Below are 59,053 nucleotides of genomic sequence, written 5' to 3' on the forward strand. Positions count from 1 at the left end.
CTTCCTCAACATGTCCACTGGTTGAACTCAGTCTTTGAGCAGTTCCTTTTTGGCTTGGTTACACAATTCTTACTGATATTAAACTAGCTTAGTACATTTCCCTTATTTATTCTAGTCAAGGATACAGTGTCTCCTGACTCTTCTATCTAAGCACATATAGCAAGTTCTAAGACTATCTTATTCTTAACATATTCCAAGTATTTCAGAAGTTAGTTTTGTCGCTCCAGTTAGAGGGGACCATATGTTCTTTTGAAGTTGGCATCAGGCATCTATCCTTACTGGTTACCTTTACAGACTATGGGAAAAACAGCAAGTCCCAAGGATATCCTCTCCTATTCCTAAGAGAGGCATTTAAGACAATCAGGAAGAAGCAGCTTTTGGAGATGAACATGTCTCCACTTACTACCCAGAAAGAACCAAGAAGAAGAAACCAAGTAAATTAACCTTTGAAGAGCCTCAGTGAGAAAAAACATGAGAGCTTCACATTTGACTCCTGCCTGAACTGACTCCTGGTTTGGATGAATCAGAAGTTATACTCTCAGCAGCCTCTTTTAGCTTCATGGTAGGTGATTGCTTCCACTATATCTAATTGGTTCTGGCTGTGGTTTTGACTTGCAGGTGGGATCAGTTTATTTGCCTAAACAACATAATTTAGTGCCACCTGGGATACCCTAGGGTATCTCAGAGAACTGTTATGGGACTAGCAGGCATGATACAGGACCTGCAGAAGACCTGGGGTCTTCTGGACTATCAGTCAGAGGCCACGCTAGCTAAGGGTCTCAAGTGCCCTCAGACACCCATCTTTAGCCAGTTGAGCCCATATGCTTTCAAGCCAATATACTTGGAGCATGACCTTTGGCAAAGGGGGATGCAGAGCAAGTCTCTTCAACTTACAGGGAAGTAGATGTTGCCATTTGGGAAGACACCTCTTACCACAATGTCAGATCCAGGTAACTCTCCATGAGGGCCAAATCCAAATTCCTCCCAACTAGTTGTATGGACCTGCAGCTCAAATGTCATCAGCTCCTGTTCTTCATGGTTTCAGTGGAGGTAGACAATGTCTGAAGGATCCAGGAAGATGAGAAATGCAGCAGTGGATGTGCAGGCTGACCAGAACAAAAACATGGGAGGAACAAGAGGAAAAGCATACCCTTGATTCTTGAGAAATGTCATCATCAACAGGACCACTGTAGTTTCTGAGACTTCCTGATACCCTGGGCAGCTATTCTGCTATGAGGGACCCAGTTTATATAGAAGGACATGAGGCTGGGGATATTGCCAGAAAGGAGGAGTAGAAACCGACTGTTCTATATCCAATTTAACATGTAGGAAAGATCAAAACTTTACATAATATGTCTGGCACCCTGCCTCAGTGAAACCATGCTAGGCCACCTCATATACATCTTAAAACATTTTTAAGAGCTGTTTTTTTCCTACACAAGCAAAAAAAAAAAAGCAACAAAGTGTGTACCTCCTACCCAATACTCCTCAGGGTGGGTGAATACTGGCTCTCCTCACCAAGGAAAAGGGGCTCACCTGCCTAACTTGCCTCTCTGTTGCAAATGCTGAAATGAACCCTGACTATGCCACCCGACTGGCTGGTGCAATGATTATTGGCAAGTTTGCTGGTAATGGGCCGGAGAGTCTTAGTGCCATGGCTTATCAGAGGAAGCTACTGTGGCACATAAAAGGGGTTCCTGCCCTGTAGTGGAACAGTAGAATAAGAACAATGCCTTTGCTCCGTGATTTATACCTTGGTGGGACCGAGTGGAAGGAGAAAAAGGCATCATCTGTTGCCCTAAGACCTTTCAGTGTAATAATAGGAAAAGCAAAGAGCCTCAGGAGGTTTCCAACCGGTTCTGCGAGGAAGTGCATTGTGCATCTCACCTCCAATTTGCCCAGCTGCATAATGCACTACAAAACATAGCCCAGGTCTGTGGATTTTGAAGGATGTGGTAGCTCATTCCTATTTACTTGCTAGGAAAGCCTAGAAAAGCCTATTTGTATTAACCAAGTGCTCACAGAACAGATGAAGAACAGAGAACGAGAGATACCTAATCTGATCTTCAGGGACAGGGCATAAACAGATCAAATTGCATACAGATTTCTTGAATCCCAGGTTACTTTGTTGACAGTCCTGCTATACACAGCAAATATATTTGTGGTTTCTTTTGTGAATTATGTAATACAGTAGTGCCATCATTTTACATTTTCTCTGCTTCATAGAGGTCCAAGACACTGTTTCAGGGGCACTAGGCAGTGCTGAGGGATATGGTAATGCAAAGTGAGTATTTCAAGGCTAGGATAGCACAGGGATATCAAAACTGAGAGGCTTCAGCCCCTCTGTGGGGAGAACCAAAGACAGAGTTGTTGATGAAGGCAGGAGGGAAAAAGGGAAGGGAAGCTGCACAGCTGCATTAGGGTGCTTTGCAGAGCTGCTGGTATAAGAAATTTTCACCATTTCTAGTTCTCCACTCTTTTAGGCAGAAAATCCTTTCCTCACACAGAGAGGAGCATAAGATTAGGGAATGCAACTGAGGCACTGCTGGAAGACATGACTGCCCTTGAATTACAAGGAAGGATGGCTTAGCTGTGTGACAAAGATTAGAATTGCATGGTTTTTCTGATGGAGCAGGATGTGGTGTTTGCATGTCACTGCTGAGGGGTTTGGGAGAGATATCCAGGAACAGAAAGATACCACAGATTGGTAGTAAGCAACATGTCAAAGAAGACTATAAAATTTTAGATGAACTGAGTAGCGGAATGAAGATAAAACCCTTTCCTTTAGAAAACTGAGCGCTCATACAGGAGTCAAGTGTGAAAAGAAAGAGGAAGGTCAGAACTATGGGGTACAATGGCATTTTTGAGGATCTGCCTTGTGTGGCAGACAGAGACATCCAGAGCAGAGAAGAAAGCAGTGATGTTTCACTGTGTTTTCTCTTTGGGGACTACAATGATGCACAACAAACTCAGGAGATTAAGAATGAAAGTGTTATGCCCAGTACTCTTTTGAAATGACCCTGAAGGCTCCACTGCTTTTGCTGGCAGCACACGTGTCCCTGGTGCCCAGCCAGCTTCAACCCCTGTGCCTCCCCAGATCAACAATTCCCTGTTGCAGTGCAGGCTAGGGAGCATAGGATTCCTGTTACAACTAGCAGAAGCAATGTCAGTACTTAATTTCACAGTAATTGACCTTCTGTTGAGCTTGTTTAACACCTTTGTAGGCCAATTTTCAACAAAATAGTTCATTTTACAAACAACAACAAAAAAAGGTCACAGAGCCTTGTTTTGGAAATGTGGAACGAAATGCAACATTCACCTCAAAGACCGCAAGCTGTCAAAATTGGATATCCAGTCAAAGGGATTTATTTAAGTTGCCTTCATGATCAGTGGCAGACGGAGCCTACACTAACTTAGAGCAAACAACTATTTTTTAAATTACTTAAGTGACATGGAATGAATACAAAATGCAGCATTTCTATACCCTTTAAATTTCTTCTCATTTGTTTTAGTATAAAGCCAATCACTCATTTAAATACATTCCGTTCTAATCCCCCCAAACTTAAACTTAGTGTGAAAAACCTCAAAATCTTGGTAAAGATTAGCTATGAGACTTCTAGGGAAAGATTTAATTGGAGAGTAACATGCCTAGATTTATAGAGGTCTAAACAAATACAGGTGCATCCCTGTTCATAAGCTGTCAGTGGAGTCCTGAATTAGGAGACCTAACTCGGTTGCCCACACATAGGCGTCTAGTGCTGTTTGAGATGCCCACTTGGATTTCACCCAGCCTCACTTGGTGCTGAAGGAGGGCATGGGTTTCCTGCTGTACCTGTCTCATCTCTGTTAGCTCTGTGTGGGTATTTTCAGTCACTAGGCCATCTAAAATAGCTATTTATGCATATGTTAAGACAAGGGATTCATGCCTGCAGTGACTATGAAAAGCCTGGACAAATGATTTAGATCTCCTCAAAATGAAGGATTAATGACGGAGAAAAGCAGCATTTTAAAAACATCTACTTCTGCCAGTGTTCATATGTAAGGACAGTTAAAGGAGCCCACCTCTAATAAAGTTGACACTTCTGCTATGAAGGGTGATAGGGACAAAACTAAATATTGCTGTTTAAAATGGCTTAAATTACCTTTTTTTTTACATTATCCTTCATCATATCAAGGTGTTAAGCACCACTGCTCTGCAGCGGTGCTCAGACTAAGATTAAAATATATTTTTTTCTTTACTGTTTTTTGGGGGGTTTTTTTTGAGGAAAATAAGGAGATTATGGAATATGCTATATTTTGGGTTAGAGCAAAATGGTGGGAAGAATACTGCCTGTTAGACAGAAAGGAGACAATAGTAAAGGCAGTAGAGTCAGTCACTTATTCTTAAAATTAAACATTTTTCTCAAAAAATATGGACTTACTGAAACCACAGCTTTTCACGTAGACATACCACACTGCCAACAGTTTGTCAGAGAAGGCTTTCAGTTCCAAGTTGAATTAGGGACTGAAGAAGAGAGAAAAAGAAACAACTGCCCAAATGAGCTAATAAGAAAGGACATTTGGTAGGTTGATATCCAGCCTCTGCACCATGCATTGTGGTATTTGGAGCAAGACTTGAAGCTGAATCATGTCTCTCAAGTCAATACACAATCAACAGAATATCCGCTATTTTGACATTCCTTTAAAATGTCTAACTGCATTACCGAAAGGAGCATAAAAGGAGGCTGTTAGTGAAAGGCAAGTGAAAGGACGGTGGCAAAGGGAATACCCTGGGTGAAAATGAATGGGTTGTAAAGCATTGGGAAGAAGTGGGAAGTGACAGTGGGGTAATCAAGGTTTTCAAGACTAGAATAAGTGCAGGCAGCTCAACTCTGCCTCATGCACAAAACAATATTTTCTTGATAGAACTTGTTACAGGACTTGCAATAATTATAGCATTCCCTGTTTTCTGGACAAGGCACATTGGTATGGTGCAAGTGTGTAGATTAGGGATGTATTAGCTTATCTGCTGAAAAGGGCAGAAGCAAGGCTGCATTAGAGAATTTTCTAACTTTGTTTCCCGACACAGCAGTTCAGGCTTCAGGTATGACAAACACTTCTTATCCCGGCCCATCTCCATCCTTCTCAATGACTGTGTCCTCTAGAAGGCCTTAAGACAATGCGGGACTACTTTCATCTGGGAAATGCATTATGTTACAATACGTTGCCCTACGAGCTGCTGCAGTTCAGATTGCTATGCTGTGCAATGTGGTACACCATACTGTATCATACTGAGATGGGTCATACTCCCTTATAAAATATTGTATGATATGTTGGTATATTATGCTCACTATTTGAAGCAAAATTAACCAGCAGGTTTAAAAATAGCTGGCGACTGATACCCAGACAGGTACTCTAACAGAGTGACAACTTGAACCTTTGGTAGCCAGACTAAAAAGTTCCTTGCATTCAGCACCACACATTGCTGCACTTCTTTGACAGCCTTCCTTTTCCATGTTTGGATCCATCCCAGATCCTCTAGGTGTCAAAAAACTGTAGACTTTGAGAAAGATGGTGTGAAGTTGACTTACCTTTTGCCGCACATCTGCAGGACTGCTTCTACAAAATCACATGGGGAGGCCATAGCAAGAAGCAGAGGAGGTACAGACTCTGCATTGAGTAAAGCATGCAGTCCTGCAGAAAAGGTGCTGGCAGAGGTTTTCTCATGAGCTGCCTTGTGAAAGGACTTCACCTTTTCTTAACATCCTTTCTCAGCTCTTTCACCATTATTAGCTTGTTTTCTCATTGCAGTGTTGCACATATACTGCTGTTCCTGAAGTCATCCCACTGCAGCTGAGAAAAGCCCTCTCTCTTTTCATGGGCTGAAAATCTTGGATGCTCAGAACAAAACTCTGAGGATAGAGGGGATATTTATATTAAGCAATTTGCAAAATGAGCTAGGAGGGAAAGAGAATACAAAAGCATGCAGGGACATTTAGGGAAAGGGGACTTGTAGGACTGTAGTCCTTTTGCCCCCTTTCCTTTCCCAAGCTTCAAAGGGGTGACATACATACTGTTGAAGGCAGGAACATCACAGGTTATGGATAAAGGTCCTTTGGAACAGTACAGTGTTTTCATAGTCATTTTGCTGACAGATTCGTCATTGGAAAGCTAAGAGCAATGGGGAGGATAGAGGGTCAAAGACAACCAGTTCCCATGCTGACAAATTGGCTTTTGCTGTTCCACATAACAAATAGGAGGGCACATGCATACCTCTAGCTACAGAAATGTATGCCTGCTGATAAACCTTTGCACTGTAGACCAGGAGTAATCAGGAGGGTGTCTATTTGTGGAGGTCACAGAGCTGGGCAGGCAGCAAAACCAGAGATTCATTTCTAGCAGGAGGATCACGAGAGGAAGCAAAGAGGAAGCTGGTGAAGGGTCCGGAGAGCAAGTATTATGAGAAGAGGTTGAGGGAACTGGGGTTGTTTAGTCTGGAGAAGAGGAGGCTGAGGGGAGACCTTATGGCTCTCTACAACTACCTGAGAGGGTGTTGTAGCGAGGTGGGTGTTGGTCTCCCAAGGTAGTAGCAATAGAACGAGAGGAAATGGCATCAAGCTGTGTCAGGGGAGGTTTAGATTGGCTATTAGGAAAAATGTCTTTACTGAGAGAATGGTCAGACATTGGAACAGGCTGCCCAGAGAGGTGGTGGAGTCACCATCCCTGGAGGTGTTCAAAAGACGTGAGATTCAGCACGGCAGGGCACGGTTTAGGAGGCATGGTGGTGTTGGGTTGACAGTTGGACTTGATGATCCTAGAGTTCTTTTCCAACCTTAATGATTCTATGATTCTAGGTTATTTGAGCAGTGTGTTGTCTGGAAATGGGCATGGAATGGCGAGAGTGGAAAGTGTCCCCTTCCGCAGGAGTCCCACTATGCCCCAGGAAGCAGGAACCTGTCTACCTCCCACACAAACACACAGGTCCCACTAAAGAAACTTTATTATTATCTCTTGTTTCTTCTCTGCAGAAACAACAATTCAGTCAATGGTCAACCTTTTGGATGTGAAGAACTGGCAGTTTTAATGTGCTTAAATGATAAAGAGTGACTGTAAAAATTATTATTATTATTATACAATCTAGTTCCCTGTGTATAATCGGCATTTTGTCCAACCCACACAGTGCAGTGCCATGTGAATGCTGATACTAAGAAGCTCCAATCAAGTAAAAGACAAGGCTGGGTATTTAATTGAAAAAAATTCTCAGTGCTTTGTCTATTCATTACTCCTGTTAAACCAGTGTTTGCTTCTCACAGAATGCAGGTAATATGCTTGGAGCACAAGGTCACAGAGCTGACAGCTGGGATAGCTCTAATTCTAAGAGCTTCAATCTTACTAAATTTTCCCTATCACAAATTACCATAATTCTTCAATGCATTGTGCCTACTAATGATTTTACTATGACAATTCTGCTTTAAAAAAAGAATCTGGAAATAATGTGATCAATCTCTCTGTTTATCTGTTAAGTCTCTCTGAAAAATAAAAAATACAAATGGCTTTAATCTGTCCAGTCTGACAAATCATAGAATCACAGAATCACAGCTTGGAAGGGACCTCAGGGATCATCTAGTCCAACCTTTCTAGGAAGAGCACAGTCTAGACAAGATGGCCCAGCACCCTGTCCAGACGACTCTTGAAGGTGTCCAACGTGGCCAAGTCAACCACTTCCCTGGGGAGATTATTCCAATGGTCGACTGTTCTCACTGTGAAAAATTTTCCTTTGGTGCCCAATCGGAATCTCCCCAAGAGCAACTTGTGTCCATCCCCCCTTGTCCTCTCCATGTGATGCCTTGCAAAAAGAGAGTCTCCATCTTCTTTGTAGCTGCCCCTTAAGTACTGGTATGTGGTGATGAGATCCCCTCTAAGCCTCCTTTTCTCAAGGCTGAACAAACCCAGCTCTCCCAGCCTATCCTCGTATGGCAGCTTCCCAGTCCTTTGATCATCCCGGTGGCCCTTCTCTGGACCCCTTCCATCCTGTCCACATCCTTTTTGTATAGAGGGGACCAGAAAAATATTAACTTTTTTTCTCATAAATAGGTAGTAAAAGTTTGATGCATAGAAAAGCTAGCATTACAAATAATTCATACTCCTGGTTAGCACTTTGCCCCAGGGTAGATGATCCCTGCTTATTCACATAGATGTTAAGGAGTCATAAAGTGTTACGTGTGCATTGTGAAATCAAAACAACGCAAAACAAGGGCAGTGGGGAGAAAGCTGCAATGTCTCTGCTTTACGTTTCTTGGACATTGTTCTGAGGGTTTCCTAGGTGCATTGATTCAGTGAAGCAATTACTAAACTCAGTCTTTTTTTCAACATACAGACATACTGCTGTACTCTCATGGCTTAGCTCTGAGGTTACATAATGTAGGGTGCTTTTTTTTTTTTCTTGTTATTTGCATTTGTATCTTAACTCTGCTCCCTGGTTAAGATAACAATGTTCTAGATTTAAACAGAGACTTCACCACTGTCATACATGGTTCTATGACATGTATTTGGGTGGACTAATTACTCTTTTATAAGGGTGTGGGGGGTGTTAAAGAAGAGCCATTAGCAATGCATTCAAAGTTGAATACAGGCAACCTGCAGTGGCACTAGACGACATTGGAACACTGGCAAAGGATCCAAACCCAGTGTACAGGGAACACCTCATGACCAGCTGCACCTCCATATTACACAATTTGGGATTGTGATGTTTCAAGATGGTTGCAGGTGATATGTTTATTGATCCTGAATAGAAGAACTAACTTCAGGATCCAGCACAAGGAAGAGCATGGTATGACTGTTAGGATCCCCATGGTCTGGTCTGGGCTCTGGCAGTGACTGTGCTTTTTACTTATAACAATTATACTTAGGCAGACTTCTAGGAGGGGTGGTGAAGTGCAATTACTGCAAAATGCATTCACTTCCAGAAAGGCAGTAGGGTTAGGAGCATGCATTATCATTACTTTTGTACAGGCAACATTTTCTTAATGAGATTTCAAAGACAGAAGAGGTATAACAGCTTGTTCACTGAGCCTTTGTGTTGTCACAGCTTGATTTCTCAAAGGTTTGTGTCCTACATTCCGTAAATACCCACTGCTACAACAGTCCTGGTTTATGCAACTTCTCTTCAACACAATGACACAACTTCCCAGTACTTCCCCATATCATGAAGACCCTCCATAGACCCTCATGAAGACCTTACACCCCAGATTAGTTATCTCTGCTGAAAAATGCCCAGCTTTTTCTATGTCCCACATTGCCTAGTGGCTTTTGTTTGGCCCAGCTCCTGGTCAAGGGGCAGCATATCCTTACAGTGATGCAGAATCATGCATGTGCTCCCTGGGCAGCCAGCCCTCTCATGCTGCTCAGTGGACCAGCAGAACAGACCATAACCACATTCTCCTGCCTTTTCCTCACTGGTAACACTAATAGGGTCTTACTCCTCTGTCAGCTGTAGCATAGAGAAGCAAAATACTTTCGAGAACACTGTTCCTCTGCCCACCTCAACTAATACCTGTTAATAAATTGAAGAGTTCAGGGGAAGAGGACACTAACTGGAAGATAGGCAGATCAATGTGCAGAGACAGACAAGAAAGCAGCCACCTCATTTTTTGGCAAATGTAACTAAAAATGGCACAATATCATAAAGAAACAAAATGTGATGCATGGTTTGGGCTTTTCAATTAAGTAAATTGAACACTTAGTGTTTTCTTTATAAGTCTGCTCCAATACCAGTCTGCAGGTGGGTCAAGCAGAGTGAGAGTCAGAAGAATCTTCTCAACGTTTTGAAGGCTGTCCCTTTACAGCAGAGAGAGAGGATGCTACCTGTATCTGCTGGGTCTGCTTGTTTCTGCAGAGGAATATGAAATCACTGATGATATCTGAGGGCTAGATATTTCTGCCAAGTCATTTCTATTTATTTCTGTCATCTCTGAAAAAAATCCAAGAGTTATCTAAAGAGCCCTTATTATGAAAGATTTTGAAGATGGAAAGCACTGTGGAGGCTGAAGGAAATAAGAAAAGAACAGCAGGTCAGCAAGGAAGGGGAGACAGGAAATACACCACAGCAAGCTAGCTACAGTGAAACACCATCTGTCCTCCTGCAAATAGAATGATAATCAAACTGCATTGCAGTCTCAGGTGGCTTTGTAACTTCTCCGTCAGCTCCACAAGTGCATTGAGAAACCCATCAGCATAGGCCACGAGAAGTAATATGGTGATGCTTACTACAAAAGCCTATTGAAATGTATTAATTTTTAAGAAAATGCAGCTCCAGCACACGAGCCCATACATCAAAGGAGGTTTACAGCTTCATTAGGACTAAGCAATACTATCAAGAGTGGCTTGGTATACTTGATCCCAAACTTCGCCTCTGAGGTAAAGTGCACAATTACGACAAGATGGATATTTTAACTTGTAGTAGCCTAAGCAGTCAAGTGAACGTACCACAGCTGAGATGGAAAATGAACTGAATCAAAACAGTACAAATCATAGTTCCAAGGTTATAAGGATCTGACCTTTCACATTAAGTGTTATCAGGATAAGTACTCTTGGGGCTCTTGGTCCACACTGAATCCTTGCACTTAAACATAAACCCTTTGCTTCTTACCTTCTGTGTTACTTGCAAACAAACAGCCAAAATATTTTCCAAGTATCTGCAAAAACCCATCTGAATATTCCCTAAAACTGATGACGAGCCTAACTGCTTCATTCAACTCCCACCAGGGAGCTGAAATGTGGTAAGGGCCCTGCCTGCATTCTACAAGATGCTTACCCTCCCTGGGTATTCTGTGCAATCACCAAAACGTGGTGCATAACAGAACTCACTTTTCCCAGTACATCACTCTGGTAATGAATGGGAGCATTTTCTAGTCTCCAGGAGAGTTTAGCTGCAAAGGAGTATCTCTGAAGCCAGAGATACAGACACTTCTGGTACTGCCAGCTGGGCTGCTTGTCAGTAATGTCTGCATCTCAGCAGGATGATATTTGTCTGCCAAAAACTCCTTGTAATTCACTGCTCAATTACACTTAATAATGGGCTATTGCCCTGCATGAGGTACTAATTTTCCAGGTGTTTCTTCACGAGTCACAGGGTTTGCCTGAAGCCAATAGAATGGTCATGCTGCATTGTGCAGTCCATTTTCTCCTAGATGACCGCTACCTTTAACTTTCTACTCAGCAGGAAAGCACACCTGCTATAGGCCTTTTGTTGTGCAGTCACTCTGTGCCCTGTCAGATGCCTTGTTTACCCACTGTTATATTAGAACCATGTTAGGACCATTTTCATATCATTTGGGATTTCCTTTTGCACAAAGAGCCTGCAGGAGTTTGCTGTTATGGTGGCTCTTAACACCTACCAACACCTATTTGTCTTGAGACTACTCCAATACTACTGCTACAGTAGCAGCTGAATTTTGTAGGACAATTTTCCTCATTGTTTTCTTTTAAATTGCAGTACTACCTATAAGCCGCAGTAAAGTGTAAGAGTCATAATGAGGTGGGTGCTTTACCAATGCAATGAAAAGATAGTCTATTGCCCAAGAGCTAAATGTTTAAATTAATTAAACATAGAAATCATAGGGATAATAGAAATCTGTTTTTTTCAGAGTATTAAGTTAAAATTCCTGTGAGGACAATTTCCCTGAATCAAAACAGCTTGCTTTAATCCATCCTTCCTGTTAATATGAATACTAAGTGGAGTCTCTGCAGAAGCGGGCCCAGAATACCACTCTGTTGCTGCTAAAGAGCTAAAGAACATAATTTACATTTCTAAATGTGCTAAGAAGGTGTGACAATGACTTCCATCTAGTGCTTCACTATAAAAAAAGTGGGAGATAGAGAAGGAGGGAAGTGAAGGTGCTGGGTTTAATTTTTCTTTTTTTTTTTAAACACAGAAGTAAATCCAGTAATCCTATCCATTAATTATTCCTGATTTACGCTGATGTAAGTGGAAGGATTCAGATTCTTCAATCAATGGATTTGTTCTTTCAGCTCCAGGAAAAATCTGAAAATCAAGTCTGTTGTAACATCAAACATAAGCCACTCTCTACCTCTACAGTCTCCATTTTATTGCTGCTGGTTGTGAAGGATCTCTGATCACAACAAAGATGTAGATGAGCAAAAGGAATGGTTTTCAAATTCTGTTTTGGTTGCCTGGACTATTTCACGATAAAATGAACATTAAATATACTTACAGTGTGCACAGCCCATGTACAGACAGATGCAGCTTATATTCCTGAGTACAAATAATACCTACAAAATATATCAGGTATGCAACTGAACCAATCATTGCTTGTGCTGTGTATTACTTAATTGGTGGGAAGAAACGAGAATTTTTTGGAAGAGCTGTGTCACCATTGTGTTCTGCTTGATCATTTTTTATAGGCTTTTCCATTTGGGTCTCCAAATGTTTCTCTGGAATAACAAGTTTCCTTGTGTTCTGCACATCATTTTCTTTTGTGCCTGTGGAGGGCACAGTGGGAGTCAGTCTTTCAGCCAGTTTACTTTTCACTTTGTCAGCCGTATCTTTCCAGATATTTTCTGTAATAATAAATAAATAAAATGATAGGGTAAGACTGCAGACTCTTAGCAGCAGATAACCACGTGATCGCCACAAATTCACAAAAATCAGTTGAAAATTTTCGCTGGGATATTACTACCACTGTTGATGCATTCTTTTGCTCTGAAAGTGAAGTGCACTATGGTGTGGTGTCAGATAGCGTAACTATTTTGCTGTCAGTAGGGAGAAGATCTTTCGATGTGAATCTTTAGTACTGCCAGTCTTCTTGCTGGCAGCTGCTATAAAATGTAAGTAATGGTTTCTACAGAAGCAATAAATAAATAAATATCCACCACATTCCAGTGACCATCCGTTACCTGCACACTGTGTACTATCACCTCACCTTACTTCAGACAGATGATATTAAATATAAAGAAATACCAAACACAGATATAAATGCACTTAGTTCTCTAGGTAGCTTACGAATATTCTCTTTTTTCTTTTCTGGAGTAGAGAAAGAGCCGTCACTCATCTTCACTGAAGCCTGTGTTTTCTGTTTTGCTCTGTATATTTTTGGTTCCTGGATCCATGTGTGCTTCATTGCTTCATCAGGAGTCATGCGCAGGGCAGGATCCCACCTTAAATCCATGGTAGACAAATTGTTATTTAACAGTAGCTCTAACTGAAGTAAGTTTAAACCAAAAGATTCAGTATTATCTTCTGAAAGTCAGGTCATGAGGATATTTTTGGAAACAAAAGAATTTTAACTGATAACAAGGAAAAATCGGATGTGATTTCCTCTATCCTTGAAACTTTTTTATTTACTTCAGCACTGTGGGCTTTGCTGATCAAACCCTCTGCAGCATGAAACCATTTTTAATATGGAGTTCATGGTGTTATTAAGGTAGGGACCCTACTGAATATTTGTTTCAAGTTTTTCACATTGTGTCAGTGCAAGCTCCAAGAAAGGGAGCCTAAATAAGACATAGGGTAATTCATTAAAAGATGTCTTCCCTAATTTAACTGCACCTGAAACTACTGTAGAGACTTAGTGTAACAAAACTCATGTGAGACCATATGAAACATACAGAAATCAAAGGTGATCTTTTTTGCAAAATCTCTACATTGACTTTTTCCTCTCGCAGGTTTCATTCACTCATTTCTCACACTTACATACTCACAAGTGTTCTGGCCAAGACCACTTGTGTGTCACACAGAGGACAAGGATTATCTGCTACTGAGTCCTCATCACATCTCTGGGATTCTTCTTGATTGATGATGATGTACTAGTCTTTAGACAGATCTTTTATTTAGGAGTCACCTGCTGTTTGGGCATGGTGCTTCACATCAGAACCTTGCTGACTTCAGTCTCCATAAATGCTAGGCAAGGTAGCTACTTATGGTCTGGTTTTCCTTGTGTTTTGGAATATATGTTTGTTTTCCTTTCATGCTAATAGGAAAGTGATCAGCATATGTGATACTCTGCAACCTTGTTGCCATGCAGTTCCTGTGAGCTTTGAGATTTTTCACTGGTGGTCACCTGTGCTGTGGTCTCACCAGAGTGCAGGCTGCCTGGCTGTGACACAGACAACACGATCCCCAGTGTTACAGGTAGGAGCATGATCTGGGAAGCGCTGACCTTTGTTACCAATGCGCACCATTCTTTCAACCCCTGTTCCCTTGTTTCTTCCAGTGCTTAAACACACATACATTTTCATTCATTCTGCATTCATATCAATCCTAATGTTTCTGTTGCTAATCTCTACATGAGTTGCATACTATTTCATTCTGTTCTGCCTGACCTCAGTGCTGTCCAGAACTGTACAGAAATAATGCAGGAAAAAAGATATTCTTGTCACCACAACAGCTGAGTGAATTTTTTTTGGTCTGGTGTTTTCGTCTGCTAAACAGGTGTATACAAGTGGAACAAAACTATTTGTGAAGTCAGACTGCTCTGGACAGACACAGATTGGCAGCTGAAAAAGACAAAATAGTTCAATTCTTTTTTGTCTCAAAAAGTTTTCATTTCAAACCTACCTTCATTCCTTTGAAAATTTAAACAGGCCCAACATACAACATTTTTTTCTGTGTGACCTGAAATGACTTGCTTGCAGGTTTTTTTGATTCACTGAAATTATTTCCTAAATGTTCTGATTCAGCCAGCAAACCAAAATGGATCAATGATTCATACAGCTTTAGCAAGCAGAGAACATGAAAAGCAACCTTCTTAAGAAACAAAGAGGGATTTTTATTTTTTTATGTAACCACAAATTAGCATGGACTTCTTTAGGAAAGTACTACTGAACAGCTACAAAGAAACTTACAGTCAGTGCTAAAGGACACAGAAATTATTAGCCTTGCATAAGATACAGGTAACACAGAAAAAGGTATGGGACCAGCTTCTGCTGCCCTTACACAGTACAAATTAGGATCCAAGCTCACCCCAAAAGCCTTACTGCCCCTATGCAAGAGGTCAACATTTAAGGCAACCAGACAAAAAATTGTTCCTGCATGCTCAGTCTTTTATTTTGATGGCTGAGTAAAACCTCATTAGTAACCGTCCCCCAAAAAGACCTATTAGTAAAATGACACCTCATATCAGCAGGGTCCATGGAGTCCCACCCTGTAAAATGCTTAGTAGCCTGACCACCTTGGAAAAGACACATGATCGTGTTTGAGCTGCAAAATAGTTTTGCTTCTCCCACATTATTCTATTATATTATTATTCACTTATTAAAAAGTCCCATTTACTTTGTAATGACAGATGATACGCTGGTGACACTAGATCACACCTCTCTTCCCCCACAAAAACACACAGACGCTTTTGCTACTGTCAGTGTCATTCACTATTGGAATAGGTTGCCCCAAGAGGCTGTGGATCTCCCTCTTTGAAGATGCTTGGAACCCAACTGAACAAGGTCCTGAGCAGCCTGCTCCAAGTTTGCTCTGCTTTAAGTAGGAGGGTGGGCTAGATGACTTCCATAGATGCCTTCCAACCTAAATTAATCTGTGATAATTCTGTACTATTCTGGTGTAGAGAATCTGTGGGATTCTACCTTGTGTGACAACTGTTAACAATTACATATTATTTGCATTTAGCGGTTTACAAAAATGTGCAAATCATCGATTTCCTTTAAGAAAACAGCTGTGGACCACTTGGCATACTAGGTCTTCAGTAGAAAAATCCTTGACTGGAGTAAAGTCAACAGTTTATCCTAGAAATGACAGGATCTGAGACATATTAGACTCTTCGTGCATTCTGAGCTCCAGTGATTTCTAAAAATCTATTCAAGTCAAGACAGTGGAAAAATACAGTCTATCAAATAACCTTGAAATATGCAATGTGACTGCTATCAATGAAAAATAGGTATAACTATGATAAGGAGAAAAAGGGCTTAAATCAGCCTGCAAACTATGAGGTAACACTCTGGTAAGTGTGCTACGTAATCCTCCATGTGAACTCTCACAGTCAAGAAGAAGCAAGCAAAAAATACCGTTGATTCTGGGGTGGAGACATGGCTGAATGTATTTTGCCTTTTTATCCTTTGCTAAGGAGGATAGATATGATGTATTGGAACTAAAGAGTCTAATCGGGTCACCCAAGAGAACATGCACACAGAGAGCAAGATCTTTGTGAGCAGATATTAAAAGAAGCAGAATGGTCTTCATACATATACCACAGTGTATCACCTGATTGCCCTTTCCAAGGCCGAGCACAGAAAATATAGTCAATCCATTCAAGCCTGCTCCTCCTGGAGGAAACCAGAGCAGGAGTTAGATTTCAGTACAAAAATGCAGCTTTCCTCTCCATATATGCACTGCCTTGGGACAGTGCATTACCATTATCTGTATTATCTGAATGAACCTTTATCTCAGATAAAATAGAAAGCATTTAATACGAAGTCCTCAAAGGGTAAAAAACATTGCTTTTAGAGTTTAGTCTCCAGCATCAGAATATGAAGAACTGCTTTTAGATATGATGATGTCAGCTTTCTTTTGTACCTTGGACTAATCCCATATAGTAATTTTATGCAATGATTTCTCCCTGCAATAACCTCTGAATAATATAATATCCAAATGCTACTGTGAGGGAAAAAAGAAAACAAAAACAAACAAAAAAACCCAAAGCACCCACCAAAACCCCCCAGCAGATACAAAGATTCTAAAGGCACAAGAGAATGAAAGCGAAGTCAAAACTAATGTGCTGCATATAAGTCAAAACTATGAACTCACATTAGACATCCTTTCAGAAAGTCCAAGAAACCAGCATCATGGGTTTTCAGCACTGTGCTTAGATCCTTGGAATCTGGGCATCTCTTTTTTCCCTTGCTGTTTGTTATGGATTTAGGAAAACCTTTGGAATCTTAAAAAAAATAAAGACAAGCTCAAAAAATTACATTTAAAATCCTCACCAAATCTTTAAGAGAGTTGCAAAAACAATGCCCATATCCATCCCACTAACTCTGGTTTTGCCCTGTTGGATTGATAGTCTGCCAGCATTAGGGCAAAAAATATTGGTCACATCCTAGAGACTGCATCCTACGCTGTGGGTTTTTGTTCATCCTGTATAATTCCCCAAACCAAATTGTACCCAGAGGAATGAACTTAATCCCAAACCCACTGCATTCCTTTTAGCAATAATATTTTTAAGGAGTAACAGTGCAATGGAATTCCCAATTTCTTCCCTGTCACCTTTGCCGCGAGAGGCCCATAAGACATGAAGAGCACAGTACCAGGCTCATTTGTAGGCCTCATGTAACTCTTTTGCTTCTCCTCTTCCTGAAAAAAGTTTTATCAGCTAAGAAGCAGCTATGGTTCTCTGACCCTACCCTCTACCAGTGATATTAACCAGCGATTAACTAGTAGGGAGGAATCCCACAAGGGCAATCGGTCAGAAGCAGTTACCAAAGAACGTTCGCTTTCTTGATGCAGCCTGGATGAAATCAGCTGGTGGAAGACCCAATACCTTCAACATAGAAAGTGGAATTACTCTTCATTTCACAAACATACATAACAACTGTCAGGAGAGATGAGGCATTTCACCCTCCTCCATATGAAAAGAAGCTGAATGTAGCAGTTTACTATGAAATGCCTACAAACCATTTCCTCTTGTGCCATTTATTGTGGAAGGAATTAAGGGATTCCTTAGAGAATTCTTACATAGAAAATGTGATCTTATAAGGGATGGCACTTGGATCTTCATTGCTGCAGAAGACACTAAGAACAAGCATCTCTGTTAATGGCACATACAGGAGGCCACATGGAGAGATGCTTCCTCTGAAAAATCTTGTACAAACTAACATGGCACTAGAAGGATCAGAACTTGGGGCTGAGTTCAACATCAGGTTGCAGTTTAGTGACTGGTATGAAGTAACTAAGTAACTTGCTTTCATGGGTCAGTTTTGCACCTATTCTAACGTTTGCACTGGGTAGGTGATCTGAGGTAGGAGATATCACAGTACATTCCTAAAACACTGAAAAACAGTTACAAAGATGACAGAGCCAAACTCCTTGGTAGGGGCAGACAGTATAAGAAGGGGCAACATCCACAAATTGTGGCTTCAGAAGTTCAGGGTGACTATTTGGAAAAACTTTTTCAACAGTAGAGTAGAGCAGCGGTTGAGCAGGTCACCCAGAGAGGTTTTCAAGATTTGCTAGACAAAGACACAGCTGACTAATCCAATGGTAGCAAAAATACCTCTCTCAGAAGTTTGGACTAAAAAGATCCAATTCAACCAACACATATTTGATTTCTAAGAGAAGTAAGTCTGTTATAATTATATTGCTTTTCCTTCCCATTAGATATTCTTCTTCTGAACTAACTTCCCCATACAAATTATAACATTTCTTTCAAAAGCAAGACAGTGAGTGTTCAAAGCAGTGTTTGGCACATGAAATAGAAATAACAGTTTTTCATTAGAGCCCATCCTTTCAAAGAGCCCTTTGGCTGTTATAAACCTCTCTCTGAAAGGCCAGCCAACAGACAAATATATCATCTCTTCTTGACATTTCTCTTTGTTGCTGGCAGTGTAGTTTATAAAATGTGCATGTAATTCCAAAGACAATCCCAAAAGTTACCTCCATGATGCAGGCAAGTTGGTCAACTTCATTTTCCCCTGGAAACAGTGGGTAGCCTGTGTAAAGCTCAGCCATGATACAGCCTAAGCTCCACATATCAACAGCCATAGCATAAGGATGGCCAAGGATCACTTCAGGCGAGCGATAAAACCGGCTCTGAACATAGGTGTACACTATATCAAAACAGAAAATTAGACAAGAAGCAAAATATCATAAATGGGACAGAAATGTGGATTCCAGTTTTCACAGAAAAACGAAATGCATGCTCAGGGATCTGGTCTATCCATTAGCTGCCATTACAGGATTATTCACATAGGCTCTGAAAACCTTTTCTAATTACATTCTAAAATCAGTGGGTGATACACTTTCCACAATTCTGTTTGGAATTTGTTCTTCAGCAAGTTTTACTGAAATAAATTATTCTACTAATGCTGTGATTCAGCTGACTCCATGTTCATTTTCCTATTTGGAGGTCTTCCCCTTGCATCAACAAACAGTTCTTCATTATCACAGACTTGCACTGTAGGAAATACTGGTTTTACTGACATCTAGGGAACATCTCCCACTGCCTTCAGACTTCCCCATGAATACATTATAGCCCCACAGTAGATGTCAAAAGATCTCATTCCAAGAGTTGGCCTCATCATAGTGAGTAGACTAATTCTTTTACCTCTTGTCATTCAGACAACTGAACACAATTACAGCATGCAAGCTCTCTTATTTTCTTATTCCTATCTCTCTGATGGTCACTTTGTTTATATTTCTGCACTTCTTTCCATCCCTACATATTCAACACCTTTCTGGAAGGAAAGCGCCCTGAAAAGTAAGTGCTGCACAATATGCGATTTCACCAAATCTGTACAGTTGAGTACAACTGAGTACCATGGTGGCAATCTGTGCCCTTGTGCATTTGACCAACTGTATAATTGTTGTCTGTTTTTCATCATTCTTGTCACAAATAAATAGCTGACTTTTTATTTTCTACTCTCTAATCCTATACCACTTTGAGGGTCGAAACAATTATTGTTTCAGCTGACAGTCTCCTCAGTCATGCTCCATCTTTCCTTTCACTTGTTTGGTGTTTCAATTTGTTACTCGCTGCATTATTTCAGGCTGCATCTCAGATTACGCTCTACTCAAACATGGGCAAATCTAAAGTGAGTACCCACTCCTACAAAACTGGGATGTAAATCTAATGGACTGGATCCCAAAGTATAGATGAACAGGTTTGGCTCAGCTTAAATATCAGTCTTCCATAGGAAAAAAATACAAGCCATTTAAGACTAGTTTTGCTTTCCTAAGTTAATAAAAGGCAGTGCAGATTTCTTTCCTGGGTTTACTTTTTGTTGTTGTGCTTGGGTTTTTTTTAACAGATGATATTTGCATTCCTGATGGTGATATCATTATTGCTTTACAATAGGTCTATCAATGTTAAGATTTATTATTAGTTGAGTTTTTATACACTCATTTCTCCTTTACAATTTTTGTTCTTGTTATCTCCTGGAAATTCTACTTAGAACTTTGATAGCAAAAAAAAAAAAAACCAACAAAAAACAAACCTGAAATTAGGCTTTCTAAATTAAAAGCCTAGTTCCTATTTCCCCCATTGTATTAATCCAAAAAGTACCAGTTATAATTTAAGCATCCCACTAACAAAGGCTCTCTGGACCTGATAAACTCCTTGTTAAGTGAAGTATTGGGATTATCCTCATAAACCTATTTCAGACAACCACTCTTGAAAATGAAGTTCTGGTTTCAACAGGAGTAGAGGAGCTGATCAGGCTTGGGACCAAGAAAAAGCATGATAACAGCTTACTTGTCTCCTACCAGTATTTGTTCCACCACCAATGACTGAGCAATTAATCAGATTCTAATTAGGGGCATAGGTGACTATATTAGCTCAATCAAAGAAATAGATTTTCCACATTATTTAAAATTAAGAAAGCTTATTAAGAAAATTACATCAACTTGACTTTTCTGCAAACCTCTTTGGTGTTCATAGCAGCTTGATCCAAAATCAATAACTTTAACCGAACCTTGGCCTTTGTGGTATAATAAAATGTTCTCCTAAAGAAAAAAAAATCACAGGGGAAAAAAGGGTTTTAACGCCACATTATATTAGTGAACACTTTGGAAAATAAGCAATGGTTTTACACATTGGGTTTGCACTTGTCTGCATAATAAAATCTTCAAACTACAACTTTCTTGGGAATGCATTTGCTAACATGAGTAGCACTCCAATAACGTGCAATCAGCCAAAGCAGACGGGAGATTTGTAAAGGTACCCAGTTTGAAGGTTAGGTAGACAGTAGTCCTTCACACTAGTCCTTCACATACAATTCAAGCCACTGTGCTGTGCAGTGTGTGGTGTTATTAAGGCACCAGCCAGTGAGAACACTTGCTGCGTGAGCAGAGCGAGCTTCCCAAAATGCATTGCTGTTAATCTAGTAAAAGGCAAACTGCATCTGGTTGCATCCTGTACTAAATTAACCAGAACCATCCCTTTTGTAACGATAGAAAGCCCCTGCCCCATGAACAAGTTGTACTTTACAATTCTTCCCTCAATTGCTTTCAAGCTTCTCCAGACTCTCTTAAGCATACCTCTCTCCACAACAGTGTGATGCAGAGATGCCAAGGTAGTGATGAATGGAAATGGTAGGGCCCTATGGATTATTAGCTGAATGCAGATGGGTACAGTTCTGTGTGCCTCATTAAAGGTCTATCTAAATCAAGGATTACCTTTGATTTCCTTTCTGATCATAAAGTCTTCTCCTTTATCAACCAGCTTTAAAGTGATTATATGCTAAAGCTTTGAAGGGCTGAGCAATTCCCAGATTGATGCCAAATAATGAAAAATTAGTTTCTTGGGTAATTAGAGGACTCATAAGGAAATACTGTGTGTGACAGAAGGGAGACACTGCTACTGATGAAAGTCAAGGCAAGGACTAACTTCCACTCCCTAGGTGCTCTTGGTTCTGTTATGGGAAGAAGCATCCTCTCTCTGCAGCTAGATATCCCTTCATGCTCATGGTAGGATTCTGTCTCTACTACTGAATCTCTCACAATGCAAGGGAGCTGATTAATTGCAAAACCAGGTTCTGGGGGCAGTGATTACCTAGCATGAAGTCCAGAGAAACTCCATACTCTACCTTATGTTGAGAAATATCGTAGGAGGCAGGTGGAATAACAGGTGTGAGTTTCAGGCAACATAAATTAAAATCATGAAACTGTACAATTGTAGAATGAGAACAAAATTCTCTTTTAGTTAACTCACTAAATGTTCACTAGTATGTTACTCTATTTAAATACAGACTACACTCATTGATCTTGCCAACCTCATTCCTTGTCAGTGGCTTCCTGGAAACAGATTCCCCATTGGGCTAATTGTTTCTGATTAAGATATTTTTGGTTACCTAGCAAGCCTCACTTCTCACTGCAAGTTGGACTGGCAAAGACGTTGGCAAGACAATGGGTACACACAGTACGTGAGTCTTCAGGCTTCTGAGTTAAGATACATTAAGCAAAATAAGAGCAGAATTTCATCCTTAGCATTTTTACATAAGAGCTTATTTATTATTTATTGATTCATTTGCAGTTTAGAAAAAGGTATCAAGAGAAACATTCACCTGAAATGAAAACAGAATTAGAATACTTCAGAAGTCTCAGAAAACTGCAAAAATTTAAGATCAGGGTTTAAGGAGAATGGAAATGTTTCACCTAGCATGAATGCTTAGCAGATATTGAATCACAGACGTTCCTCCAGAAACAGATGAGCACTCTAAATACTGTGGTATAGAATTGCTTTGTCATTTACTAAGCTACTTAATTTTATTTTTATTCATATGAAATTAAATAGACTTACCAGGATAACCTGAAACAGGCTGCCTTGTGAATATCTCCTTACATTATAATGACCCTCACATTTACCTACTTAATCTCACAAGACCTTTTCCTTTCCCTAAGCAAAAAGTCATCACCTGAATTTGATTCATTCTTGCATACATTTTGGCAACCAGAAAAATAATGTATAATACTGCAGTGAATTAAGTGAATCAATGGAGTCACTCAACTCTAGTACTAATGCAGTCTGAAAAAACTATAGCTTCTGTACGAATACCCTGTTGGCTTTTAGGAATTCTTTTGAGTGTTTCTCTTGATCAATAAAAAATAGAATGAAGCTAATGTATTCTGTACAGTATAACAGGTTATGAAATGGCTGTACTTACAGGCTTCAGATCACAGTGAATGATTCTTTCCTGGTAGAGCACTTGTAAACATCTCAGCACACACTGAGTGAAGTGTCGAATTAAAGACAAACTGAAACCTTGGAAATTGTTCTTTTTGATCAACTCATACAAATTTATTCTGTAGAAGTTGTGGGGGTGGAAGAAGAAGACATAAAGCAGAAAAAAGATTAAGGACTTATTTTTAAAGGCATGATTAGTTTACAGTTCATTAAGAGAGTATATAGCCTGTCTTCCTGTATGAGGGAGGACTCAGGCAGAAGAAAGTAACTTTTCCTACTTGAGAATAATTTTCCTCCTTGAGAATGCTGTTCTGCATGTAATACGCTGTGCTGGTTTTGGCTGGAATAGAGTTAATATTCTTCACTGTAGCAGATATAGTGTGTTTTGGATTTGGTATGAGAATAGTGTTCATGGCACACTGATGTTTTGGTTGTTCTTAAGTAGGTGTTAAGTGTCGCTAAGAATTGCTTATACTAGTCAAGGATATTTCCAGCTTCCCATGCTCTGCCAGGTGCACAAGAAGCTCGGAGGGGACACAGCCAGGACAGCTGATCCAAACTGCCCAAAGGGATATTCCATACCATATGATGTCGTGGTCAGTATATAAAGCTGGGGGAAGAAGAAAGAAGGAAGGGACATTTGGAGTGATGGCATTTGTCTTCCCAGCTAATCGCTACATGTGATGGAGCCCTGTTTTCCTGGAGATGGCTGAACACCTGCCTGCTGATGGGAAGTAGTGAATGAATTCCTTGGTTTGCTTTTCTTGGGTGTGCAGCTTTTGCTTTTCTTTTTCATTATATTATTACTATTGCTAATACTATTGCTATTGATATTACTGTTCTACTTTACCTATTAAACTGTCTTTATCTCAACCCATGAGTTTTCTTACTTTTACCCTTCTGATTCTCTCCCTCATCCCACTGCAGGGGAGTGAATGAGTGGCTGTGTGGTGCTTAGTTGCTGACTGGGGCTAAACCACAACATACACACAAACATCTCCCTGAGCCTCCAGATCTAAAGATGACATAATGTCAGTGGACTTGCTTGCCTACTAAACTCAGTGCTATGTCATGCAGCTGTGCTGATTTCCACTGAGAACAACTACCATTCAGGAACTGAGAGAAATAAATTTGCTTCAGTCTCCTTTTGCTTTCATTTGTCTTTGCTTTGGCACCTTGTGTAAATCCTTTTCATCTAAAGAGTCTTTAATCAGCAGTAAATCTTTCTAGGTAAACACCCCCATAAATTCAGGTCTCATTAGGTTTTTATAACCGTCCTGTCACCCTTACATCTTACCTCCTTCCAGTAGAGCATTAAATGATCTTGCTAACCTCTGCCAAGCATGGCTGGCAACATGTGAACACTGCCCTGAGACCCCGAGGGCACCACCAGCCCCAACTGCCCTGCCCAGTAGCCTGGGGTTCCCCCCACCTGCCTACAGCCCAGGACCCCATGTCATCCCCCCGGGGCCATCAGCCCCAGCCCCAGTACACCACAGCAGGGTTGGGCTCCAGCTTCCCTCAGCCCTGCCATGGGCCCTGACGAGCTGGGCCCACCCATGGGCCTATGTCCTGGCCCAACCTCAGCCTGTCCCTGTCCCCAGGGAGGTGCCTGATGCCCAGGGCTGGAGCTGTCGCCGTGCTTCCCCAGTTGCCAAGCCCTGCCCTGACAGACTAGAGGGAGTGCCCATAGCTCCTGGTGCCAGAGCCACAGGGAGCCCCCAGCCTGGGCTGCTCCATGGCAAGTACTGAGTGCTTAATGTGTGGTCATTCTTTAGAGGAGGAAATGGCCACAGGGATGGTGAATATTGAGGGGACACACAAGCGTGTCCTCAGCAATATGAGGGCTACTCAGCAGGATGCCATGCATTTGCAATGACATAAACATCTGTAGCTTTCTGCATTCCCCACTTGTGTGCCCACTGGTGTTAGGCAAGGCCCATTCCTTCGGAAGTAAATGAAGTTACCAGGACCTGAAGGAGAAGAAAGTTCACGAATTAAGGGGATTTCACTATATTTTAGAAGCAATAAAAATTTCACCAGACAAATATTTTTACATGGCAACCAGTCTTCAACTCTTCTGTAAAGAGCTAAACATAGTGGCTATCCCATGAATGTTTTCCTACAAGTTTCCATACCAGCTTTCTGAAAAAAATGGTCTGTGTCTTCCCTGGACAGATGGAGTCAACTCTTATCCCTGTATGCCTGAGTGAAAGACTTGCATGAAGCATCACAATGAATTTAGGTCTGCTCGAGATGAAGTCTTCCTTCTGTATGATGACGAATCTTTAGCAAGGGTTATAATATGTGACTGCATCAGCAGACAAGGGAAGAGCAATGGATGCCATCTATCTGGGTTTCTGTAAGGCCTTTGACATGGTCCTCCACAGCATCCTTCTCTCTAAATTGGGGAGACACAGATTTGATGGGTGGACTGTTCGGTGGATAAGGAATTGGTTGGATGATCACATCCAGAGGGTCGTGGTCAATGGCTTGATATCCAGATGGAGTCTGTACTGACCAGTGCTGTTTAATGTTTTCATCAGTGACTTAGACAACGGGATCATGTCTACCCTCAGCAAGTTTGCAGATGATACAAAGCCGAGTGGTGCAGCTGAAATGCCAGGATGGGATGTCATCTGAAGACACCTGGACAAGCTGGAGAGGTGGGCCTGTGAGGACGTCATGAGGTTCAACAAGGCAAGGTCCTGCACCTGTGTTGGGGCAACCCCTGATACCAATATGGGCTGGGGGAAGAAGGGATTGAGAGCAGCCATGCAGAGAAGGGCTTGGGGGTACTCGTGGACAAAAAGCTCGACATGAGTCAACAATGTGCGCTTGCAGCCCAGAATGCCAACCACAGCCTGGGCTGCATCAAAAGAAGCGTGGCGAGCAGGTGGAGGGAGGTCGTTCTGCCCCTCTACTCTGCTCTGGTGAGAGTACCTGGAGTACTGCGTCCAGCTCTGGAGCCCTCACCACAGGAAGGACATGGACCTGTTGGAGTGGGTCCAGAGGAGGCCACAAAAATGATCTGAGGGCTGGAGCACCTCTCCTACAAGGACAGGCTGAGAGAGCTGGGGTTGTTCAGCCTGGAGAAGAGAAGGCTGCGGGGACACCTTCTTGTGGACTTTCAGTACTTAAAGGGGGCTATAGGAAAGATGGGGACAATCCCTTTAGCAAGACCTGTTGTGACAGGACAAGGGTAATGGTTTTAAACTAAAGGAGGGAAGATTTAGACTGGATATAAGGAAAAAATTTTTTACAATGAGGGTGATGAAGTGCTGGCACAGATTGCCCAGAGAGGTTGTGGAGGCCCCATCCTTAGAGACATCCAAGGTCAGATTGGACGGGGCTCTGAGCAACCTGATCTGGTTAAAGATGTCCCTGCCCATAGCAGGTGGGTTGGACTAGATGACCTCTAAACGTCCCTTCCAACCCAAACTGTTCTATGATTCTATGTGTAGCAATGGAGTTTTACTTTAAGGATGACAAACCATGGATAACCTCTGTAATTCCAGTTTGGTGCCCTGATTACAAGGGCGCTGGCAAATAAAATGGTCTGGCTTCCCTAAAATTTCTCCAAAATTCCTCCTAAGATGTGTCCTGCAGCATACATTCATAGAAAGCAAGAAACAGCTATACTTTCAAATTACTGAATATTATTCATATTTATGTACCCTGAAGTTTACCAGTCATTAATTCATTCTTTTACTTTTTTCCCCATAGGTCTTTCTCGGAAGAAGACTTCAATACACAGCACAGAAAATAAGGGATGGATCATGTCATTGTCTATGTGAAGTCTGAACAGTGTCTTTTTCAGTTGACCTTCAGTGACGAAAGACTCAGTTATGGAGTCTGTATTTAAACAGTATTCTTTTCCTGTAACATCAATAGAAGAAAATTCTTCCAAAGGCATAAGAATTAAAGCTTGTCAGGCACAAGATCTACAAATATTCCTTAAGATTTGTGTGAAAGAAAGTATACTTTACCCCAGAAGTTCAAAGGAAATACAGAAGTGATTACGAAAGTAGAAGTATTCCTTCATATGGATGATATTGTGAGTATCATCTTTGTCCTTCTTCAGGAGAGCATCAAGAATCTTCACTTCTACCAAAGCCTGGCTGTGAAATCTGAAATACCACAGGACATGGGAACGGTAACATTAACTCAATGTTATGTCAACAAATGCCAACATTTGTAGCAATACAAATGTTACAAATGCCACAATCTTACTGTAAACTCAACATGTGGGACAATGATTAAAAATTCACTATTAACCCCTGTTAACTACTGTAACTTTGATTCACTAGGTTGTTGCCTAGTCTACGTATACTGGCCTTATATAGCATTTAAGAGTAGTCTGACTTGTCTAAAAAAATATTTAAATTAAAAAGTCTCAAATGAGCATCCAGAGTAAAATCCTAGTGCTTTCAAAATCCACAGGAATGCTTCCATTGACTTGAACAGGGCCATACTTCACACCTACCACAGTAAGACAGACTGTTTTGAGAAGCATCTTTACATTTAGTGTTCTCTAAGGGGGGAAAAATAAACAACTAAAACGCTGTTACTGGAGTCAACAGCATAATTCTCATCTACTTCATTGACTCTGGTTCAAGCTAAATTCAATTTCAAATTTATAATCCGTCACATAACAAGAAGAGGTTGCTTAGTACCATAGTGTAAAATTTTTCATGTTAAAATGAGTGACTGGAGCCTCCCAGCATATTCCTGTGGTCTTGGAGTCTTTGGGGGGAAGGTAGGCCCTCAGCAATCAGTCATGCAGGGCTGGTTACCTGTGCTGTGTATTAATTGTGATACAGAGACCTCCTTCTAAGTTTGGAAAAACTGCCTGATTTCAGAAACTGTGTCTCCACTGGGTCCAGGCCAGTTCTGAGTCCCTGACATCACCTTTCTTCAGTCTTTTCTCACTGTGTTTAATGAAAACCTGATGTGCAGGGTGTTTGATTTTGCTTTGTTCACATTAATCCCAGATTGTCACTGCCTATATAATAAAACGTTGATTGTACTGACTTAAGGTCAACAGATGTCTCACCTTTTCTTATTCCTTATTATTTTCAATGCCACTAATTCATTGGTTTTATGATCCAAGCATTTAGCCACCTGCCCAAATGACCCTTTCCCAATCACCTCCAACACTTCATATCGGTATGCAATATGGTCATGCAAAACCTTCAAAAGAAAACAAATAGGTCAGATTCAGATAGTACAACATAGATCAGGCTTTGGAATAGTTCATGTGTGTGTGAGCTTACTGTCTATGAAAGATGCTGGACTGCTAGCAAGTGAAGTCTACATCAAACAAGGGTGACAGAGTTAACAAGTGCATGCTTCATTAATCCACTTACCTTGCATCAGTCCTGAATGAGATGCAAAGTGGGTCTCTCTTTAGGATTCTCTTCTGAGCCTTAAAGTGATTGGTACTGATGTTTTCACTATGTGAATATTTATCTTCTAGAAACAACATTTATCTCACATAGATCACTTAAGAGTTGGCAGACAGTAACTACAAACTTCCTGAGCTGAAAATTAATACCATAATTTTTCCGCTTACCTTTAAGTAGGAACCATGCTCATCATCGTAACAATTATTATTCTGGGTTTCAGGCAAACCTTCAATCTTTTTAGCTTCCAGCCCAAGAAACCATAGCTCTGTATAATTGAAAATTTCTTTTTGCTCATAGACTGTTAACTGGTTTCTAAAATTTTTCAAGGCTTCTAAATCAGAAGAAAAGAATATAAAACAAAACAATCAATATCCAATCCCTTCCAACCAACATTTCTATGATTCTACAGTGATGATATTTTGCAAAAATTTATGTTTCCTTTTCTGACTTGCAGTATTATTTTCAACGAAGCATTTGTCATCTGTCAGGAAGACTTTTAAGAGAGCTTAGGTAAAAATTATTTGACTCTGAGCAAAGTTATGTACCTAGATGTTTTTGAAAATCCCATCTGTTGTCTATTCACTTCAGTAAGCTTCATAGCTTACATTAAAAAAAAAGTATGGTTTTATTGATCTGATTGTTATATTTATAAAATGGCAGTAAGCTTTAGTTAACCAAAACTTTCAAGTACTTGTTTTTCTGATAGAAAATGTCAACTTCGAATGCATGAGGTTAGGAATTAAATGGGGCCCAGATCTGCTGTTCTCCTAGTTCAGATTCTTTCTGCATAGAAACATTTCAGCTACCCTAACACCTCCACTTACATCATTTAAATCTATATAAATAATCAGACGGTAACATTACAAATCAACGTGTTCTCTAGGCATGCATGTGGGTGTTTTGTTAAACAGTGGCATATCTTGATCCACTAATGCATGGATGCTAAATAATTTCAAAGCAAAAGGTCACTATTTTTTTTCTCCTAGTCTCCTTCTAAAAATACATTAACTCTGCCAGAAACTTTCTAGATCTGAGAATTCCCAAAATGTAATTTAGTCCACACAGAAAAAATGTGACACAGCTACAAGCAAATGGGAAAAGGGTTTTATCATGGTAATAGAATATTGCTGTCACCCAAATTACCTGTCCTAAGACTTAGACAAATATACATTCTTTTGTATAATGCCTACTTCTCTCATTTATATATTTGTGTTAGTCTATTCATTCTCCTATTGCATACATCCCCAAGTAGGACTTCTAGAAATCACTAAGCCCATCCACATTCCTTTCCTCTGAATTGTTTGTTAAATATTTCAGTGACCATTTAGCAGGGCACCTCTGGTTATTGAGTATCCTGACTACATACACTTCCTATCTGTGCAGGAAGCCTGTCACTCCAGTCTTCTTAGCACAGTCTGTTATGCTCTACCTGAAGCTGTCATAGGCAGTTTGACACTGATGCTGGTGCTTTCTAGTTCTGAAGGTTTTGTCTGGGCTCTGGTATCACTTTCAGGAAGACTGTCCAGAAGGTTAAATTGGGAAAAATTGCCTTGACTTCTGTTTTCCTGCCAAGAAAAAAAAAAAAAAAAGCAAGCTAAATTTTGCTTTCAGATATTTTCATGACCATTCAACTGATCTGCAATTTATAAATATAAATATATACAAAAATATAGTAAAAAATGCTACAGCCCCAAACATAAATCTGCAAGATATTTATTTTGGATTTGTTGAGTGTCAGCTTTGTGCTGAGACAGAACAATCATGCTTGGGGACTAGAATGCCCTACTTACCCAGAGAGCAAATTCTGCCAATAGCACTAGAGATTACTGGACCATACAAAGGTAAGTCTCTAAATAAGAGAAGGAAGTTCATCTTCTAGGTTCATTTAATACATGGGCACTCACTTTCTATAAATGCTCCAAACTGCCATGGTTTGATTAAGTTTCAGTAACTCACATGAGCTAGGGTAGGGTCTGAGGCTGGTCTTCCTAGTACAGGGGGCAGAAAAGATGGCATAATAGGCATTATCTACCTCAGATTTCTATGTGGGCACATCCACTGGAGAGTTGTCCTAGAATCCTTGAGATTGCTTGTGCAACCCACAGAGCTGCAGAGACATTAGCTTGGGTCTGCACATATTTCCAACAGAAACAGAAATATTGGTATGAATGGGGAATAAAAGGGCCTGTGTGGGTGTGGAAGCACTTGAAGGACAAATTGCAGAAGAAAGGGTATACAGATGTCACCTATATCAGCAGGTCATCAAGATCCCAGCACATGCAGACTCTTAGGGCTCCCAGAGTCGGAAAAGAAAGTACTGACTACAGAATCACGCCACGAAGAGATGATGAAGGGTTGGAGATAAAAGAGAGGCAGGTAGGGAGACAGAAGACAGTGTGTTCTGGGATAAGGATGCAGGGTGTGGGGGCCCAGGCCATGTTTTCCTCAGTCTCTTCTTTGAAGGGAAAAGACTCAGATAGAGACAATGCATCCAATGGATCAATACCTGGCTGAAGCTACAGAGAGGGCTTCGGCTTCTACGAACATAAGATGAAGAACAAGAACTGCTGAGCAGAAACAAGTTCCGTCTGATGAAGCAGCGCAAGAGCATGTGCCAACAGCTTTGCTAATCTAGTGGGAACAGCTTTTAATTAGGTACATCAGGGAAAAGTCATCAATAACCTAAAGGCCCTGGTACTCACAGGGTAGTTTGGTCACCTCAATATCTGATGAAGTGGCAAAAGCATTATGGGAGACTTCCGGACAGTGTTCTTAATGCAGGTGACCTGAGACAAGCTGCTGCACCTGTTACTCACACTCAAGAAACAATTGGTTGAGGATGTGAAGGTCAGGGGAAGGGCTGCTTTGGTTGCAGTGCCCATGTGATTGTGGATTTTAAAATCCTCAGAGAAGTGAGTGAGGCAAGCAGTAGAACTACAAACCCTGATCTTCAGGAAAGCAAATTCTGGCTTGTTCACAGATCTTCTCATCATAAACCAATGGAAGACTGCCCTGGAGGGCAAAGGAAATCAACGCAGTTCACTGATCTTCAAAGTCAGTCTCCTTAAAGCATAAGAATAGCCCATTCCAACATGCAGAAAGTTGATCAGACATTGTTGAAGGCCAGCATGGATGAAAAGGGAACTTCTGACCAGGTGTAAACAGAGTAAAGAGCACAAACAAGGTGGAAGTGGGGATGGGTTGTCTGGGATACATGCAAGAGAGAGTACCTGAACAGGCAGGCCTGTTTAGGAAAGCCAAAGCTCAGCTGGAATTGCAGCTAGCAAGGGACGTGAAAGTCAATGAGAACAGTTTCTGTACATACATCACCAGCAAAATAGAAGGGTTTGGGAAATGTGAACCCACTGGCCCATGGAATTTGGGGCCTAGTGACCAAGGATTTGGAAAAGACTAAGGTAGTCAATGCTCTTCATTGGTAAGTTTTGCCCTCGGGCCTCCCAAGTCCCTGAGTCTAGAAGTAGCATTTGTGTAAAGAAGCATTATCTGCAGTACAGCAAGACAGATAGAGACCACTTAAGTAGCTGGCCATACCTAAATCTGCAGGACCAGATGGATGCACCTGAGCGTGTGGAAGGAGCTGGCCAATGTCATTGCGAGGCAGCTCACTGTAATCATTGAAAGTCGATGGCAATCAGAAGCAGTAACTGACCATTTGGAAAAGGCAAACATCACACCTGTCTTCAAAAAGGGCAAGAAGAAATCTTCAGGGAGCTACAGGCTGGTCAGCCTTACCTCAGTCCCTGGAAGGCTACAGAACAATTCTTCTTGGAAGCCATTTCCAACAAAATGAACGACAAGATGTTGATTTGGAACAGCTGGTATGGATTTGCCTATGTAAGTTGTGACCAAATGGTGTCCGAACAACTTCATTGTCTTTTCTGATTACGTATTTGGCTTGGCCAATGAGAGAAAAAGAGTAGATGTTGTATGCTTTGACTTCAGCAAGACCTGTGACACTGCCTCCCACAGTATGTTTGAAGCCCAAAGAGTGAGATATGAACTGGATAAATGGATCATAATGTGAGTGGGAAACAGCTTGATAGTCAGGTTCCAAGGACTGCAGTTGGTTGCTGGTGGCATCCCACAGGGATCAATAACTAAGGCCAATACAGTTCAGTGTCTTTATTAATGACCTGGACAATTTGTGAACAATATGTGAGTTCACCCTCTCTAATCTGCAGACCATAGCAGGGCTGCTATCCAAAGGGACTTCAGCAGGCTGGAAAAATGGGCTATGGGTATCTTCTAAAGTTGAACAAAGACAAATGCTAAGTCCTGCACCTGGAGGAGAATACACCCATGCAACAGGACAGGTTGGGAGACAACGGAAAGGATGTAGCTTTGCAGGGAAGGGCCTGACAACAACCTGAGCATGAGGTAGCAGTATGCCCTTTTAGCAAAGAAGGCTAAACACATCCCGGGCTGTGTTAGCAAGAGAATAGCCAGCAGCGGGGGAGAAGTGTTCTCCCTCTCTCTCCATTCAGCATTTGTGAGGCCGTGCTGGGAGTACTGTGTCTAGTCTGAGGTTTCGCAGTACAAGAATGACAGTGACCAACTGGAGTAAATTCAGGGGAGAGGTCAGGGGATGGTCAGGAGCCTGAAGCACATGATGTACAAGGAGAAGCACATGATGTACAAGGAGAGGCTGAAGGAAGTACATTTGTTGAGCCTGCAGGAGAGGAAGCTTCAGGAGCTGTCTTACTGCTGACTAGTTACTTGACAGGATGGTACAGAGAAAGCAAAGCCAGACTCTTCCCAGAGGTGCATGGTCCTAGGACAAGATAGGTATGTGGCTAATGGATACAAGTTGCAACACAGGAAATGCTGATTAGACATTAGGAGAAACATTTTTGCCGTGAGAGTGGTCGGCTGCTGCAACAGGTCCCCTGAGAAGCTGTGGACTCTCCATCCTTTGGAACACTTGGAACCCAGCTGGACAAGACCCTGAGCAACCTGCTCCAAGTTTTCACTGCTTGTAGTGGGAGGTTGGGCTAGGTGTCTTCCAGAGGTCCCTTCCAACCTAAATTATTCCTTAATTTATTTAAAATTCCTCATCCTTTGAGAAAGTCCTGATGACTCACAGAAATGGGGCAAGATGGGGACACAAAAGATCAGTCTCTCTCAGTGTCAGAAGGGTACAAAAGCTATATTCAAAACTAGCACATGGTTGCAAGATAAGAAGAACCCAGGTGTTGCAATATGGACTAACCCATGGGCAATAGTAGTCCACCATGTCCTTGTAAGTCCTGGCTGGTGCCGCTTGGATACATGCATCTTGGTGCTTGTGAGTTTTGGGTTAAGAATATGTAAGTGCAAGTGAAAATAGGTTTGTTTTAAAATAAAATCATCTTCCCATACTTGCATCTAACCTTGCTACTTTTGTTGCTGGTTTTTGTGGTTTGGTTTTTGGTTTGTTTTTTTTTTTTTTTCAATATTAACTGCTACAAAAGCAGGGCAACCAGGTATGAGCGGCACCACTTGAACAGCTCAGGTACAGGTCTGTGCTGACACAGGTCAGTCCTACCTCTATAACTGCTGAGCCCCAGCTTGAGCGTAGCACTCTGCCCATTCCAATGCATACTGTCATAATTCAGCAATACTGTGTTGTTTCTAAGGACACGTAACCATGCTTTCTAGACTGAAATGTTTATTGTCCCCTGGCATTTCTAAGCTAAGCAAAAGGCTTTCTTATTGGTGTTTACACAGCTTCTTAGAGGTCTATAAATTCCATTTAAGGAATAAAAAATCCCCTCTGGAAAACATTTGACTCCAATCTTTTCAAAGAAAATAAAATAGAGGCATGGTTCATTTTCAGATGCAAACCTTAATTATTGGCTTTTGTAGGAATTCAGTGCAGGTTTGACTTATGAAGGTCACAGAAAAGCTTTAAAGAAAATTTGAATTATTATGTAGACTAACCCATCCCACCTCGTTATTCATGCTCTTTTGCATATTGTAGCTTCACTTAGTGATACAACCAGCACAACTAAATTAAATAATTTGTAGTAGTAGCAAGCTGTCAATTTCAAAGTATTTGGTGACTCTTGACCTTCCAAACAAAATGCACTATGTGGGGTCTTCCAGTGGAAGAGATCTGGAAAGACTTCATATTGGAGCCCTACAGGACCTATTAAGTCTCTCAATAATGAGACTCCATTGAAGCAGAGGCAAGGTGAAAAAAAGAGTGATCATAGTGGTGGTGAGTAGTGCAGGTCCCCGATTTGTTGGGGAGAGAAGCAGCAAAAGAAGAAGAGTTCAGATGGGATTGACATGGGATTTGTGAAAAAAATTGGAAAGAAGGAATGCTAAAAGTGAAGATGAATTTAAAAATCTTCCTGTAATGTTTGGTGTCCATTAAAATATCTGGAGATACACACAGTCATGCTTGTAAGCAATTTATCTGTTTGACTGTTTATAGTTCTTCTGGTTTTGGTGGTTTTTTGTGTTGTTTGTTTTTTTCTCATCCCACACACACACACTTGTGACACTTTGTCACTGACAGTCTCTTAGCAGTATTTAGAGAGAAGCTGATTAACCAGTCAAACACAAGATGTCTAAGAGCTTTATAACTCACCTGAAGAGAGGGGAGGACATTCTGCAAGCTCTTATTTGTTATCTGAGGGAGGTTGCTTTCAAGGGGGGGAGGGTTTGCAGTGTCTGCAACCAAACCATGCTTTGCTTGACCTTCCAGATGTGGGAGGGAAAGGGCACCGTGACTGACTTTCTAAATAGAAAGCACAAGTACATATTACATAATGACTTAGCAAGCAATGCTGTGTAAAACCTTCAAAAAACAGAGGAATTTAAAACCTAGGAAAATGTGTATGGTTCTCTTCTGACACCTAATGGCAATGGGGAAAAAATCAGACACTCTCCAGCAGCTCCCAGTTGTACTAATGCACAGGAGGAGGTAGCCCAGGCAATTGGGCAGCCTGGCACATTTTAGGGCATGAAAGGTTCCCCACAAAAGCATCTCCATCCAGCATCAGAGCACTGACTGCTTCAACTAGAAAAGGTGGTTGGGCTTGGAAACTGAACAGCTGGTTCAGGCAGCAGGACTCCTTTGAGTGGGGAAAATAAAGCATATGTAGGGTAATACGCAGACATGAAGAGTAAATGGCAGGCAACACCATTAACTATTCCCAGTGGTAGAAGAGAAACTGGGACTGCACTGCTGCCAGGCACCAGGGTGGACACAGTGGGAGGGTCTTCTCTGCCTGTGTTTCTTAATATTTCCTTCCCCCTCATTTCCCATGGAGTTCACTTTGACTAGGCCCCTTTATTGCACTCCTTGTTAGTGAGGAAAAGACAAGCACTGTGCAAAATTTACTGGAAAATAAATGCTTATACTAATTCGAAAACTCTGGCATTATTAGTCCTTCCTTCAGACTTCTCCCATTTGTTATTTGCAAAACATTTCTGTACTGCTTATTCTTTAAAGTCAGTCATTCAAGGATGCAGTTTTATGAATGTTAAGACCCTTAATATTCTTAGATATCTGAAATAAGAAATACTCACACAGCAAAGAAGATTTCTGAGGTAGACTATTTCTTTGGCAAATAATAACAAAATTATTTGAAATATATCTGAAATAGATCAACTATGCCTTATCAAATGCAGAACAAGGTCCAGAAAGTTAAGGCTACAACACATTTAAGTTTATGAAATTTTTGTTATAGGATTAAAGTCAGCTGAAGAGCCACATACCTGCTTGAAGACTCTGCTAGATCCCAGATGATCCCTCTCTTGAACAGTAAGTTGAGACTGAGAAAATGTATCCACATGGGAAGACTGCAAACATGAAATGATACTTTAATAAAAAATATTCTAGAAAAAAAAACCTCCTGAAATCTCTGTATGGCTTCTGTGTTTCTTTGCTTTGTGTTGCCTGTGCCAACACAATGTATGAGAGGACCACAAAAGCTGCTGAAAACGCTCTAGCAATTCCTCTCCCAGTTGAGCAGCTGTTTTGTGGGCAGGTGCAGAGACAGCTTGCTTTTCCTATTATGTCTCTCAGCATGCTTCATCTGCCAATGTGGTCAGTGGAGGGGAAGGGGGGGGGGCCTTTGCCATCCCTAAATATGTGCTTGAAAGCAGATTGTGAGTCTGCTTGGAAGGACAGCTTTAAATTGCGTCTCAGGGTAGACTGTGAGCCCATCGATTGTGAATACAGCATTAAACTGATTCAACTCATGGTACAGATTTTATAAAAACACAAATTACTGTTTAAATAGAAAAAAAACAGAAGAAAATACATTGGTTCCAATGGATCGATAATATTAGCAACAAATACAAAAAAAAGAAACTTGGTGGAAGTGCTAAGCAGCTCATCATGTTTTAAGATTCTACCAGTGCTTTCAGCAGTTTTTTATAAAGATGAACATGATAAGTAGCACTGTACATTTCTGTCCAATAATAGACTGTAGTGAGTTCCAGAAATATTTACAATAATTTAGATACTGAAAACTCTGTGGTTACAGCAGCTTGGAGCTCTGCTCTATAGGCTGGAGTGAACCCCACTGGGTTTCGGCAAGTGTGCTCCCTTGTACTTGGGCTCTGAGACACAATGTCATTCTACTCATAGTCAAAAAAATTATCTTTAAGCAACTAGACACAGCAATGCCACTGTAGGAATTCTGAAGTGATAGGACAGCAGTATTTTCTCTAGAAGCAGAGGAACTTGGAGGCATGAGTGGGGAACTTTAGGGTTTCAAAATAACAAATTTGCAGCCAAAATTTTCTTACGGATGTGAGCTGCAGATTGAAAATACTTAAATAAAGAAGTATGGTAATACTCTTTATCTGCTTTGCAGCCGGGGCTTCCATGACCTGTACCTGTCACACATTCCTCAACAGGTAGAGCACCTGCTGGTGATAAAGTCATTGCTCTTTAAAATTACTTTTAGCCTATCCAGTGCCAGTGTCAGTATCAGGGGATCACTTTTTAAAGGCCTTTTTCATGGACTTCAGTTAGTCCATATGAAAATACGCCTGCATACCAGAGTAGTATAGTTAATGTGTTTTGTACTGGCTAGTGCCATAAAACACCTGCCATGGTATAGCTTTGCCATGCTGAAAGGGCCTCTCTGAGCCTGGAAGAAGGGACAACTCAGATGAGACTGCTGCATCTGTGCCAATACACTCCATATATATAGGATCTGTGGTGGGTGAGGGATGCTTGTCTACAAATTGATCCATGCACATACAGTGACCCTGATACATCCAGGGCACGCTGGCGTTGCTACAAAGGTGCAGATCAAGCTGAAGATACATATACGATGGCTCTGACACATCCTGCTCGGGAAGCACGGAATAGATGCCCAGAGATGCTGAGGGATCTCCATCATTGCAGATGAGGCTAGATTAGAGACCCCTAGAAGACACTGACAAACTAAATATGGAGAGAAAACTCTATGTGCAAATCTACCTGGTCACATCAAGGAGATGCTGCCTTCTGACATGCAGGTTCAACTGTCTCACCGTCAACCATGAAGACACCACTAAAGCTTGGCAGACCAGCTAGAAACTGCCCTTTGGACAACTGCTAGTGTCCATGGCAGGTATTTTCTCTTTATTTTCATTTGAAAAGTCAGGGGAGAAAAAAAACATAAACAAATAAGTCCTTCTGTGAGCTTAAAAAGTAAGTGCCAGATTCAGAACAAGCTGAGAACAACAGCTCTGGGTTTAGCCTTATTATGCTAATTAGGTACAGTTTGAGAGGAAAGCTAATGGATATCTGTGGAACAGAGGAGAATATTAGGAAAGGGAAAGGTCTTTGCAGGACAGAGTCAGTGATTCCCATCTTTGGAACTAGAGATCAGCTGGCCAGGAGTAAGGGATTACACGCTGTAAATTCAAAACATCCCCAGAGCCACCACAACAAATGCCCCCAGATGAGAACCACTGGATTATTGCATCCTACATATGAATGTCCTAGAGCATGATATACTCTGCCCGGTGCACTCAATGTCCTTGTTGTCACTATCCTCCAAAGTGAATTTACACAGATGATCTATGGAAAACCCAGTGCCAGAGTATTTTCATAGACAAACACTTCACATGCAAATTACTCTCAAGGGAGAATCACATTTATTCTGAAGATAAGTCTGGATCCAGATTCATAACTCTACTAGATATATCAACCCAGGTCTTAATAAGACTATTAATTTTAGTGCATGTTATACTTTTTCCCACAACTCATCCATACTTTACTCCCAGCTAGCTTTATCTTTCAGTTTCTGGAGCTGACAAAAATTCCATTTAGAGAGAGTTTCTTAACCACTTAGTGCTTTTCTAGCTACAAGTCACTCTAAAGGTAGGATTTTAGAGAGAAACAGCTATCACTGAAAACCAATGAAACAGTGGACTTCACATACCTGTAAAGGCTGCAGAGTCTTCACTCCAAAACAGCACTTTTGTTTCTTAGCAATACTTTTAAAAGGCTATGCAGTGATGTCTATATTACTAAATATAAATTTCAAAATATATTTTGTTTACTATTAGAGCATGAACAATTCACAGAATGTCTTTAAAACCCAGCAAGAGCTAAGGAAGCAGGTAAGTAAGCTCCAAGATATGCTGCCAGAATTTGGAATCCATTTAATTTCCATTCACTGGGAAAGATTAACAAGATTTTGAGATGCACATTTCTCTTTTTACACTGCAAAAGCAAAATCAGTCTATCAGCCCATGGCCGTGCCTTTTTTCAGCCATTGAAATTTGTGACTCTCTTTGTCTCTCTTTCTTGAAATTACTTATTAAGGGTTTATAGTACTTCAGTGCTCTTTGGGCAATTTATTAAAAACACCTTAAAATCAATAACTGATCAACATCCCCCCAAATAGGTAAATAGCATAATCTTTTATCCATGGAAAAACTGATCTGTGCTTACAACAGTCCTGCTGGTGGACTAATGGGGAGCAGGTGGATTGATCTGTTAGTCCACACAGTAGCTTATTTGATAGTCTTGATCCAGATGACCCATCAGCTGCTGCTCTAGCAAAATCCTGTACGTCTAGTATGGGATCTACAGCTGAGCTGTTGTGACTGGTTTAATTTTGACAGAAAGAAAAACTGCAGCAACTGTTACTAATCCACTCCATTTCACTCCTTGCTGTCCTACTCCTATAGCACTCGGACTGTCCTACAGCTCCAATACTGCCCTTCAGTCCAAAACTATCATCTCCTGCTACTCTAGCCCTTCACCTTGCTAATTCCAGTTATCACTCAAGAAATAGAACGACGTCTTCATTCACTACCTAGTCTGCAGTCATAAGGAGTTTTAGGTACTGACCATACAACATTTTGCAAAATCAGAAATAGTGACACATTTTCATCATTCCCAAAACATCAGCTTCTTTTTTTTTTCAGGATCCAGTTGACCATAAAATCAGAAATGCATTAAAATGTTAGAAAATATTAGATTATTAGAGTCTATATAAAATATAGACTCTATAAAATAGAAAGCCTATATCAAATATACACTCCATTGTCTCCTCATTTAAATGGGCACTTTCTTCTCTCTGTCCTCTATCAAAACTGAATAAAGCCTGTTGAATAAACAGAGAGAATGCAATGTAGGTGTTAAATCATGCAATATATTAAAAAGCCATTGCAAATGCCATCTCACTCACTCAAAATACAATAGGAACATTAACATTTTCCCCACCTTGTCAACTATTTCTGTCAGCATAACTGCAAGAGCTGTTAACCACAGGACAGAGGCTGTTTATTCCATTCGGTGAATGCATTTCAGGAAGCCCACCTTCATCTAGTCAGAGCGTAGCAGGAGCACTTTCATACAGAGTACCCTGATCAGAAAAAAGTGGATAACCCTTCTGCTTGGCTTCAGATCTAAATTTTTATCCCGGAAATATGCCAGTGACTATTAGCTGCTCTAGTATTCTTTTGGTGGCCATCTGTTCCCTTTCTCAGCCTCCTTCTAGCCAAATATAATTTTCCATATTTATCATGGCAAGTCAGTAATAAGAAAGACAAATATAACAGGATTGGCTGTTCTCATTGCCGTCTCAGTCTGTTCTTTCTCACTGAGCTCATGTGCCTGTGAAACCAAAAAACACTTGAACTTGTATTTTTTCAAAATTTGTCACAGCAACCTTGCTATACAGGGAGCAAAATCTATTCACCAAGAACAAGACTGCCAGCCTGTAAAATGAAAATAAATTAATACCTCAAGGGTCGATTTCTCATTGGACATTATTGTTTCATTTACTGAGGACCAAACTGTGGCACCTTTGTCTGTGGTTCTTGTGGCATCAGTGCAGAGCTGCTCTGTCCTGTGAGGTAATGAGGCTCTCATTTTGATGTGGATCATGACACAGAGCTTAGCTGCCATCCTGTCTTTCCTTTTCCTCTTCTGGGTGTTGTGCGTGTGCTGGAGCACTGACGGAGGCATCCCTATCCCCCTGCCATCTCAGGGGAGTATCTAAAACCAAAAATACAGTGTACTCTCCTCCTTCATACAGCCAAGGAATGGCATGTTCCCTGCTGGTCTTAAATCTGTTGTCAACCCAGAATAGTTCTACTTTCACTCACAAAGCAGGGTTTTCAAAGAAGAAATATATGCTCACCCACAGAAGCTATTCTAGAAGTGCACCACTTTCACTGATGCTCCTAGAATAAGCACCACTTTTCACAGTGTGGTCAAAGGACAAACAGCAATTCTTTTGCATTCATGGCAGTCCAAGCAATGCCCTTGCCTAATATAATTGCTGAGGTGCACCATCCTAAAAGGCACATCACTCCCATTGACATCACTCCCACCTTTCCATTCTCCCAGGCTTGGCAACTCTCTAGTCAACAAATGAGTATTACACCTCATATACAAGAGAAACTTCTCATTCTCTAGCCAAATAACCACGCAGAATGTCATGCCAGCAGGGCAGGTTGAGTCCTGGGAATGCACGGAGATGCCATGTGCTGGAATACAAATTAAACAGCACAAACACACATCAAGTGTATTTAAACCACTCCCCCACAAACATATACAGACAAACAGGCAAGTGTGAGCACATACAGCTAGTTACGCTCCAAATCTTGTATCCCACAGGTATATCAAGCATTTCTGAGCAATTTTCACCAAGGTTCATAAGACGGGATTTAACTAATATAGTGTGGGGCATATATTCTAACTGTGAAAATACAGACTTGTGATACCAGAAATTATCAGTGCAGTCCACTGATGATCTCATTTTTATGCACTACATAGATGAGGAATTACCACAATCGCTACTGGCACTTGCTAATAGCACTCAGTGTTCTTCTTTCGACCAGCTGTGCTAGGTATGTGAGGTGGGGTAGGTGGCAGAAAGCTGCACACTGCATTCCCTCTGGTTTGTTGTAGCACAGCCATTCTTTTAATGAGAAGATTTATAATACAGTTTTACATAGCTCCACAGCCTTCTGGGCCATACCTTTCCATCTCAGGTTGTAACTTTTGTTGAGAAACTATTGACATTCCCAGGATAGCCTACATAGAAAGGAGTGAAGGACATATCTGGACATGCATTCAACTGCCCCCCCTCCCCCCCCTTAAGAAGAATGTCCTCTATTTTCTTTGATTTATTTCTGTTCTTTGTAATGCTTTCTATTCTCCTAATTTTATTTTATTACATTCTTGTAAGCATATTCACATTTGCTGTGCTAAGTCATGCAGGAATAAAAACAATCTTTACGATAATTCTTCTCTGAAGAGGACCGACTAATGTTTGATAACACAAGAGACTGTATAAAGATTTCTCAACAATATTCTCAAAGCAAGAGAAATATGCCAGGATTACTACTAAGTTTCAGTCACGATACACTGAAGTAAAAAGCAGTGCATAAAATTGTTCAGCCATAAGTTACAAAGCAATTTAGTTAAGTTTGAAGGAAATATTTGTGGTCTCTGTATTTATTAAAAAATATTTGTCTTTATTTTAAAAATACCCATTTCTGCAAGATATTTCATTAAAGGAGCTAAGTGCAATGGTAGATAAATTCCTTGTGGATATGATCACTGGCTGTGATCACCACATAGACAAAACCTTAACTACAATTATATTAAGTTTGTCAACATCTCTGTGAAGTAGAATAGTATTAGATGTAAGGGAAATTAAAGAACTTCCTCTACAAAGGAACAGGCATTCTGGAGTGGGAAGAGGATTCATTTCATCTTAGCATAAATGTTCAAGGTAAACAAATTTCCCTTTGGAAGTGCACGTCTTTTTATTGGCTTGACTAGAGAAGGAACACATGCAAATACTGTAGACTAGCTATTCTGAATTTTTATAGTGCTAAAATTAGATTAGATTAATTCTACTCTTTATCCTCTTTACTGTGCTCCTCCTGCACTTCTGTCCTCCTGATTTAAGTGAGGACAAAAGATATAGAGGAACAATGAACTGAACCCTTTTTGTCCAGCCCTGTGCTGTGGCATACATACAGGCTTGACCAGTGCCATGGAGAAAGCTGCCACTGCAGGCTGAATCAGTGAAGGTGAATACCATAAGTCCCTAAAGAATGATGTGAGTGGAGTTGCCAGAAGATCATTCTTAAATCATTCCTGTAGTAATAAAGCATATGAACTATGTTGCAAAATCAGTGCGAAGGGAATGGGTGATTTAAAGTTTTGCGTACTTTTACTCCAGCAAAGACCCCACCAGATGGACCAATTAGTCCAAATCTGCCGGAAATGGAAAAGCCAGTCGTACAGTTTCTGACTTCTTTAGAATATGTCTTCCACAGAAGAGTGCAAAAGCTCCAGATATGATAAAGTCAAGTTTCTAGCATTTCAATTATTTGCTACAAGGTTGGCTCTTTTAAGTTTATTAACAATTCCTATCATGGTTAGGATCTGCTCTTTTTCCTAGCAAACAAGAAAACAAAAATAACAATGCTGTCCAATTCTAAAAGGACTTAAAAGCTAGATAAGAGTAATGTACATAATTTTATATAGGAGGAAATTAAGGCATAATATAGCTAAGGACATAATTATTATAACCTTGAGAGATATTCCTAACATCTGAAGAATGGTCAATGACTGAATTCAAATAGAATTTGGGTACATGGGGATTTTCCAAACAGCTGTTTGACTGTACAAAGCCACCAGGACCCTAGCAACATCATCATTTCTAGGAAACAGACTGGGCAAACAAAGGACATCGCCTAGAAATCAGTGCTCGAACAGGTTTTTCTAAAGCATCAATCTGTTCTTAGGACTATTCCAAGAGCAGAAAATATGGTTATTCCTGGACTCACAAACTGAAGAGGAATCACATGAGAAGCAGCAATTGGACATGGCCCAGATAAACTAATTTAAATTGAGTAGGGTGCACAGAAGAAATGTAGCTCTAGATATGTTGAAAAGTCATAGTCGAAGATGATAGGCAAGTAAGATCATTGTATGATGGAAAAACATTTTACCTTTCCTATCAAGCCCTGAAAGCCCTGAAAGATGCTCCTTTCAAGAAAGATCTCCAGCTGTTTCTACCAATCTGCAGGTCAAACTTTGGAAACATCTGTGTCACCCATGTGATGAATGGAAATGGAAACTGGAGAGGCTAGTGCAGAAGAATCAAAGCCTCTCGGTCCTTGTGTAGTTCGCAACTGAACTTACTAAACACCTTCCCAAATACTACTGACATCAGACATTCATGTATACATCCAGATGACTTCCTAAATAGTGCCATCTGCAGAGGAAAACTAGGGGCATCATTTCACAAGTCCATTACTTCAGAGGGGTTATACTAGTATAAAATTAGCACATCAATGAATGACCTCTCACACATTGATTTTCCTGCAGAAGGTCAGTTTAAACAAAATGATCAAATGTTAGGCTTAAACTTAGAAACACAGATTTTTACAAAGGCAGAACTTTTGGTTTCAGATTAATACAACTCACTGGGATTTCTATAGAGCATCTTTTTTCCCCTAAAATAAAATTAGACTGGCTATTTACAATTTACATATACTTTTAATAAACCACAAAGCCTCTCACATAAACCAAAAGGTCAATCTGAAATCTTTTGCAGAACGCTAGGTACTCTGGGGTTCTACAAATTAATCACTTGCCCACCATTTATACAGAAACCTATAAGACACTCCTGTAACTTTAAAATGTAAACATTTCTTAACTTTACAGCATTAATAATGTTTTCATTAAAAATGGTCATCTTAAGTCCCCTTCTCCAAACGAATTTAAACAATGATTAATCCAATTAAAGTATCATATAGAATTAATGGTAGATGGTACAACTGATCAAACTGTCTTCTTTCTGTTTTCTAATAGTTATTTTCTATTCCTCACAACAGGTATGTCATAACCTAATACAAACATTTGTACATCAAACAATAAAATCAAATCCCAACCACTATTACCTTAGGCTGGATTCTTCTATTTCTTCTCATTCGTAAACAAGAGTTATTGAAGAAGCTGAAACCACAGCAGCTCTCACTGCTTCTTTCTTTCCCCATAATGACAAAGCTCCATGTTTTAAATCTGCCTCCATTAAATTTTTCTCCTTGTGATTTAAACCTGACGCTAGTGCTCATCTAATCCAACCCTGCCCCACAGGTGCCTCTCTATGAATAATAGCATGGGCTGATTGATGATTTTTATGGGTGAGCTGGCTGAAATCAAATCACATGTTGTTTTACCACAGTTCCACAGCACTGGCACAAACCAAATAATATCAGACTGAACTGCGAATAGTAGCACATTTGCTGACGTGCTGTGAAATCTTTGAGGACTTAGCGCAAGCACAACATGTTCGTCAATTAGGCTCAGCAGGATTGCAAAACTATCCCCTGAGGCTCCACAAGGTGCATCATTTGCTTTCCTTTTGTTTCTTCTTTTTTTTTTTTTTCTTCTTCAAAGACACAGCCATAGCTTTAGGTCTTCTGCTGTAAACATAAACTGTCTAATGAAGGTAATTCAAAAGTAATTCAGAGATTTAGTGAGAATACAAAGACTGCCCCCAAGCATTTCACTCACAGCTTCCTCTTAGCCCTCAAAACTACCTGCAGTCTTGGAATAGCTGTTTCTAGGTAGTTCTGTCTCTGTTTAAATTTTAATCCTCTATGCACCCTGACAGCCTTTTAGATATTCCATCAGCAAAACAAATGCTTACAGACGGAGCAGTTTAAGCTTGGAATATTAAGACTTCAGTGATCTTTTATTCAGCATTCTATTATCTATTTTTGTACTCCTGTCAGGCTCTGTGGGGGAATAGCTAACACTTAGTCTCAATTCATTATTTTCTTTACTTTTCTTCTGAGAACGATAAAGCAATTCATGTTTCATAAAAAGCAGAAAAATGCAGACAAAATCTTTGTCAAAGTGAAAGATCTAAAAAAGCAGAAGAGCATCACAAGCCTTATGATAATAAAGCCATATTGTGTTTGAAATAAAAAAGAGAAATCTCCAAATCTGCTTTTTAGATGACTGTAATTAATACCAGTTAAATTTCTTATCTTTTAATGTTAAAAAATTTTAACAAAAATTTTACAAACACTAATATTATTTGATCCTTATTTCAAAATGTTTTCATGCAAAGAAAGATTCAGGACCACAGAGTCATTGAAATGATATTCTCTCCTTATTAAACTTTTATTTCCTTTGGAAATTTGAAAAAACTATGGCGGGGAAGGAAAAAGAAGGATGAGAAAAAAAGACAACTGGATGACAAAATATAAATGCCAAGAAGCCAAAACTCAAAACTTTTTAAATAAAAAAAAAAAAAAACAAAAAAAAAAAAACAAAACAAAACAAAAAAACCCCAAACAAACAAACAATAAAATCTGAAGACCTTCACTTTTCTTACAAAACAAATAGAATCTCAAAGCTTGAGAAAGATTGTAGACAATCAGCAGAGTTTGCTCCACATGGCAGGAGACACAGCAATGAAAATAATAAATGGAAGAGCTTGCACTATAAAGTCTATATTGAACAAATTCTGGCTTTGCCTTCATATCCTGCACCAATTCACATCAGGAAGTGTTATTCTGTTTTAAGGAGTCAAATTTAGAGCTGGAAAGGAGAGAAGGAAAGTGATGGAAAATGGAGAAACTGTATGAAATCAAATAAGTTTTTTGTGAAGACCAGTGGATCATTCCCCAGATCCTGACCCACAGTGACTATGAACAGAGCAAGTCAACAAGGGAAATGTGAGCTTTCATTCAAGCATTGAGAAACCTGTCATAACTCCACTCGTTTTCACATACATAATACTTAAGAACCTGACAACCAAAAGATGCCAAATAACTCTGATCATTTTAGTGTAGGCTACAATATACAACAAATTAATTTGGAGGTGTCGGGAGGGGACAAATTGACTGTGTTTTCAGATACTTGAAAAAGTTAAACTGATCTGGGAGGAGGGACAAATAAATGAATCTGCACCAGCTCCTTTTAGAGCTCAACAAGAGCTAGTGTATGGCAGTGGTTTGACATCAGTATACTGCTAGGGCAATTATTATTGACATTTGGAAAATAACAGAGATTAAGAGGTGCTGAGTCTGTGTGTAAATCTAACTTGTACCTCCTGCAAGAGCATATTTGATCTGCACCTGTGGAAAACTGGATGTTTGGTATGTACCACAAGTGGGAGTCTGAGCAGGCCACAGTCCAGATCCCCCCATTTCCCAGCGTGGATCTCCCAACCAGGCATATCCCAGACCCTTGAGAGCTGAACCACCTTCCTGGAAATTAAAACTCACAGTGCTCTCTGCCATTGCAGCATCTACTTCAGTGGTTAAATATTTACCCACCTTACAGCAGACATCTCCTGTGTCTCTGCTGAACAGACACCAGGCCTAATCAAGCAAGAAAACCCCTGACATTGTGTCTTCCCATACCTTTCCCATTTACATTACACTAATATTTTCATGTTGGTCTTGCAAATAATTTACTGCTGTGTTTCCCTAGAAGTTCCTAGATACCTGCTGCTAATCATAGGCCACGTATCTTCCGGCTGTCATCAGAGAGAATCATTTCATTTCTTCATACAGAGTGCTGAAGTAAGATAAAATAACTGTTTATTAAAATGATACATATAACAGTTCCACACCCTCCTCTATGCTTGCACAGTGCTTCACTACACCTCTGATTCTTGCAGCTACCTTTATGGAGCAAAGCTCTTTGCTATACACAGCAAGCTTAAATACAACAACTACAAAGCAAATTAATGCAGGTAATGAATTACATTTGTTTGCTGCCCAGGTTTGGGGTTCCTTTAGGAGTTTTTATTTGATGAGTCTTTTTTGGTTAATGTTTTTATAGATTATTTGACTGGCATTATCAGTCAGGTTTCAGGACAACTTTGTGCTGTTAATGATACTTAACACTGCTAGGCAGGGACTGACCCACAAAATGTGGTCTTACGTAAAGTTGATACCAGTGGTCATAGCCAACAGGAAGGTAGAAGAGGAGGAGGAGGAAAAGAGCACTGCAGAACAGTGAAGTGTTACACATCAAGAAGAAACTACAGGCTTTTGCAGCTGAATTGCAGAGGCTGATAGTAGGTAACCTGGGAATAATCTTGGAAGAAAAGATGATTTAAGAAAAAGAGAAAACATTTTCAAAATTGGACAGTTCAATTCAGAATGCAAAACTCAAGTAAAGCAGATAACTGAATAAAAAAAATGAGTAGCTGTATAGGCAATCACCTGAAAATATGAAACTTCATAACTTTTTATGACTCTTAAGCTGAGAGAAATCAAGGTCCAGTCAACAATATAGATGGCAACTGCATCATGGCTGCCAGTGAACCATTTAATAGAAGTAGTACATGGCAAATACAACCTGAATGAGTATAGCAACAATCTTTGGCTCTGCAGATGAACTGTCTAATTATTATCAGAAAACAGAACCCAGATTAAAAAGAAGAAAAAAACAACAGTAACAACAAGAAAGAAAAAAGAAGTAAGTCTATGTCTTTCCAACATTTTAAGTTAGGCTGATGAAACAAATTCTCTCCAATTATCTCTCCAAACCTTACTTCATTTATATCCTTAGTCATCACAATTGCAATTACATGGCTCCTACTAAAAAATAAAGACAGCCCTATCCATGTATTTTTTATTAGGAATAAAAACAGATCTAATGATTAGGTGGAAGTATGTAAAGGCAGGTTGCAACTTCCAGGTGCATCCCTCTGCCTACATTTTTCTTTTGACTAGCTCTGGGTGATTCCCTCTGGGAGTTTTGAATGGTTCTGCCTTTCTGCAAGGGCTGTACGTGAATCCCAGGGACCTTATTTAGGGAGGCTGGACTGGCTACTGCTGGTATCTACTTTTAGCTATTGCAAGACATCTACATTTAGCTGCACAGGTTCTAGTGGCCAAAAACCAATTTTCAAAACACTGTAGGTACTTAGGCATATCAGCATCGCAAGTGTATGTTGAGTGCAGTGGTTCACTGCTGTCACTTCCTCCCGCTCTCATCCAGTGCCTCATTTAGGAGTCCATGTCCACCTTCTTCCCCAGATCTGCAGCAGCACTGAGCCTCTGTAGAGACACGGTGCTACGGCTGCAGCCAGAGTTACAGAGCTGCTGTAGTATGAGGAGGAAGGGGCAGAAGACATGAGAAGGGTCTGAACTTCCTCCCATGCTAGCAGCACTGCCATCCCTGCTGCAGCCTCCTTGGGTTGCTAACAGGTCCTGGCAGCGCTGTGTTTGGCAAAGGGGCTGACTGAGCAAGCCTAGCAGACCTCCTTGATTCACCTCTGTTTTTGATGTGCATCATCAGCTGGCAACCACTGGCCTAGAGAGATATTTCTCAGTGTCTGGATACCATGGGAAACCTCTGGGATTCAGACTGCAGTCTACCTTTCACAGGCTGTTATTTAACTGAGCAGTCAACTATGACTTGAATAATATGTGGTTAAGGCAACACCTCTGTGGGGAAGACATGAGTTAATTAGCAGTCTGAGGCACAAATTCAGTAAGATATTTCAGCACACAGTTAATTTGAAGTATGCAAGCGGTTCTATGTACTCCAAAGGTGAATGCTTACAGTCTTTGCTAGATCCAGGTACTGACACAATCTCAGTACACATGCTAAATTTGAATACATTAATATCGCTGTATTAAAGGATAGACATGCCAAAAAGTCCATACCTGGCATACATGCATTGCTACCGTTAGATAAAAGATTTTAAATAAAATAAAATATTTTGCCTCACTTTCTCTTTGGAGAGGAGGAATGTGTTAGAAATCAAGCCTCAGTGGCATTTCAGGAGAAATATGTATTTAAGAAAGAACTTTCCTATTATTTGGGAAAAATATATTAATATTACTCTCTTCACATACATTACAAATACACATATTAGGGAGATTTCAAACGAGAACCATTTCCTTAACCTTTACATATTGCTGTACAAATAATAATTTGGGTTGAAGTAGATGATCTCAAGAGGTGCCTTCAAACATAAACAGTTCTGTGACTGTAATATTGTAATATCACTGCTTACCATACACATAAATGTTGTGCTGACCTGTCTTTTTACTGGTGTTACCACAGTATTGTCACTTTGGACAATAACACTCATTTTCTTACCCTGTGTCAAAGACACCCTCTGCATGTTCAACTACAGAGTATAAAATAATGTCATAATCAGAAGAGTAGTAAATCATGTCACATGTTAACAAAACCAAAATTTGCTCATAAATCCTTTTTCCCTTACAGGGACATGCACAGAAAGCATCAAGAGTGTACAGAGGAGCTACTGCAGTATGCGCTGTGTAATATATCTCAGGATTACATGGATAAAAATTTGGGAGTTCGGCACAGTTCCTGCCTAGGGACAGGCTGGCTGTGATGCGCGGAGGACAGAATGCTTCACATCCTTTAATATCATACTTCCCAACCCTTTCAGGAGCAGCTGGAAAAATCTGCCTCCAAATTTCTTTGGCAAGAAAGATGAATCAAAGCAAAAGAAAAAAGAGGAAGTGGGACCTGATCGCAGCAGAGGCAAGCTAACTTATGCTCTAAAGTGTACATAGTTCAGCAGAGAGTATACATACCACTTACTGTTTATTACAACCTCACTGAGGCCAATGAAGGTACAGTGCACAAAGACTTTCTATACACAACTGCATAAATTAGAAGTGGAAAACATATCCCATACAGATCATGATTTTTCTTTAAATCATGGTTTCAAAACTATTCAGTGCTACATCTATATCTTGCTGATTTAAATGTTCCCAGGAAGTTTGGCAGCTCTCCACACTTACAGTTCCTTTGCAGGTAGCCTAAATTCACCCAGCTCTTTGTATATATATCTCATCTGCCTTTGCTTTACAGGCATACTTCAACCTTCCTAGAAAAGGCTTTGGGCCATCATGTCTGCTCAGTGCTGGCTGCAGGGCAGATGGAATTGGTGGGGGGCAGGCAGGTAGGGCACAAGAGTGCTAAGACCCATCCACGTGGCAAGAATATGAGCTCAGAAATGTTCACTTAAGGATCTTTCTCTCAAGCATACCAGCTGGCCTCCTCCAAAGCTTGCAGGCTGGCAGTGGCTTCATGGTTACTTCTGCACAGTATGTGAACACAGCCAAAGAAAACATCTTTTACAAGGGATTTAAGTTCTACCAATAACCACTACAAAAGAACTACATATTATTAAAATTATTGCGATGAACCTGCTAGGTCTTCACACATGCAGACACAGAGCTTTAGCATATATCATGTCCTGCAGAAAATGAATGCCTTTGATGTAAGATATTATTAAATTCAATGAATGCTGAAGTGGTCAAGGACAACTAGAATTTTAAAGCTCTAATGTTTACAGATTTTATAAACCTTTCATTATGATTTCCATCTTACCTTCAAATTCCTGCAAAAGTTGTAACTTTTAACACGCAATATTCCAAGATTTGTTAAAGCCAGAGTAACCCATAATTAAGTAAACTGTACACTGGAGGCAGTGAATGTGATGAATTTTAGTAGAATTTCTACAGATGAAGTTCTAGTATTTTACTATATTTCAAAAACAGCTTAAAAGACTTCGGAATATAAGCATTTCCTTTGGAGCCCTCCAGCTTATTGGACTGAAATAGGGGTTTGGGAGACGAAAGATGATTACCAGAATTGTTAATTTTTGAAGCTTGGAATGTTATGACCAAGCATAACCAAGTCCGAACTGTCACTATAGATGGAAAATGGGGAAAGAAAAATGCCTCTGTGTCTTCAGCTAATGGTCCTTAAATGCATTTTGACAATAATGTTTGGACACCAGAGCAGAAAGTGAGAAACACTGCAGTTTAAATTACTATAGTTCTATTGTCTCACTGCCTTTGAGACTAAGGCAGTCTTCAGTGTCAAAAACTCTTGTGTTCTCTTGCCGTAACCTGATTAAACAAAGACATATTGAATGCTCAGCTACCCTAAAAGGCAACTCTTTCATTATCTTGGCTCCTTCTTAAACAGAGATACTCCCCCATGCCAGGAGAAATCACCCACCTTGTTAAAGTAAAGCAACCAAGTACAAAAGATCACACGAAAAGTTAAGCCTCTACATGTCAAGCAGTAAGAGCACAATCATGCCTTGCTTTAGGTTCTTCCTTGGGTATCCACCATTGGTACATTCAGAGAATTCTGCTGGGCTTTTCCAAGGTCACCGGGAAATTATTTAAAAAAAAAAAAATTAAAAATTTTACAATCTTAGATATTACTGGGTATTATCTTCAAAAGATCTGACCTAAAGCCTCCTGAAATCAAGACTGTTCACAATTTCAGTTGGCTCTGAAGCAAACTTCAAAGTTCTGGACCTGATGACTTAACTCATGTTGATGTCGTTAAGAGTGAATTTCCCAAATTGAGTTGGTTGAAATACAGGGTCATATTCTGAGAGGATAATATGTAGGTAATTGGCAGATATCCCCACATCTTTTCCTGCTGGGATGTGTTACCACAGATAAAATGCCAAATACAGAAGAAACTGCGTATATCCAACATCGCTATTGTCTGCTCTCCCCAACCATGGGTTTAATTAACACACATTTCAAAAAACATAACTCTTTCATACACCAAACTAATATTTAGAGTTAATAACAGCAGTCTGGATGGGTCCAGACTGAGAACAATTGAGAACAACAAGGAGATGCTCAAGATGTCTCTTCACGCTTACTGAGACAGACTACAGCAGGACCGAGAAGAGCACCATTAGTTTCATGAGCATTTTAAATTAGCACTGTTGCTAAAAAGGGGCTGGGGAGAGGGGGGAGAAGTCTGCATCTCCCTTTGCTATTTATTCTTAATACTCAGCTGTCCAGTTCTTCATGCCAGCACAAATATTCATGAAGTCCTACAGTAAATTGGATCAAAAAATAACTCAGGTTAAAATTAAACCAGCAAAGCAAACTCAGCTTAGTTTTAATGTGCATCAGTTCTCTTCCAATCCACAATAAAGTGGCAGAAACATTCCCTGTGGTTAAGGACAAGCGATCAGGTTTGGGGAGGTATTTGAGTGCCTCTTTAGCAGTGGCTATCAGTTTAGGCTGCTTTGCCACACTGACGGAAGTACCCTGTTGGTAGGACTCTGTTGTGCTTTGACACTGCCGTTATTGTCTGACATTTAAACTGGGAGCATGCAAATAACTCAGCAAGCTGTAGCCTCCTTTGATGGGATTTTAGAAGTAGAATAATTAATATTATCAACTCCTAACTGCTCACTGTCTCAAGGACAGCCATACCAGGTGAGAGAGAGAGATGTCAGAAGGAAGAGAGATACTGTCTTATAGCCTGTCAATAGTTCTTAGCCATGAATTCTGTGTCAACTTAAAAACTTTTATTACTTTATTATTTAAAACAGATTTTTATTAAACACTGAAATGCTATCCCTCTAGTGATTCTATTTGGAAGAAAGTAAAAGCTTGTGTCCCTGCTCTGTAGAGCTGCGAAGCCCAGCACATATTAGCTGAGGCAATGTTAACAATCTTCATTCTTACTTAATTTTGAAATTATTGTACAGCATATTATATATAGCAGAAACTTGTTTAGCTTCTAGTTACTTATGTTTCATTCCTTTTATATTCCATAAAGCTTAGCTATTCAATAAGAAGGTCCCCACAAGCATTAATATTTCCAGCAGACAGTTCACTGGATCACTGATGATCCCTGGTAGCACCAAAATAACAGATCAAAATCTATGCCAAAATGCTAACAATAATTAAAACAGTAATTGTCAGCACTCAAGTTGAGATTATTTTTATTGTTGAGAGTCAACATAGTCAGAATTTGAATAATTAATCAAGACTTGACTAATCCAGTAAAAGTGAAAAATCACAAGTAACACTCAAAAGAAATCACAGTGTCATGAAATCAGCTATGAATTCCACATTTAATGACTTTGAGAATGACTTGACAACATCAGTACTGTGATTACTTGAGTTCATGTAAGAGCAAGGCAGCTATTCTGCAGTGTGAGGATTTTAAGACACCTGTGAAACTACTGTTGTATGGAAGTTGTCCCTTATGTCAAATTTGATTGGAACAGACATTTAATACAAAAAAAGAAGTAATTTTGAATTTTTCTGCCACTGCTATTCTATTGCTACCTCCACAAGTCTCTCAGTGACTGACTGCCTTTAACGTTTAGAAGGAAAAAAAAAAAAAAAGACTACTTTCCCCATGTTGCATATGGATCATCGTTGTGCTTGTAGCCCTCCAGCAAAACACAATCCTTCCAATCCCCTTTACAATAATCCAAGATGTGTAACACATGTGGCACAGTGTGGCTGGCTTCCTAGCACAGGTTAAAATACATAAATGATTGTGTAGAGCAACTACTTTATTTTTCTATTATTTGCGCAACCCTGAGTTAGAAAAAATTACCAATTCTGGAGAAGAAGAGATGATTATTTGAGAATCTTGCATTATTACTATCACTTCTTGTTTTCAAACAGGGAACCCACAGTTAGAAGTTCCCCCAGTCAACAGACCTCTGGGTCTCCTTCAGTTTTCAAGGGGACAGATCAACACATCTTTGAACACTTTGGACAATCTTTGGGCCACAACAATAGAAAGTGGTCAAGAATATGTTGGCTGTGTCACAGAGGAGGCTGGAGGTACAATGCACTAAAGGACCCAGTGTTCCAGGCTGCGAAGGAGGGTGGGAGCCACCTGCTACGCTCTTCTGAACATGCTACGCAGATAAAATAAGGAGAGAGGGACTTTCTTGAGAGAGCAGTCAAATGTGTTAGGGGAAAGGAGCAAGCCAAGCTAAGACATGGTCTACCCTGCCACCACAGCGGCCTTGGTCCTCTCTGACTCCTCAGAGGGAGGTTTGTCTTAAGGCACAGGAAGATGGATTTCCCTGCACTGCTTCAAGTACAAGTGCATCATTGCAACTGGCCTTTGTGAGAGAAGCACGGAGAATAAAGGAGGATTTGAGTGATTACATACCATCTGGCTTTGGACAATAGCTGGCAATTGCTACCTAATTTCAATCGGGGAAGCACTATGGCATTTTGAATTATTGGTAAGTTAAATTTGTACCTCCAACTTCTGAGGTCTATGCAGTTCTCTTACCTTTGGTTGTCCTGACGTAGCCTTGCTGGGGAAGACGACAAATCTGGCTGCTGTTACGTTTTCTGACTTGTAGGTAGCTTTTTCCTATGAAATGGTGACAGAGAAACTGAATCAGCTGGTCCACACTCACAAATTGCATCAATATGATTTTTCCCCAGGTAGGGGTAGGTAAAAATGCTTGAGAAAAAAAATCATAGCAAACATCTGGAAAAGACCTATACATTAAAACTGAATGAAATAATGCAGGAAATACCTGCTAACATTATTACTCACTTCATCTATGAATTAGGGTAAAATCTATGTATTAGAGTAAAACTGTGTGGTTGTTAAACTTTGACAAAAAGATGATTAATGGTTATTAGATTTCCATTCATTTTTCTATACTAGATAGTTTAGATTCAAAAGAGATAGTTGGAAAATAATTTGACAGTTAGAATACCTTCTGGGCTTTTTATTTTTTTTCCTGTTCAGCAAAATATACTAGGTGTTTAAAGCTGCAAGATACGTTAGGGCACTAGTACAGTAATGTAACATGATATTTTATTTATTAAGATATAATTGCATTTTTATAAAACTCTTGTGTTCAAAGAATCATAGACATTAACTAAAGATTTATCCTCAAGATTTGTCCTTAAATGAGTGTCTATTTTTTTTCTATAGGAATTAAAGTTGAATCTCACTTAGAATTCTGAGACTCACTGTCCCTGTATAGTCAAATGCTAGGCTAGCTTCTCAGCGATAGCTGAGAAGAGCCAGTCGCTGCTGCTGCAAGTACAGTATAGGTATCTAAATGTCTTCATTCTTTTTTCGCCTTCTGCTAAAATACTACATGTATTTGAAAAATCTATGGCAGACCTGAAGAACAGCTAACTACAATGGCAACTACCACCTCATTGTCTGTTTTTATCTTTTTTCCTAATTTCATTGTGGTGCATTACTTCTGTTTACATCCTCTGGTGCTCACATATGTCATCCAAACCTTTGATATGCGTACACTTTGCAAATACAAATGTTAACCACATAGCTCTACTCTACTGGAATAATCGTGTACTGCCCTCTAACGTTGATTTCCTACACAGTTAGAAGCTTCTGTTTGCGTTCTGAATGTGCACCTGTGGTCGTTTCTGCTGAGACAGGATTCACAAGGTATGTCTAAAAGAACTACCCAATTATAACTCTTCAGAATCTTTCAGTTTAATGAATTCTGCAAAATTAACAGACTGAAAGCAAGATTTACACAGATTTAGTGGAAGTAAAAAAAAAGTGAAATACCAAAGTAAGGTCTCTCATCTGTTCAAGGAGGGAAACATAATCTGTCATTTTTGGCTCTACTTCACAAGATGGTCTATCTCCAAGCAGATACTTATCGTCTGTCTTTCATGCTTGATCAGTTCTATTGTCTCATATGTCAGATGATTTCTTTGATCGTCAGAGTCTTATAACTTTTAATGACACTGTAAATATGATTGCCTTGGGCCCAAGGCCGGTAAATAGGAAAAATAATTTGGTGAGAAGAATTGAGATGCCTGAGCATTAGACAAAGAGAAGCTTAAATACACTAAGGAACATGTAGATTCTGTCTTTTACTCAAAATACCAATTAACTTAAAGCCAAGCATTAAGTCCTTTCAAGCTCTTATTCAGTCAAGGCTATCGAAAACTAATCTTTACCTTTTTAGATATTATATTCCAAAGCAGTTAAAATAAAAAACAAACCATGGAAAAAAACCCCACAAAAATCCCAAAAGATAAGAAAATGAAATTTCAGATTTTCAATATCCCAAATGTATGGGAACAATGCATGCTCAAAGTCTTCGTTTAAAATGTCCACAAGCATTCTGAATATTGGGTGTGTGAGGACTGAAAGGTTCAGCACAGCAGAAACAGTCTTAATTCAAACAAGATCGGGTTCTTTTCACAGCTTTTTGGCTTCCTCTCAAGGAGAATGATGTCACACATGACTGGAGACAGACCAATAATTCTTTGAAGTAACAGGACAAACAATTTTAAAACACAAAGAGCAGGTTTCTGCACAGAGGATGACAGGAAGTGGTAACACTGGTTTTTCGTCTTTGTGGTTTGCACTGATATGTTACTAGTCTGTTGGGTAATGCTGGAGGTTCCAAATACACATCTGCTGCAAGTCTGTTCAGCATCTTCTGAAACCCTGTGTCCAACTAAACCAGGAAGGCCAAGCCCCGCTCTTGCTTTATATCCTATTTGAATATACTCCTTTAAATAATGATCTGCATTTATCATTAGAAATATCAAATGTGAAGTCTAAACCGTAATGCATTAAAAGGTACTGCTAAACTAGCAGTTTGTAAGAGTTGCTGTGGCAAAGCATTGATGTTAATTGCCAAGCTGCCATTCACAGACCTTAGTGCAGAGACACGCCTTCCACGAAATGCCCAATCACCACCATCTAAAACAGAGTCCCCGCGGCACAGAGACTGACGAGGTGCCGTAGATGTCCCCAAACACACAGATTTATCCCACCAATTCGACATACTTACCTTTTGTTTTGTAGGTTCCTGCTGGCCTTGTTTGTCTGTCAATTTTTGTGGCATTATCAGTACTCTCGAAGGGAGTAGGAAGTGAGACATGCACTGATGACACTGAACATCTGGAGGTACATAAATCTGCTTTATGAATATTCAAACCAACTTCACACTGCTGTGTCACTAAATTTTAGCCATTTTCAACTGAGTTTTTTAAGCTTGTCTCAGAACAAGCCTATGTATCAGCCTTGGAGCACCCCGTCTTCAGGCTGGTGGAATTCTGCAGAGTGTTTTTGTGATGCAGCCCTGTTCTGTATGACCAGCATGTGTCCCCATGGGCACAGTGAATGAACTGCTCACACAGGCATGCAAAGGCAGCTTTCAATGACTGTGCAGCTGATTCCATCTCCAGGAGTATCCGGAGTCACAATCAATGCTGGAAAAACCCTCTGCTGTTCTGAGCAAGAGCGGATCTCTAGATCAGACAGGGTATCCACTCACAAGTCATGACTTTGAGGGCATTAGCAGTGAAGCTTACATCTACAAATAGCGATCTCTTCTTTAACAATCCTGTTCTTTTTTACTAATACAGATGCAGTTCTAGAACAGCAAGTATGTGAAAACTGTAAACTGACGCGCAAACCAACACACTGTCTGATTGCTTTGCAAATTGAAATCAAAACACACTTCACGTCATACCATTGTGCAACTACTGGATAACTGATGCATGGACAGTTCTATGTAGTGTTGCTTAAAATTTAGAGCAATAAGGAAACTGTAAATGTTATTTTCAGCAAAACATTAATTTCCCAAATTTGAAAGCAGTTGGAATAACACAGACAACCTCTCTGTTACTAACACAAAAACTAAGTACTGTAACAATTAACAGCCCCTAAATCAGTCTGGCTGCTTGCAACCATGTCCTTCAATAACCTAGGACATAAAGTAAGTCAACTTTTATAAAAATAATCTCCACCTACCAGCAAGACCCATTTTCTTCAGTTAGGTACAGAGTACCTTTGAAACATACACTCAAGAACATTTACTACTTCCCTTTCAAAGACTTCTTTTTTTTTTTAATTGCCTACACTGAATTTTCACTTAGGGGGGAAAAAAGGTAGAGAAATACTGGAAAATCCTCTTGAATGGGAAACCCATACAAATGTAAGGAGGGGCTCAGGAACAGGTGGCAGACCGCAAATTTTGAAAGATGCCAAGATTAAAATCAGAGGAACATAAACCTCAACTGTATACTCTGTGGAGAAGAAAAAAACCGGATGAAAGGCGCGAGTGGAGGGAAAAAGTGGGTTACTAAATCTAACAGCTGTAGATTTTCCTGAACAACCACGTTGAGAAAATACTTTGCATTGTTACATAAAATTCTCTGTAGCAAGAAAATGCAGAACTACATGAAATCCATACTTATTCCTGAAAAAAAAACCCATAAAAGGAAAACAATTCATGACAGTTTAACTTCCATAGAAAGAGAGCTGGTGGCTGCGATGCAGTGAGGAACCGTGCCGCTGATCTTTTGTGTGACCACTCCCAGTGAAAATAAAAGGACTGAAGCATGAACGGGGGGCAATGGATTGGGATGCTGCGACGAACTCCCCTGGGGCCCAAGGCTCCCTGTGCCTCCTGCTTTGCTGCAGCTGCTTATCCACCATACACCTCAGAGAGGGTCTCCCTGAGTAAGCGCGCAGGAAGGGAATCAAGGAGAGGAATAACATAACGCACATACTACATACTAGTT

General features: G+C 40.2%; 1 protein-coding gene across 1 annotated transcript; it reads right to left on the reverse strand.

Moving 5' to 3' along the window:
• Positions 1-11,863: 11,863 nt before the first annotated feature.
• DYRK4 (dual specificity tyrosine phosphorylation regulated kinase 4) lies at positions 11,864-56,256 on the reverse strand. Its single transcript, XM_075111256.1, has 15 exons — positions 56,073-56,256; positions 54,801-54,884; positions 35,978-36,061; positions 34,845-34,994; positions 29,679-29,814; positions 28,417-28,580; positions 27,898-28,034; positions 26,831-26,971; positions 22,822-22,960; positions 20,581-20,662; positions 18,596-18,768; positions 17,423-17,483; positions 16,751-16,880; positions 13,001-13,155; positions 11,864-12,558 (listed from the first exon to the last, which is right to left on the reverse strand). Exons 1-15 carry the CDS (start codon positions 56,118-56,120, stop codon positions 12,323-12,325), a joined length of 1,920 nt encoding a protein of 639 aa, XP_074967357.1. The 5' UTR covers positions 56,121-56,256; the 3' UTR covers positions 11,864-12,322.
• Positions 56,257-59,053: the final 2,797 nt, after the last annotated feature.

The sequence above is a fragment of the Phalacrocorax aristotelis genome, chromosome 1, assembly GCF_949628215.1.
Source record: "Phalacrocorax aristotelis chromosome 1, bGulAri2.1, whole genome shotgun sequence".
In the NCBI taxonomy this organism is placed as follows: Eukaryota; Metazoa; Chordata; class Aves; order Suliformes; family Phalacrocoracidae; genus Phalacrocorax; species Phalacrocorax aristotelis.

Coding starts and splice junctions, on each gene's coding strand:
- DYRK4 (XM_075111256.1), bottom strand. CDS start 56,120: ATGACAGATTATGTTTCCCTCCTTGAACAGATGAGAGACCTTACTTTG. Junction 29,815..34,844: donor ATGTCCTCCCCTCTCTTCAG/GTGAGTTATAAA, acceptor TTTTCTTGGCAG/GAAAACAGAAGTCAAGGCAA. Junction 18,769..20,580: donor CTGCTATGAACACCAAAGAG/GTTTGCAGAAAA, acceptor GTTTTGATATAG/TGTACACCTATGTTCAGAGC.